This window comes from Salmo salar, chromosome ssa10, assembly GCF_905237065.1.
Source record: "Salmo salar chromosome ssa10, Ssal_v3.1, whole genome shotgun sequence".
Classification (NCBI taxonomy): domain Eukaryota; kingdom Metazoa; phylum Chordata; class Actinopteri; order Salmoniformes; family Salmonidae; genus Salmo; species Salmo salar.
In genome coordinates this window covers 96,794,797-96,866,885 of record NC_059451.1, presented here as the reverse complement: position 1 = coordinate 96,866,885, position 72,089 = coordinate 96,794,797, and the positions used below count along the sequence as shown (strand labels likewise).

Genomic DNA, 72,089 nt, shown 5'->3' with positions numbered 1-72,089 from the left:
CCGCCTGCGCTTAATCATTACAAATCCTCTGTAGTTCTGGGCTATTCCTTCCCCGTTCTCATAATCATTGCAACTCCCGAGGGTGAGATCTTGCATAGAGCCCCCGAGGGAAATTACGGTTCTTTTGTGTTTTCTTCCATTTTAATATTTTTCTCCTTCTCCCCCCAGTTTGTTCTTAGCCCATTCCGCCTTGTTAGGTCTACCAATCTTTCCCTGAAACATCTTAGCTCTTTGGTCTTGGCCATGATGAGTTTGAATCTGATTGATTGATTGCTTCTGTAGGTGTCTTTTATACAGGTAACAGCTGAGATTACTCCCTTTAGTGTCTCTAATCTACTACTAAGTCTAAAAAACACCTAACACAGAAATCTTTCTGATTGAGGGGGTCAAATATTATTTCCCTCATTAAAATGCAAATCATTATATAACATTTTTACATGCGTTTTTCTGATTTCTTTTTTTTTCTGTCTCTCACTGTTTTCAAATAACCTACCATTAATTACGAATCATTCTTTTGTCCGTAACAAAGTACCAATCATCAAATACTTTTTCCCCTCAATTCAAGTTTATCATTTTAAAAGGCTAATTGATCATTAGAAAACCCTTTTGCCAGTTATATTACACATCTTTGAAAACTGTTGTTCTCATTAAAAGCAATAAAATTGGCCTTCTTTAGACCTAGATTGTATCTGAGCATCAGCATTTGTGGATTCGATTACGGCTCAAAATGACCAAAACAAATAATTTTTCTTCAAAATTATCATTCTTACTTGTTCTAAATTTTTCTAAATTCCAAGAAACTGAAGAATCTCTACATGTTGTGTCTACTCCCTTATCAAACAGTGCAAACTGGCTCTAACCTAGAATAGAGAAGATTGGGAGGCTCAGGTGCACACCACGCTAGCAAAGGACAAAGTACATTAAAAGTATCTAGTTTAAAACATCCTCACAACTCCTCAACTAGCAGCTTCATTAAAATATACCCACAAACCCAGTCTCGCCCAACAGTGATCCGGGATGCTGGCCTTCTGGGCAGAGTTGCAAAAAACTCAACTTCAACTATCAATAAAAATAATATTAAAATGGCAAACACAACTCTGACAGAGACTCTCCTAAACCACAGTCGCCTCTTCACTGTAAAGGCGTTAGGCTGGTGTTTTTCTGCTGTACTATTTAATAAAGTTGCTTTTCTTTCAAAAACAAGGACATTTCTCGTGACCCCAAACTTTTGAGCGTAGGTGTACATATTTCTGATGATTATGTTTTATGTTAATATAACTTTTCCGGTTTAAGTCATTGTATTTAAGTTGAAGTTTTACCTAATTTAAGATGTTTATCCTGGTTGAAATGAGATAAAGTTACTTGTTGACTTTTGCAAATCCGAATTTTATCCACGTAGAATTCCACTCACAATAGGCGTACAAATGCGATTTGAAAGGCAACATTGATTTAACCAGTGTATGCCCAGTGGGAGTGTTGTGCAGTAATTACTCTTGCTTTTGGAAAAAATAACCTCTTATCTTCTGCAGTCGTCAAACAACATTCTAAATTCTACTTTTGTCTATTGTTCTACTCTGTCGCTGGAGGAGGTATCTTCTGTTAACACCACGATGATTATGGATGGGAGTGTTTCACCCCATTTTTTGGGCTCATAATCACGTTCGCATTACACCAGAGATAAATCGGACCTCCCCAATAGCTTTAATTCCCATCTCAGTAGCACACCTATTCTCCTCCACCTCCTCTCAGACCAATCTCACTAAAAGCTAACAGCTCATTCCCCCACAACCCCACCACAGCTTAATTTACATATAACTACCCACCAAATCTTTTAAAAGTGCTGGCTGAGGGAGAGGAGAGGAGTGTTTGTTTGCTCAGTGTTTGTTTTGATAAAATTCTAACCAACACTCCATTTAAAAGTAACACTGCAGGGAAATTCTCCAGTTCCAATTCATCAACCTCTGAGTGCAAGTAACTTTTATAATGTCCCCCCATATTCCACTCAGCAATCAATAATCGAGCATGTTAATGGCTGTAAGAACAGTGTCCCATGTCTAGCTCATTCGATTATCATTCTCCATTCAAGCATCTTTTAAATGCATAGAATTAGAATTACAGTGTGGACAAAAGTTTTGAGAATGACACAAATATTAATTTTCACAGTCTGCTGCTCAGTTTGTATGATGTCAATTTGCATATACTCCAGAATGTTATGAAGGTTCTTAATTAATTGCAATCCCTCTTTGCCATGCAAATAACTGAATCCTAAAATAATTCTTCATTTCAGCCCCTGCCACAAAAGGACCAGCTGCATCATGTCTATTCTCTCTTACCGTTGATTTTCAGGACAAGGCTGGAATCACTCTGTAATGCTGATTGAGTTCAAATAACAACTGAGTTCAAAAGGGGTGGTGCTTGAATCATTTTTCTTCCTCTGTCAACCATGGTTACCTGCAAACACTGCCGTCATCATTCTTTGCACAAAAGGGCTTCAAGAGGCAAGGATACTTGCTGCCAGTAAATTGCCCTAAATCAACCATTTATCGATCTCAAGAACTTCGGAGGCGGTTCAATTGTTGTGAAAAGCTTCAGGGCGCCCAAGAAAGTCCAGCAAGTGCCAGACCATCTCCTAAAGGTTGATTCTTCTGCGGGATCGGGGCACCACCAGTACAGAGCTTGTTCAGGAAATGGCAGCGAGGCAGGTGTCATTGCATCTGCACGCACAGTGAGGCGGAGCTTTTGGAGATTGGTTCAAGCAGCGGCCACTTCTCTCCAGGAAAAACATCAGGACATATATTCTCAAAAGTACAGGATTACTGCTAACTGGGTAAATCATTTTCTCTGATAATCCCCTTTCCGATTGTTTGGGGCATCCGGAAAAAGCTGGGACACAAGTACGCGTTACCTCAGTCCTGTGTCTGCCAACAGTAAAGCATCCTGAGACCATTCATGTGAGGGTTCTTCTCGCCAAGATACTCACTCTCAACTTTCTAAACACAGCCATGAATAAATATTTACCACACCATCCTAGGAGACAACTTCTCCCAACCATCCAGGAACAGTTTGGTGACAACAATGCCTTTTCCAGCATGATGCCACACCTTGCCATAAAAAATTATAACTAAGTGGCTCAGGAACAAAACATTAATATTTTGGGTCCATGGCCCGGAACTCCCAACTTAATCCCATTAATTGTGTCATCCTCAGAGGCGGGTGACAAAAATTAATAATAATTCTAACAAACTCCAAGCATTGATTATGCAAGAATGGGCTGCTATCAGTCAGGATGTGGCCCCGAAGGTGAATTACAGCATGCCAGGCGATTCAGGGTCTTCAAAGAAGGGGTCAACACTGCAAATATTACTCTTTGCAATTACTTAATATAATTTAATAAAAGCCCTTACACTTATGAAATGCTTTAATTATACTTCATATTCCATTAACATCTACAAAAATATTAATACACTTTTAATTATATTTGTGTCATTCTCAAACTTTTGCCCCCACTTTTAGCTTTCTGTCTTCATACTCTAAACCCAAAAATATACTCTGGTGATCACCCATTTCCAACCAATGGGTTTTGTGCCGAATACAATTGGGCATTCCATGCCACGTGGGCTAAAAATATATTTTTGGTATCTCAGATTGATTCTGGTAGGATGTTTGACATGCTTTTTACGTTTGTATCAAACCTTTTTGATTTTTTTTTTTATGATATAGTGAAACTTTAGACCTACAGCGCCTTCAGAAAGCATTCACGCTAGAGGTCAACCATTAATCGGAATGCGATTAATTAGCATTTCTTTTCATAAATTGTAATTGCCATTTTTGGACACATATGCCGTCTTCACTCCACGAGGAGGCTGTGTGGCAGGCTGATCTGTTGTGCAGCAAGGATCCAATAAGTTCTATGATAACTTTCTTATAAAAAAATCTCTTACTAATCCTTTTACACTTTATTTTTTTTATCTCCCGTTGCATATATCTTGTTGCCTGTTAATTTATCAGCAATCACCCTATTTATCGGTGATATTTACAAGCCTTCGCGAAAAAGCACTGTCATTGCACCAATGTACCCTAACCATAAACATCAATACCTTTCTTAAAATCAATACACAAGTATATATTTTTAAACCTGCATATTTAGTTAATATTGCCTGCTAACGTGAATTTCTTTTAACTAGGGGATTGTGTCACTTCTCTTTCATTCAGTGCAACAGAGTCAGATATATGCAGCAGTTTGGGCTGCCTGGCTCGTTATCGAACTGTTAAACCTTTCTTCCTAAACCGTATTAATTTGCCAGAATTGTACATTTTACATACATTTGGTTGTCAATTACAATTTTTTATCCACCCGTTAGATAAAATACGAGCGGTTCTATTTCACTGAAAGAATAAACATTTTGTTTTCTAAATAATATTTCGGTTTACCATATTATACCTAGTTTCTTGTGTTATTATTTATAATTATCTATGATTTGATATTTATAAGCATCTGACTGAGCGGTGGTAGGCGGCGGCAGGCTCTAAGCATTCATTCAACACTCTTTCCTGTTTGCCAGCAGCTCTTCGTTGTGCTTCAACATTGCACTGTTTATACTTCAGTTATCAACTCCCGAGATTAGGCTCAATACTATATCCTTACATCCAATATCAAATTATTGAAATATCAAATGTATAGAGAGAAATAGTCCTATAATTCCTATAATAACTACAACCTAAAACTTCTTACCTGGGAATATTGAGGACTCATGTTAAAAGGAACCACCAGCTTTCATATATTCTCATGTTCTGAGCAAAACTTAAACGTTTTTTTAACATGCAAATTTCACTTTTACTTTCTTCTCCTAAACTTTGATTTTGCATTATTTAAACCAAATTAACATTTTATTTTTATTTACTAAATAGATTTTATTGATGTATTATATTAAGTTAAAAATAAAGTGTTCATTCAGTATTGTTGTAATCTGTCATTATTAAAAATATATAAAATCGGCCGATTAATCGGTCAACTTTTTGTCCTCCAATAATCGGTATCGCGTTACATCTTTGGTTCCTCTATCACCCTTTAACTTTTTCCATTTTGTTTGTTAAATAATTTAAAATAGGTTACATTTAGATCTGTTTGTCACTGGCCTACACACAATCCCCATAATATAAAAGTGTAATTATTTTTTAAGCGTTTCAAATTAAAAGCTGAAATGTCGAGTCAATAAGTATTCCAACCCCTTTGTTATGGAAAGCCTAAATAAGTTGAGGAGTAAACATTTGCTTAACAAGTCACATAAGTTGCATGGACTCCGTGTGCAATAATAGTGTTTAACCTGATTTTTGAATGACTACCTCGTCTCTGTACCCACACAATTATCTGTAAGGTCCCACAGACGAGCAGTGAATTTCAAACAGATTCAACCACAAAGACCAGGGAGGTTTTGTAATGCCTCGCATAAAGAAGGGCACCTATTGGTAGATGGGTAACAAAACAAAAAAAGCAAACATTGAATATCCATTTGAACACGGTGGAAGTTATTAATACACTTTGGATGGTGTATCAATACACCCAGTCACTACAAAGACACGGCGTCCTTCCTAACTCAGTTGCCAGAAAGGAAGGAAACCACTTCAAGATTTCACCATGAGGCCAATGATGACTTTAAAACAGTTAAAGAGTTTAATGTCTTTGATAGGAGAAAACTGAGGATGGATCAACAACATTGTATTTACTCCACAACACTAACCTAATTGACAGAGTGAAAAGAAGGAAGCCTATAAAAAAAATATTCCAAAACATGCATACTGTTTTGCAACAAGGCACTAAAGTAATTCTGCAAAGAATGTGGCAGATTGTTAATTCTTTGTCCTGAATACAAAGTGTTATGTTTGGGCAAATCCAATACAACACAGTACGGAGTACCACTCTCCATATTTTCATGCACAGAGGTGGCTGCATCATGTTATGGGTATGCTTGTAATTGTTAAGAACTGGGCAGTTTTTTCAGGATAAAAAATAAAATGGCATGGCAAAATCCTAGAGAAAAACCTGGTTCGTCTGCTTTCCGCTAGACACTGTGAGATGAATTCACCTTTCAGCAGGACAAGAACCTAAAACACAAGGCCAAATCTACACTGGAGTTGCTTATCAAGAAGACAGTGAATGGACGAGTTACAGTTTTGACTTAAAATCGCTTGAAAATGTATGGCAAGATCTGAAAATGGCTGTCTATTAATAATCAACAACCAACTTGAAAGAGTTTGAAAGATTTTGAAAAGTATAATGGGCAAATGTTGCACAATCCAGGTGTGGAATGGTCTTAGAGAATGAAAAGTGTATGCACTCATTACTGTAAGTTGCTCTGCATAAGAGTGTCTGCTAAATGACTAAAATGTAAAATGTTACCCAGAAAAACTCACAGCTGTAATCTTCGCCAAAGGTGTTTCTACAAAGTATTGACTCAGGGGTGTGAATACTTCTGTAAATTAGTATTTCTGTATTTAATTTGTCAATAAATTTCAAAACATTTCAAAAAGGTGTTCACTTTGTCATTATGGGGTATTACAGTATGTGTATATGGGTGTGGGGGAAAAAACGATTTAATCCATTTTGAATTTAGGCTGTAATACAACACAATGTGGAATAGTCAAGAGGTATGAATACTTTCTGAAGGTACTGTACTTTATACATGACTCCTATAAGACCTAATGGTCCGTGAACAGTACATGATACAGACAACATATTGGTGTCATTATACTCCTTATAGTGTGCTCTAGCATATGGAGTATGTATAGATTCTGAAATAGAAATTTTCACATTAATTCATTCAACATTAAAAATCAAAATACCTTTTTTAATTTAGTTCATTTTAAGACATATTGTTTGGAATAATGGCCTATACACTACGATAACATAAAATGTCCAGATTGGGCTCTCTGCTAATTCTGAAGTTATGATAAATGTTATGAGCACCACCAACACAGTGAATGGGAAAATTGACTCAAAGGGAACTACCTCTGCTGGTGATTTGCTGCATATGCAAACCTAAAGGAAGGCTGTGATTGGGTTAATGATCAATAGTGTCAATTTCTATGTATAAAATGGGTAATTTCATTAAAAGTACCAGAGAGCCCACTCTGGAAATTGTATGTGTTTGAAAAGTATATTGTTCAAAACAATACGTCAAAACATTTGCCAATTCAAAAGGGTACTTTTGAGATATTCATATTATACTTTTGTATATGGAATAAATTAATGTGAAATATGTATTTCAGAATCTAGACATAGTAGATATTTGAGTGCACACTAATAGGAGTATAATGACACCAAGATGTTGTCTGCATCATGTAGGGTTCACAGATCATAGGGTCTTACAGGAGTCATGTATGGTCTTAAAGGGGGCCTAAAATGGCCACTTTCATCATGATTTTCTCATAAATGTTTTGTGATACAAATGTAAAAAGCATGTCAAACATAAACTTCATTGGGAGGAAGGATACGTTCGGAATCTGAGATAGCAAAAATATTTTTAGGGCTACGCTGGCATGGAATTGCCCAATTATAGAATTGTGTTGATGCACTACATTCAGTCAAGCATGATTCCACATCTATAATTAGCCTATAGAAAGGGCCACACCCCTCCCTTTACCAATAGGAGCCCCACCAGCTTTTCTGGAGAGAGGTAGAGCTCCACCTGCATGTCAGAGTCCTCATAAGCAGCAGGGGTTGGGTTCATCTGACCAGACCCACTCAGCTCAGTCACCAGTACCCTCGCTGAGTCCTGGGAACAAATCATCACTCCCAGACACCTGGAAGTGGTCAAATAATGGTAAATAATAATAGGTTAGTGAAAAGTAACATTATTCTGTGCAGGGGGGACTGGCCCATCTGGCATTTACATGAAATTCCAGATGGGCCCGTCCAGTCCAAGCCCAGTGGGTCTGTCTAACCTGGGTTTTTTGCACAAAGGGATCATTAATCGCTAATAATGGGGGGCCTGGAGGAAAAAATAAAATAATAGGTCAGTGTGGGGGCCTCAAGGAAATAAATACAGAAATGCCAGGGCCGATTTCTGGTCCCAGTCTGCCCCTGTTTCTGTGTGTCAGAAGGCTGGTAGCCTATGTGGAAATTCAGGGTGATGATGTAGCTCCTGTTATTGCAATAGAAACCATGGAAGAGTATAGCTAGCTTTAACAACTCAAAGCATAGAATATTTGGCTTATGGCTGGCTAGCTGTCATTATCAACTTCTGATTACAATACTGTATCTAACGTATGTTGTATCAATTCCTAAACAAGACATTCTGAGGCACTGTCAGAAGAAGTAACTAAACTGGTTATCTGGCTATTTGGTTAGTTAGCCTAGCTAGCTAGTTGACGTCCCACACTTAAAGCTAGGATATGAAAACAAGCGGTCTAACATCTCAATTGCATACAAGTTTGTTGACGTTTTGATTGGCTTCAGATAACAAATGAATGTAAAAGGCTAAATGTAACCACAAATAACTCTTCATTATGATGATCAAATATCCAATGTCGTATTTTTTCTTACCTTATTTAGTGCACATTCTTCAGAGCATTTACAAAGACACGCACAAGTTTGCTTGACACGCACCCAACTTCCTGGATACGATGATAAATGAGGCTTTGCCCCTTGGGATATGTAGTCAATATGTTTTTATCGTATTGATTGATTACAACACAACGATGATACATGACCATACATGTTCGTTTCAAAGTTTATTGGTCGCAGTTTAGCATATGTTATAGTTGGTGCAGCTAAATGCTTGTGTTAGTATCTCCATTAAACTGTCAAAAAGTAGGCCTACACACATATATTCAAAATTACATTTGTATGTCATCTATGCATATATACACCGGATGAATTTACACAACATATAGGCCTATTAAGAATGATATGTAGGCTACGGCAGTAGGTATAGGCTATTGCAGTGAGCTATGTCAAGAGTCCAGAATATAAATAAATATGTGGTGTGTATAAACAGTGCAATGTACAGTAGTACAAATATTAGAATGAGATGTGTAGAGAATAAAGTAGGCCTATATAAATACACAGTACAAAACCCCATGGCAAAATAGATAGAATTGCAAGAATTAGCTTCCGGTCCAGAGTCTGGAATATAAAAATGTACTGTATGTATGTGAATGCTGTGTATAGACAGTATGGACAGTAGACCTTGTGAATAGAAAAGGTGTGTAAAGCAGTAGTTATATAGGATGAGCCATGACTAGAATACAGTATATACAGTGCCTTCTGAAAGTATTCATACTTCCACATTTTGTTGTTCCAGTCTGAATTTCAAATGGATTAAAGATACAAATTCACACAATACCCCATGACAAAGTGAAAACAAGTTTAGATATTTTATTTTTAAAACATTTGCATAAACATAAGTATCTAATTTACATAAGTATTCACACCCCTGAGTTAGAATCAACTTTGGCAGCGATTACAGCTGTAATTCTTTCCGGGTAAATCTCTAAGAGCTTTGCACCCTGGATTGTACAATATTTGCACATTATTCTTTTTAAAATTCTTCAATCTCTTGTCAAGTTGGTTGTTGATCATTGCTAGACAGCCATTTTCAAGTTTTTGCAATAGATATTCAAGCCGATTTAAGTCAAAACTGTACCTAGGCCACTCAAATCAAATTGTATTTGTCACGTGCTGAAAACAACAGGTACATTTCACCTTACCGTGAAATGCTTACTTACCGAGCCCTTAACCAACAATGCAGATTTTTAAAAAGTAAGTAAGAAAAATATTCTAAATAAACAAAAGGAAAAATAGTATACAATAAAAATAACGAGGCTATATACACAAGGGGTACCGGTACCAAGTCGATGTGCAAGGGTACAGGGTAGTTGAGGGTAATATGTACCTCAATTGTAGGTAGGGGTAAAGTACTATGCATAGATAATAAACAGAGAGTAGCAGCAGCATATGTGAAGATTGTGAAGGAATGTTAATGTGTGTGTGTGTGTGTGTGTGTGTGTGTGTGTGTGTGTGTGTGTGTGTGTGTGTGTGTTGGAGTATCAGTGTAATATGTGTGAGCGTGTGGTTAGGAGTCCAATACGTGTACATCGAGCCTGTGCAAGAGAGTCAGTGTAAACAAATAAGAATAAATCTAAATTGCAAATCGTCTCAGGTAGCCATTTGATTAACTGCTCGGCAGTCTTATGGCTTTGGGGTAGCCCTGGTATATGGCCCTGGTTCCTGATGGCAGAGAGCTCAGCCCCAGTGATGTAAAGGGCCATACTCACTATCCTCTGTAGCGCCTTGCGGTCGGATGCAGAGCAGTTGCCATACCAAGTGTTGATGCAACCCGTCAGGATGCTTTCGCAATGTGGTTAACCACTCGGCTATGGGGAGCCTGATTACACAATCGTCCGGAACATCTGGAGCTCTCATGCATGGTTCAGTGTTGCTTGCCTCGAAGCAAACATAGAAGGCACTTAGCTCAGGAACATTCAATGTCGTCTTGGTAAGCAACTCCAGTGTACATTTGGCCTTTTTTGTATTTATTTTTTGCTGAAAAGTGAACTTGTCTCCCAGTGTCCGTTGGAAAGCAGAATTAACCAAGGTTTTCCTCTAGGATTTTGCCTTTGCTTAGCTCTATTCTCGTTTTTTTTTGTGTACATTTTTGTTGTAATTTTTACCCCCTTTTCTCCCCAATTTCTTGATTATTATCTTGTCTCATCGCTGCAACTCCACAACAGGCTTGGGAGTGGCGAAGGGGCAGAGTCATGCATCCTCCGAAACATGACCCGCCAGCTGCGCTTCTTAACACCCTCGCTTAACCTCAGAAGCAAGCTGCACCAATGTGTCAGAGGAAACACTGTTCAACTGATGACCGAAGTCAGCCTGCAGGCACCCGGCCCTACACAAGGAGTCACTAGAGCACGATGAGCCAAGTAAAGCCCCCCTGGCCAAACCCTCCCCTAACCTGGATGACGCTGGGCCAATTTTGCACCGCCCTATGGGACTTCCGTATTCCGTTTCTTTTTATCCAAATTTTTTTTTTTTTTAATTTAAAAAAACAACTCTGTAGTCCTTGCCGATGACAAGCATACCAATAACATGATGCAGCCACCACCATGCTTCAAAATATGTTGGATTTGTCCCAAACATCACGCTTTGTATTCAGGACATAAAGATAATTTCTTTGCCAATTATTTTGCAGTTTTACCTTAGTGCATTATTCCAAACAGGATGCATGTTTTGGAATATTTGTATTCCTTCTTTTTCACCCTGTCATTTAGGTTAGTATTGTAGGTAACTACAATGTTGATCAATCTTCAATTTTCTCCTATCACAGCCATTAAACTCTGTAATTGTTTTGAAAAGTCACCATTGGCCTCATGGTGAAATCCCAGAGTGGTTTCCTTACTCTCTGTCAACGGAGTTAGAAAAGATGCCTGTATCTTTTGATAGACCATCCAAAGTGTAATTAATAACTTCACCATGCTCAAAGGGATATTCAATGTCTGCTTCAAAATTCTACCAATAGGTGCCCTTTGGAAAACCTCCCTGGTCTTTGTGGTTTGAAATTCACTGCTCGGCTGAGGGACCTCACAATTATCTGTATGTGTGGGGTAGAGTCATTCAAAAATCATTGTAAACACTATTATTGCACAGAGTGAGTCCATGCAAGTTATGAGACTTATTAAGCACATTTTTACTCCTGAGCGCATCTAGCTTGCCATAACAAAGGGGTTGAATACTTTTTGACTCAAGACCTTTCAGCTCAATTTTTTTAATGAATTTGTTAAAATCTAAAAACATAATTCCACTTTGACATAATGGGGTATTGTGTTTATGCCAGTGACACAAAATCTAAATTCAGGCTGTAACACAACAAAAATGCAGAAAAAGTCAAGGGGTGTGAATACTTTCTGAAGGCACTGTAGATATAATGTGGGTAAACTCTATGTTGCCTAAACATTATTAAAGTGACCCCTGTTAAATAACTATGCACATAGGGCAGTAGTCTCTAAAGAGCAAGGTAGAATACAGAGTGATAGCCGGCTAGTGACAGTGTCTAAAAGGTTCAGGGCAGGGTACAGTGATGACTGTTTAACAGTCTGATGGCCTGGAGATAGAAGCTGTTTATCAGTCTCTCAGTCCCAGCTTTGATGCACCTGTACAGTCTCCAGCTTCCAGATGGTAGTGGGGTGAACATGCTGTGGCTCGGGTGGCTGCAGGTCCTTGATGATCTACTTCTTGGCCTTCCTGTGACACCAGGTGCTGTAGATGTCCTGGAGGCCGGCTGCAACCATGTTTCAGATCATTTTGTATTATTCTGTACATAAATCCGAGACACTCCATTTAATATATGTTACGATTCGTTGGTATGCATTAATTAGTGGATGTCCATCATCCATTTCATTAGACATGTTAAGAATTCACAAATTGTGAAATATGTTACGATTTGTGCAAAACGTATGATATGTTACGAATTCCAATTAGTTGTTGCTAACTTTAGCTAGGTGGCTAATGCTAACGTTAGCTAGGTGGCTAATGCTAACGTTAGCTAGCTGGCTAAAGTTAGCTGGGTTAGGAGTTAGGTTAAAGGGTTAGGGGAAGGGATAGCTAACATGCTAAGTAGTTGAAAAAAAGCAAGTAATTGCAAAGTTGCCCGTGATGAAATTCAAACACTCAACCTTTGGGTTGCTAGATGTTCTCGTTACACACCCACCCTCCTTTTGTTTTTTTCTTCAGTAACCTTCTGTCTTATGTAACCGTACCAAACATAATTTACACTACACGACCAAAAGTATGTGGAGACCTTCTAGTCAAACACCTCATTCCAAAATCATGGGAATTAATATGGTGTTGGTCCCCCCTTTGCTGCTATAACAGCCTCTACTTTCTTGGAAGGCTTTCCACTACATGTTGGAACATTACGGCGGGGACTTGCTTCCATTCAGCCACAAGAGCATTAGTGAGGTCGGGCACTGATGTTGGGCGATTAGGCCTCGCTCGCAGTCAGCGTTCCAATTCATCTCAAAGGTGTTTGATGGGGTTGATGTCAGGGCTCAGTGCAGGACAGTCAAGTTCTTCCACACCGATCTCGACAAACTATTTCTAGATGGACCTTGCTTTGTGCACACTGGAATTGTCATCCTGAAACAGGAAAGGGCCTTCCTCTAACTGTTGCCACAAAGTTGGAAGCACAGAATCGTCTAGAATGTCATTGCATGCTGTAGCGTTAAGATTTCCCTTCACTGGAACTAAGGGGCCGAGCCCAAACCACGAAAAACAGTCCCAGACCATTATTCCTCCTCCACCAAACTTAACAGTTGGTACTATGCCTTCCGGGCAGGTAGTATTCTCCTGGCATCTGCTAAACCCAGATTCGTCCGTCAGACTGAATGAAGTGTGAGAACACGTTTCCACTGCTCCAGAGTCCAATGGCAGCGAGATTTACACTCAATCAAATTTATTTATAAAGCCCTTTTTACATAAGCCGATGTCACAAAGTGATATACAGAAACCCAGCCTAAAACCCCAAACAGCAGACAATGCAGATGTAGAAGCACGGTGGCTAGGAAAAACTCCCTAGAAAGGCCAGAACCTAGGAAGAAACCTAGAGAGGAACCAGGCTCTGAGGGGTGTCCAGTCCTCTTCTGGCTGTGCCGGGTGGAGATAACAGAACATGGCCAAGATGTTCAAACATTCCTAGATGACCTGCTGGGTCTGATAATAGTAATCACAGTGGTTGTAGAGAGTGCAACAGGTCAGCACCTCAGGAGTAAATGTCAGTTGGCTTTTCATAGCCGATCATTCAGAGTCAGAGACAGCAGGTGGGGTAGAGAGAGGGTCCAAAACAGCAGGTCCGGGACAAAGTAGCACATCCAGTGAACAGGTCAGGGTTCCATAGCCGCAGGCAGAACAGTTGAAACTGGAGCAGCAGCATGACCAGGTGGACTGGGGACAGCAAGAAGTCATCAGGCCAGGTAGTCCTGAGGCATGGTCCTAGGGCTCAGGTCCTCCGTGAGAAGAGAAAGAGAGAGCATACTTAAAATTCACACAGGACACCGGATGAGACAGGAAAAATACTCCAGATATAACAGACTGACCCTAGTCCCCCGACACAAACTATTGCTGCATAAATACTGGAGGCTGAGACAGGAAGTGTCACGAGACACTGTGGCCCTGTCCAACGATACCACAGGACAGGGCCAAACAGGCAGGATATAACCCCACCCACTTTGCCAAAGCACAGCCCCCACACCACTAGAGGGATATCTTCAACTGCCAACCTACTACCCTGAGACAAGGCCAAGTGTCGCCCATGAAGATCTCCCCACGGCACGAACCCGAGGAGGGCACCAACCCGGACAGGAAGATCACGTCAGTGACTCAACCCACTCAAGTGATGCACCCCTCCTAGGGGACGGCATGGAAGAGCACCAGTAAGCCAGTGACTCAGCCACCGTAATAGGGTTAGAGGCAGAGAATCCCAGTGGAGAGAGGGAACCGGCCAGGCAGAGACAGCAAGGGCGGTTCGTCGCTCCAGTGCCTTTCCGTTCACCCTCACACCCCTGTGCCAGACTACACTCAATCATAGGACCTACTGTAGAGATGAGTCTTCAATAAAGACTTAAAGGTTGAGACCGAGTCTGCGTCTCTCACATGGATAGGCAGACCCTTCCATAAAAATGTAGCTTTATAGGAGAAAGCCCTGCCTCCAGCTGTTTGCTTAGAAATTCTAGGGACAGTAATGAGGCCTGTGTCTTGTGACTGTAGCGTACGTGTTGGTATGTACGGCAGGACCAAATCGGAAAGATAGGTAGGAGCAAGCCCATGTAATGCTTTGTAGGTTAGCAGTAAAACCTTGAAATCAGCCCTAGCCTTAACAGGAAGCCAGTGTAGAGAGGCTAGCACTAGAGTAATATGATCAAATTTTGGGGTTCTAGTCAAGATTCTAGCAGCCGTGTTTAGCACTAACTGAAGTTTATTTTGTGCTCTATCCAGGTAGCCGGAAAGTAAAGCATTGCAGTAGTCTAATCTAGAAATGACAAAAGCATGGATTAATTTTTCTGGATCATTTTTGGACAGAAAGTTTGATTTTTGCAATGTTACAAAGATGGAAAAAAGCTGTCCTTGAAATATTCTTGATATGTTCGACAAAAGAGAGATCAGGGTAAAGAGTAACGCCGAGGTCCTTCACAGTTTTATTTGAGATGACTGTACAACCATCAAGATTAATTGTCAGATTCAACAGAAGATCTCTTTGTTTCTTGGGACCTAGAACTAGCATCCCTGTTTTGTCCGAGTTTAAAGTAAAACATTTGACGCTATCCACTTCTTTATATCTGAAACACAGGCTTCCAGGGAGGGCAATTTTGGGGCTTCACCATGTTTCATCTAAATGTACAGCTGTGTATCATCCGCATAGCAGTGAAACGTTAACATTATGTTTCCAAATGACATCACAAAGAGGTAGAATATACAGTGAAAACAATAGTGGTCCTAAACTGGGACCTTGAGGAACACCGACATTTACAGTTGATTTGTCTCAAACCATCCACAGAGACAAACTGATATTCCCGACAGATAAGATCTAAACCATGCTAGAACTTGTCCATGTAGACCAATTTAGGTTTCCAATCTCTCCAAAAGAATGTGGTGATCGATGGTATCAAAAGCAGCACTTAGGTCTACACCACTCCAGCCGACGCTTGGCAGTTCTTGTGCTGACGTTGCTTCCAGAGGCAGTTTTGAACTCGGTAGTGAGTGTTGCAACCGAGGACAGACGATTTTTACTCGCTACACGCTTCAGCACTCAGAGGTCTCGTTCTATGAGCTTGTGTGGCCTACCACTTCACAGCTGAGCCTTTGTTGCTCCTAGACATTTCCACTTTACAATAACAGCACTTACAGTTGACCGGGGAAGCTATAGCAGGGCAGAAATTTGACAAACTGACTTATTGGAAAGGTGGCATCTTATGACAGTGCCACATTGACATTGAAAGTTACTGAGCTCTTCAGTAAGGCCATTCTACTGCCACTGTTTGTCTATGGAGATTGCATGGCTGTGTGCTCGATTTTATACACCTGTCAGCAACGGTTTGGGCTGAAATAGCCAAATCCATTCATTTGATGGGGTGTCCACATACTTTTGTATATATAGTGTATTGTACTAATTGGAGTCTCCCGGATTTACGTTTACCATGTTATATCTAGTCTATGAGACTAGGCTGGGAGGGTAGGCAGTGTGCCCAATGATACGTTGGGCTGACCGCATCCACCACGTTGGTACAGCTGTTGAAGTTTGTGAGGGTCTAAAAGAGGATTTATACTTACCGGAGGCTTTCCGAAATGCGATCCGGAGGCTCCGTAAAGTGAGTTTTATGCAATTGCGGAGCCTCAGAGGCTTGCTGAGGGCAAATCAAGCTCTGTACCGCATCGCTGTGTGCAACCAAAATGTTTTAACAATGTGGAGGGCTCATTATAGCTCATGATTGGTTGATGGTAGGTGAGGGTGGAAGGTCCTGTTTAAATACAAGTTTACTTCCTTGACAACTTCCTTCACAACAGCTCTACTCTTTTCGCGAAGAAGTATGAACGCTCTGACTTCAGTGGAGGCTGCATCACAGTAAATGCTGTACTGCCACTGCAGATGTCAGATTGACCATGCAGAGCCTTTAAGCCAATTTTTGCTTGCTCCGTTTGCAATCCGGAGACTCCGTACAGAGGGTTAGACGCAATTGCATAGCCTCTAGAGGTTTGTGGAGTCCAAATTGAACTTCGTACCGCATCACCGTGCACCTCCTAAATGTTGTAACAATGTGGAGGGCTTGTTCCGCATTGACATGATTGGTTGACGGTAGGTGCTGTATAAACACAAACTCATTTCCTTGACAACTTCCTTCATAGCAGCTCTGCTCCACGAAGTGCAAGAAGTATGAATGCCCTGACTTCTGCAAAGGCCATACACAGTAAACACTGTACAGCCACTGCAGAGCCTTTTAAAGGCGTTGCATAGTCAATCCGATGTCTGCATTGGCCATGCAGCCTTTTTGGGCATTCATACTTACTGTGCTTCGCTGAGCAGCTCAGAGCTGTTGTGAAGGAAGTTGTCAAGGAAATTAGTTTGTGTTTATACAGGACCTTCCATCAACCAATCATGTCAATGCGAGCTATATGGCGCCCTCTTCATTGTTACAAAATTTGAGAGGCACATGGCGATGCGGTATGGAGCTCAATCTGGCCTCTGCTTGCCTCTTGAGGCTCCACAATTGCGTTACACCATCCATATGGTGCCTCTGACCACATTTTCGGATCAAACATAAATTGGCTCTTAGCATAGCCTCGGGAAGTAGGGGTGCTGAGGTGCTGCAGCACCCCTGAAAAATCGGAATAATTATAATTTAAAAATCATTGTATTTTTTTCCACAAAAGTTGTGCACTGGGCCTTTAATTGTCCTGTATTAGCTGACTGACATACGATATAGCAGAGCCAACGCAAGAAAAACCTTTCAATCCCCCAGTCTGCCCCCCCAAAAATCGCAGCGCCCTCACCAACTACTTACTGTCGCAATGGCTCTTAGGGACCAAGCCGAATTTCTTCAGCCTTCTGAGGTTGAAGAAGCGTTGTTGCTCCTTCGTTACAACGATGTCGGTGTGGAGGGGATCTTTTCATGTCCTCGGTGATGTGCACGCCGAACAGGAACATGAAGCGTTTGACCCTCTACTGCGGCCCCATCGATGTGGATGGGGCGTGCTCTCTCTGTTGTCTCTTGTAGTCCACGATCAGCTCCTTTGTTTTGTTGAGGGAGAGGTTTCATTTTGGTCTACACATCAGCCCTATATTAAAATTAAAACAAAGCTAAATTTCTAATTTAACTCCCAGGTTGACTTTATCTAGGATTAGGCTAAATTTAGAGAATAAAAAATGCATAAATCACGTGAAGATACTCCGGCGTTTGTAATTGTACTGCGATATGCCCACACTGCCGCTTTATATTTTGCAGTTTTACAGATAGGCCTACCGACCAATGTATTAACGATGGTCAAAACAGGCAACTAAACAGCGGTGTATTCATTACGGAAACCGTTTAAGAAAGGAAACAAACAGCAAAACGAGAGTTTCTATTTAACAATTTCAGGTAATTTCCTCACCGTTTGGTTCTGATTGTTTCCGTTTAAGAAACGTTTTGTTACAGAATCGGCGGAATGAATACACCCCTGTGCTCACCGGGGGCCGGTTCATACTGGGCTGGGCGTGGGCTCCAGCAGACTTGTCTTCATCCTCTCCCTCTTCGAAGCACATTGTTCGCTATGACTTAACCTCGCGTACAACATTGAACGAATGCTGTAAAAATTGGCCTGAAAAGTATCAGTTCTGGAATAATAACATATTTCTGTTGTCAGACATTCGTTGAGGAAACGGGCCACCATTGTATTTCTATTCTTGGAACACTCAGAAGCTACTGAGTTGAAACATTGTTTCCAGTAGACCAAGTCACGCTCCTGATTATTGGGTAGAGCTCTGCTTGTAAGTATTGCGTGCACGTTTTTCATCTATTACACACATGTAGGCTATTTGAACTGTCGCTCAATGTTATTTTGTGTGCTTTGTCCAGGGAACCCATACAGGGGACCAACAGTAGTGTTTACAGCTCGAGCTCGTTCACACGGCCACTGCTGCGGCGCACCTTTTTATTTTTTATGACATTCACGCGTACATCAGGCTGAATCTCGTTGGCGAGCACAACATTGGGAGGTGTAGCCTAACGTTTTGCAAGACAAACTGCTATTCGCGTGATCATTGACCCAAACCATAGGCATATTGGTAGGCCTATTGAATCAGTTTGTGTATATTATTTCTCAAATATAGGAATTTAGTTCGTAGGCTAAATCCCCTGGTCAGCCCATAAACTTCACGGACAGGGGGTCATCTGCTGCTGGTATATAGGCTAAGCTAAACCAAGGAAGGCATACTAGAAAATGAACCCCCTGATATTTTCATTGGCATTGTCAAGACATTCAAGTATTAAACTGTTGCCATTTTGTATGGCCAGGCCATTCAATGAGCGCTCCAACAGCCGAGCTGCAATAGTGGCTGTAGCTTGTAGACCACACAGACAAGGGGTGACGCCCCGTCTTGTAGGCTACACCGAATTGTAGCACTGCGGAAGTTGCAGTTAATTACTAGGCGGTTGATTAAGAACCCGATTCTACACTGATATGCTTGGTCAAGGATCAGGAATAGATTATTTTTGTAGTCTAGAGACAGCCGACTAGTATCGGCTCACCAGACCACAACGTCACAAGTTTGTCTATGTCGCATGCCTTACATTCCGAAGCTGATGCTTGGAATAACATGCGATTTTGTTGTTGAGTAGCCTGAAGTTTAAAAAAAGAAAAGCATGGGAGGCCTGGTATTTCCGGTAGAATATCTCACATAAGGCTAATTCAACAGCATTGCTATTCTAGCTACCTATACCTACCACGGTGTAGCGACTCTCATTGCTCCTCAGTGGGCTATGACATCATACATGCGGTGTTGACCAAGAGACAGACCTATGACCCATGATGTAGCCTAAAAGCATGATATATTTTCAGTCTTTATATGCCTCCATTTCATTCATTGCAGGTCAGTTTCACCCATCGTCAGTCATTAGGTGTTTTCATAACTTCATCTATTTGTTTATGATGATGACCATGAATATTGGTAGTAGGTAATAATACAGAATAGACCAGTGCTTAGTAATACAGTAGACTATTGTGAGTGTATGCAAAATGGCACAACATAAGTGAAGCATGATTCATGTCAACAATAGCCTGTGAGAGCAATACCGTTTTATACAAAAAGTAATCATGCTGATCAAGATCTCTACAGATTTACACTCAAGCTAGATATACCATTGATTTGGACACTTTTAGATTTAGAAAGGGTTCTATTCGCGTAAAGGGCATGATGGTGGTACACTTGATAATGGTTAGCTGAAGCTACATGAGGGACACAGCACTTCTCTAATTCTTGGGAAGAGTGGCTTTGTGTTGGGGATTGTTTACTAATAGTTGGTTTTCCAGTTGCTTTCTATTGTCATGGAGCTGAATAGAAATAGACTTTGTCCACTGATGGTCCTGGCTGTGTGTGTGTGTGTGTGTGTTGTCTGCAGGTCTCTTCTCAGCCTGTGTTCTTGGGGAGGACTATAGATCAGAGGATTCTGGGTGGGATCTTCCTTGTCCAGGAAGGCCTTTGTTTACGCAGCTCTCAAGATGCTCTTTGTTGGTGGGGGTTGTCTGATGAATCATCTCACCTGATCTCTCTCTCACACAAAAACACACTTATTTAGTCACCATGAAATGCTTAAATGTCACAAACCTGACAGTTAACGGTATATGTTTCTCATATTTCTTGATCAGTTATTTATTTTGGTTCTCATTTTATGTTGCATTGCAACTTAAGTGGGCCCTTCCCGCTGCACAGCTTACATGCCAGTGGCCCACAGTTGTCAGAGGCTATCAGGTTGGCAGTGTTTAGTGTGTACATCTGTCCTTTTCATCTCACCACCTGGCTCCATCACCTGATCCCTGGTTAACAACCTGAAAGGATGACCCAGTGGGAAAATGTCACATTTTGCTAAGAGGCTGTTTTGAGGCTAGGGCCCTCACCTCTTCTCTCCCTCTGCACACAGTGTCACTATTGGGGAGAGCAGAGGGAGCACTGCACTTCCACTCATTACCACCCGTCCTGCTTTCTGATAAGATGCTACATCTCGATTCCAAGTATCTTAATTAGTTGACAGACTGAACTGTTTTGTTCTGTGATCCTATTCATATGATGTGCGGGCTTCTGTCTTCACATTGTGTTCTGATGGATGAGCCATGGATGTAATGGGGTTAGTCCTGAAGGCCTCTGTATTTACCTCATCTTGTAAATGTATGGATTTTCTGATGCTGAATTGTGTCAAGGCTGGGCTACATTGTGTTGTAGCATTGCAGCTGAGTTTTGTGTAGTGGTGGTGCACTGTGGGGGGGGCCTTGGTCTAGGCTCCATGATGGTTTCTCAGTGTTCGATTGTGATCCGTCCCTAGAGAGGTTTCTTTTACCATCATCGCTCCATTAAAAATCTATCCCTGCAATGGGCTTGTGGCTCTGCCAATATGGATCCTTTAACCTATTAAGTGTTTTAGTTGAGAGAGTGGCGACGTAGGAGGTCCACTCTTCAGTTCTTCATCCTCGATAGAGGATGTGTGGGGCCGAGAGCGGGACACTTATTTGTGTGGAAAGGTGGTCTACCTTTCCTCAAAAGAGTGACAAAGAGTAGCATACTACTATCAACTCAATGCCGAATAAAATGCGTTGTGTTCTACCCCAAGGTACAGTATACAAAAAATTAGGAACACCTGCACTTTCCATGACTGACCAAGCAAAAGCTATGATCCCGTATTGATGTCACTTGTTAAATCCCTATAAATCAGTGTAGATGAAGGGGAGGAGACATGTTAAAGAAGGATTTTTAATCCTTGAGGCAATTGAGACATGTATTGTGTATGTGTGCTATGGAGTGGGTGAATGGGCAATACAAAAGATTTAAGTGCCTTTGAACAGGGTATGGTAGTAGGTGCCAGGTGCACCGGTTTGAGTTTGCAAAGAACTGCAACGCTGCTGGGTTTTCCAGCCTGCGCCCTCAGTGAGATGTCATGTAAGATTATCCTCATGGTCCAGGCAGAGCTCTAGAGTTTCAAAAGGAACTGTTAATTTCCCCAGCTCGAGGTGGCCGTGAGCTATATATAACCCTACACATGTTCATGTACCACCCCTTGAGCAAAAGGGCACAGCCATACAGAGATTTAGTGGAGTAGGTCATCAGACAGGGCTGTGGCCGAAGACTGAGAGTGTTTAAGGCTTTTTAATATGCGTCACCATTTCAAAAGTGCTTACACAAGGGGTTGACTCCTCCATTCTTGACCTCTTATGTTAGAATTCTGCATCAATTCATTAATTTAAAAAAAATCCAGACTATGTGTTTACTGTAGTGGTGGTGTTTTGGAGACTGTGTATGACTGCCGTAGCGGTGTGGTGTGTGCGCTTTAACCGTGTGTGTGCACTGTAACAGTGTTGGTGTGTGTGTACACTTAAGGGGCTAATTAAGACTGGTAGAGAGACTCAATGTGCTCTGGCCCTAATTACCAAACTGAAAGTCAGAAAGAGTGGAGAGGGTATGGCTGGCACTGGGCACTGCCACAAGGAGAACTCTGCTGTGTGTGTGCATCCCGTGTGATGGTGTCCTCCTTCGGTAGTAGCTAGACAAAACACCACAGGACTGATCCCTACAGACAACAAGTGGTCCTGGAGTCAGCAGACAGGGCTGCATCAAACATTCATCTGCCTATGTATGTCTGGATTATTAATCAGCCTCTGACAGTCTAGATTGTCAGTGAATGGCATGGCTATGTCTCCCCTCAACCATAGAGGAGTGTGTAAAAAGCTCCTCTTACCAATAACAATTCAAATCTGCCTAGACTGCCGCTATTGGAAGGAGATGTCATATGATGTGACTTGCATGTAATGGCACATTAGAGTTGAACTGTTATTTTCATGATAATTCAACCATCCATGATACGACGTGGAAACTATGTACTGTACTTGGTGGTGCTGTTTGAAGCTATTGTCTCAAAGCATTCCTTTCTGTTGAACTCTGACGCCTTTCACTTTCACTTCTTTGCCACAGAAACTAGTTTCCCTCCCTGGAATCCCAGGGGTTTTCTTTAAGACTGCTACTACTCTCTTCTGCCCTTGGCTTTGTCAGAGGAAAGAATCTCAGGAACCACATTGGTGTGATGTATGTCTATCTTCTGAGATGCACAGCATAAGTAAAAAGATGTCCTAGAAAATGCCAATTGTAACTGTAAGATATTGATTGATGGGCAGCTGGTGGGGAGACTGGAGAGTCTGGCTACAGGGTCATTCAGCTAGATGGGCAGTGTAATGGGGGAGTAGGAACAGGTGAGGAGAGGGGGAGCACTAAGGGGCTGGGATGGTTTGGACGGGAGGAGGAGTAATCGTTACCGTCTCCCGGATTGGCCCACCTTGAGCTGGGCGATTTATATTGTGGATACCGGTTTGCAGGTATGGATCCAAATCCCGTCTTTAACAATATTTTGATACAGTGCTAAATTATAAGTTCTACAAATTGAACTACTTCACTGTCCGTTTTGTTCTAGTTTGGTTGAGTATAAAGCCATTGAAACCACTTAGAACTAATTTGTTGCCATTCAAGGGTCATGCTCTATATATTTAGAACTTTAATTATTCAGTAGGAGAAAATACCGCCATATTGTCAAAACATTTGAGAAATATTGTGATATCGCTTAGGCCCACCCTGTCCATTCTGTTGATTTGGTTGTGCCTCTCATTTCCTATGATGTTGTCCACCTTTATTCCAGGACACACAGCCCAGTAAGAATGATCTGCCTGCCACTAAATCTCCATTTGAAAAGACAACAACGACCTGTGTGCAAGAAGTCATCTCCCCTGTTTACTCAGAGGGATAGATCAAAGCTGCAGCTTTTCTCTCTGGGCCAGACCTCTTATCACTGTAGAATGTATCACTTATTTTTATTCTGTTACAGCCTTCTGCTGCAGAGATAACACTACAGTAGCCCAGGGTATGTCCAGGCTCAGCCAAGAGACACCTCAAAACATGACCTCCACCTCAGCTGCTCTATTAGCTAGTATATGCCCAGTATCTGGCTATGTTAGAGCACAGTGTGTGCATAAACGAGAAGTGTGTTTATTTTTTACTGAATTAATTTACAGGGAAGAAGGAAGCTAAATGTTTGCCCACACGATTGAGAGGTTGTGGTAATCCCCTCCTGTTGTGTTAGAATTATAGCCATTGGGTTTTTCGCAAGCCTGTGAGTGTTGGCTCAGTTAGTAGAGCATGGTGTTTGCAATGCCAGGGTTGTGGGTTCAATTCCCACGGGGGACCAGTACGGGGATTTTTTTTAATGAAATGTATGCATTCACTACTGTAAGTCGCTCTGGATAAGAGCGTCTGCTAAATGACTAAAATGTAAAAATGTTGACATTGGTGATGGTCTAGCCGATCTAGAGAGCTACCTGTTTTCATGAAACCCCTTGGCAGTCTGGTATAGAGCCTGTTGGAACAGCTGTGCAGGAGAAGCCCTGAGGGGTTTGGAGCAGTGTAGAACAGACCAGAGGGCAGTTGCTCTTTCAGCAAGCAAAAAGCCTTCCTTCAATCATTAACATCAGTGACCCAACAGTCCACTCATCAACAAGGCACTCTGGTCTCTCTTTCTCTCTCTCTCTCTCTCACACACACACACAGAGGTGCATGACGTTCTATTAATACACTACCACATCAAGAGACAAATATAGGAGTTTACTTGGAGTGTTTCTGTTGCCTTTGACTCCCTGCCACTGCATTAGCCTTGTAAATGTGGTGTTTTTTTGATGGTGTGTATCCTGCTGTCATCAAACTGTCCAGAGTCCAGGTTGGTGTCACTAGTTACTCCTCTCGGAACACTGCAGCACCTGTGCAGGCATATTAGTGTGTGTGTGTGTGTGTGGACTGTACACACAGGGCGTGTGTGTACAGTTTTTTAGCACATTAAGGAGTAACAGGGCTTCATGGAGCTAAAACTGTAAAGGAGGACAGGAGGTTAGTGTAGGCTAGGGGATGCTGTGTTTGACTGTGTGAGGGAATACAAAAAGCACCTGACCTGTAAGGGATATTTCTGAGAGCAGTGAAGAGGTAGGGTGGGTCAGTCCGGTGGCTGTTTGGTCAAGAAGGTTGTAGTGTATTAAAGGAGTAGGATGCTTACATCCGGTAGAAGATCCAGGGTCTGTTTGTTAGCAAGTCATCTGTGGGCAGTGTTCCCGCAAATTTTTTCCGGCACTGAGCAAATTTCAGGTCCGCTAAGCGCACACTTGAACATTGTGACAGTCGCCAAGTAGGCTGCTGTGGCTATTTGATCATGATGTAGGTCTACCAGAGTTGCCTACCATAAACAATGGAGACTAATGCATCCCATAACATTTTAACACGGAAATAGCTGTTCTGTCAGTAGCAGCAAATGTGTGGTGTTCAATGTAAACCTATATTCCAGGAGACTTTTGGGGGAAAAAACATGCAGGGATTGATATTAACCGGTTTATCGACTTGTCCTTCAGACAAGGAGACATGGCCTTCCCTGTAGCTCAGTTGGTAGAGCATGGTGTTTGCAACGCCAGGGTTGTGGGTTCGATTCCCATGGGGGGCCAGCACAGAAAAAAATGTATGAAATGTATGCATTCACTACTGTAAGTCGCTCTGGATAAGAGCGTCTGCTAAATGACTAAAATGTAAATGTAAAATGAGACGACTGAAAATGTTGTGGTGGTTGATGCAAGAAAACACTTTACAAAATAAAGTCATTATTATTTGCATACCATTATTAGAGAGAATCAGACAAGTTATGCTACCCTCTGCCTATTGGCTACTTAGCTTATTCAAGACCGTCTCAATGCAACACTGCCCCTTTAAGACAAAAAAAGCTTTTTACCGGACTCATTTTTCAAAGATGGTTAGAAATGCACACATTTTGTGCTCCTGTTGAAAGCAACAAATTGTTGACAAGAAAATGGCTAACTGGGCTAATAACTCACTAATTAGCAAACAATATGAACAAATGTGCACAGGTGGCTACATGCAGCTCTCACTTTGATATCAAAACAAGCGCATCTACTCACCGCTAATGCTTTAAATACAGTCCAGTTCAAAGTGAATGGCACAGATCCATATATGGCAATGGCAATTTGCAAATAGGCCTACTGCAGCTCTGATTGGTTATGGCGCACCGGTCTGTGTAGAGTACTGCCTGAGTCGTGCCCGTCAATACAATAGACTTCTACTCCGATGTGCTCTCTTGCACAGATAGTTTTGCATACTAAATCTTGTATAGTTCGTTTTCTTTTGCTATGTTACGTTGAAAGTGGCTAATATTTTGTTGATTCGAGCACAATTCCCACAGTAGAGTGAAATGTTGATAGTCTTAACTAAAGTGGAAAATTCTAAAAAGTTGAGTGAAGTTCATTCTCGTGCTTTTCTGCGTTGTCTGATATTTCTTCTGCGCAGCAGTCTGAGGGGAGCTGTGCATGTGCGCAGCTTAGAGGAATGTGTGTGTGGGTACAGTAGAAGATAAAGGGTAGGGCAGATCCATACACTGGGTTGCAGTGGGAGGACGTGTGAGTTGGTTGGCTGTCCCATATCTTAAAAAGAAATCTCAGTCGAGCTATTGGACAAGGGAGGCTCTTCTATAAACCTGTCATGATAAATTACAGGGGCAAAGAATAGTCCTTCTTATTGAGGTCAGTTTACCCTTTCACTGACTCGTCATCACTGTATCATGTCCTGCCATAGAGAAGTGGTCATGAGAAGGATATGTAGGCTAACTGACTGATGGTAAGCTGCTGAGTATATACCACCAACATCGCCCTTATGACTCCTCGCTGCTGTTTGGCTCATGCCCTCTGGAATTTCACTGGCCAGCGTGTGTGCGTATGTATGGTTCGTGCAGCTTACTTGACAGTTGACACCCTGCCCCAGCCTGTCAGCCACGAGAGAGAGTACAGTGGCTGGACTTCAGCTGAGTGTCTCTTTTAGCCACGCAACACTACCCAGTTCACTGGGGTAGGGGGTTTTACCTTGTCAAATCAGAAGCCTACTGGTTGGCAACATTTACTGAGGCTGCACCTGTGACTCGTGCTGAGATCTTATGGGAAAATTACAAGTTGATAGCTTTCTGTTAGCTGTTTTTGTTTTAGGGCACTGATGTCCTATGAGTGAACCACTGTAGTCTGACACTGTTCTGTAGGTTTAGGTGACACACTAACTGTGTGTTGTGACACATGGAGCAATACCATCACCAGTATGTTCTCTGTGCCATCTAGGCTACATTCATATCGGATGAGCTTTTGGGATAACTTAGTGTCCATGGTTATCTCTGAATCTCTGACACGCTCCATTCTGCAATCTGTTGCAGTGAGAGACTGGATGTGTACATACCGTTCAACTCAACACCTCACTGTGTCAGGGTCTCAATACTGTTACATTGCTCCCTCCCTCTCCTTCATCTTCACTGATCGGTGATGTGATTGGATTGGATATGGTAGATTTCCACCAGAACAGGCTGAAGGATGCATTCTAAAGGATTCCCACAGACCGCCTGTGTTTTGAGTGACTCTTTCCAGTAATGTCAGATAAGTGATTTTTATTTTATTTACATTTAACCTTTATTTAGCTAGGCAAGTCCGTTAAGAACAAATTCTTATTTACAATGATGGCTTACCCCGGCCACCCTATGGGACTCCCAATCACGGCCAGGTGTGATACAGTCGGGATGGGATGAGGAAAGGATGTGTTCTGGAAGAGAACAGGGCCTGGTCCAACTGGATCATATTCACTAGGAGATATGTAGGTAGGTAGGTACCTACCGTGTCCAATAACAAGCGCTTGTTTTTGTTGAAGAAACATTTTCCGTTGCAGAACGAATGAATACTGCCCGGGTTGTTTAATGAGAGCCCCTGATTTATGACAGGGTAGTCCTGTGTAATGGCTGCGCCGGACCCAACCACCGAGGGGGGTGATGAGGTACACCTGGGAGTCCTAAAACCCTCTGACTGACTGCACGGCTTCCCCTTCTCTGTCCTCTCCTCTAAACTCACTGACCCCAGTGGCTATCACTGCTGCAGTGCCACAAAGTACACTCAACACAGTGTGCAGATATCTATTTTCTACGGAACATATCAGAGAAATTATGGATGTTAGTTCGATTTTTTTTTTTGCATTCGTTGTCCATTTTAACGTTTGCCATTATTTAATGCATCTAGAATTTGTATTTTATTAGGATCCCTATTAGCCGCTGAGAAAGAACCAGCAACTTTTACTGGGGTTCATTGACGTCACCAGATCCGGGCTTTCGGGGCTTTAACCCCAAATTATTTTCTCAGCCCGAGTCTTTTGCCCTGCTGGGATGCTGTAAAACAAACTAGGATACACTGCATTACACACTGCAATGAATACTCCAATCATGAGCCCTTGTCTGCCCTGTGTCATGTAAAAACTCTTTCCAGCGTGGAGTAGTTCCCAATCGTTCTGATTGTGACATCATGTTGTAAAATTTCTCAGTGTGAAAATGTTCCCAGTTCAATAATTGCACGTGCGTCTCTTTATGTGGATAGCTGAGCCCGTGTGGATGTTTCATGATTTTCAATCATGTTAGGCGCCTGTATTTGTACATATCTGCATATAATCCCCCCCACTCTACAGTTAAAACAAGCCTACTGCTAATGTGAGTTTACGCAGTTCCAACATAATCCAAGGGATAGCAGCCTAAAATCCCAATCCTGCTATATTGCAAATACCTAGAACATTATTTATGCAAAACATAAATTTGTGGTCTAGGCTGACACCCTTTGGATTATTTTGGAACTGCACAGTGCGCGCAGCATGACTAGCTACACAAACGGCACTCTAAGGAGACAAAGCCATTTTATGTATTGTAATTTGCACTGTATGTATTTGACCTAGATATTGTATGTATGAATATGTAGGCTGTGTGACATTTAAATGTATGTAGTTCTGTCATTGAGCTGTTCTTGTCTATTAATGTTCTGTATTATGTAATGTTTCATATTTTGTGTGGACCCCAGCAGGGACGTCACAGAATCTCCGGGACTCAGCCCTGAAGTCCTGGGGCGAACTGGGGAAGGGGGGAGTTTGATCCCCGCGCGACCGAAATGAAGCGCCCCGCACTCTTTGCATCACAGGCTAGCCATGAACGTTTTGCAGAAACATAACAATGTTGCATATCTCACTGCTTTCTTCCATGCGCTGTGCTCTCCTGATGCCAAATAATCAACACTTAATATTAATTCAATGGGTTGTGGTCAGTAAACCCATTTTAATAGTATTTATAAAAATCTATTAGCAAGTACAAATTACAAGTGCATAACTATATGGTAATTTTCATGCCTCATGTTGATGTCGGTCACATTACTGCTAACTAATGTGTAGTAAGGTGTTTTATCTGGGTTTTTTTTATCTGTTTTTATTGCTATCTTGTCTTACATGGGATTGCAGAGTTCCATGTAGTCATGGCTCTATTTAATACTGTGTGTTTCCCAGCCTCTGTTCTGGACCTGAGGACTGTGAAGAGACCTCTGATTGCATGTCGATGAGTGTGCTAACTTTTTGAACAGACAGTTCAGTACCCTTAACACCTCGCACAAAGATGAATTTGAGATGCAGTCAATCTCTCCTCAACTTTGAGGCAGGAGAGATTGACATGCATGTCAAAGTGCAATACGTGCTGCGTTGTTACAGACCAACTGCAAAATACCTATGTCCCTCTTTGCCGCACATGACCACACAGCTGGGAAGTAGTCCAGGTGCGACAAAACTAAGTCCTGTAGGACATGTCTGGTCGACTGAGATGTGAAGAAGGCAGAGCAATGTCCTATCATGAACAGACCTCTTCCCATTTTAGCAACCATGGAGTCTATCATTTTTGACCATGACAGCTTGCTATCTAGGGTTGCACCCAGCAGTTTAGTCTCTTCAACTGGCTCAATCGCAACATTTATTCAAGAATCTAAAAAAATAAATGTAGCACCAGCCTATTGCTAGTTACCATTCTAAATCTTACTGGAGCTCTATGTTAAGGGTTTCAGTTATTTATTTTACTGTTGCAGCCGATGTGTATACTGTTGAGTCGTCAGCGTACATAGACGCCCAGGCTTTATTCAAGGTCAGTGGAAGGCCTTTAGTAAAAACAGAAAACAATAATGGCCCTAGCCAGCTGCCCTGTGGTACACTAGAACACTATTAAAATGTTCCTAATAAAACAAAAGTATTTGCAAGCAAAACTAGCCAAGATTACCGTTTGTACAACAACTGCATTCTCACGCATAATGCAACAGATGTCATCAGCACACGCAACAGATCAGTGTACAGTCGTGGCCAAAAGTTTTGAGAATGACACAAATATTAATTTCCACAAAGTTTGCTGTTTCAGTGTCTTTAGACATTTTTGTCAGATGTTACTATGGAATACTGAAGTATAATTACAAGCATTTCATAAGTGTGAAAGGCTTCTATTGACAATTACATGAAGTTGATGCAAAGAGTCAATATTTGCAGAGTTGACCCTTCTTTTGAAGACCTCTGCAATCCACCCTGGCATGCTGTTAATTAACTTCTGGGCCACATCCTGACTGATGGCAGCCCATTCTTGCATAATCAATGCTTGGAATTTGTCAGAATTTGTGGGTTTGTGTTTGATCACAAGATCTCCATGGGATTAAGGTCTGGGGAGTTTCCTGGCCATGGACCCAAAATATCAATGTTTTGTTCCCCGAGCCACTTAGTTATCACTTTTGCCTTATGGCAAGGTGCTCCATCATGCTGGAAAAGGCATTGTCCGTCACCAAACTGTTCCTGCATGGTTGGGAGAAGTTGCTCTCGGAGGATGTGTTGGTACCATTCTTTATTCATGGCTGTGTTAGGCAAACTTGTGAGTGAGCCCACTCCCTTGGCTGAGAAGCAACCCCACACATGAATGGTCACAGGATGCTTTAATGTTGGCATGACACAGGACTGATAGTAGCGCTCACCTTGTCTTCTCCGGACAAGCTTTTTCCGGATGCCCCAAACAATCGGAAAGGGGAATCATCAGAGAAAATGACTTTACCCCAGTACTCAGCAGTCCAATCCCTGTACCTTTTGCAGAATATCAGTCTGTCCCTGATGTTTTTCCTGGAGAGAATTGGCTTCTTTGCTGCCCTTCTTGACACCAGGCCATCCTCCAAAAGTCTTTGCAGTACTCCAGAGTGTTTTACAATCATTCTTTTATATAATTTATCTTTGTTCCATAGTATAGTTTCTTCTTATTTTTGTTTAGTTACATGATTTCTCAATTTACTGTATGTTTACCAGTCCTCTATGTTGTCAGACTTATTTGCTATTCCCTTTGCGTCATCCCTCTCAGCCATACAGTTTCAACTAATCAGCTATCCATAGGTGAATTTGGCAGTTCTAATTGTCAGTTTCTTCTTCACTAACCAGAAGAAGCATCATACTCAACTGTCATTAAGGGCCTATTCAAATGCTCTGCTCACGTGCTACACACAGGCTTTCAGAGAAACAGCGCCTCTATGCTGTATAAAAAAAAACATGAGGCTTCCGATTTGTGAGGTAGGCATCAATGAGGAGCACTCGGTGTCAAACCTCTCCCTCTCTCTGTCTCCCTTTCTCTCGTGTTCTGTGGGAGTGGATTGGAACATTGAGTACCTTCAGCACATTTGTGACATTCCTCTAAGGGGGGACTCAGACTCAGCCGCTCTACACACACATACACATCTCACCTCTGGGCAGAGGTGGTGGTAAACAGAATAGTGAGGTAGGGGTTCAGGGAAGCTAATGTCAAACAGAACACGTGCCAATGAATATACATCAAAGAACAGAAAACATGATCAAATGTATGAACCTTTCTCTTCCCTTTCCCCCTCCTATCTGCTGTTCTCTCCTCTGTCTCTCTCTTTCTCACAGCAGTGTGTGTGTGTGGGGAGCAGTGAGGATGACGGAGTACAAGTTGGTGGTGGTGGGGGCTGGAGGTGTGGGGAAGAGTGCACTCACCATCCAGCTCATCCAGAACCACTTTGTGGATGAATACGACCCCACCATAGAGGTATGTACTGTGATTTTAATTTTTAATTTTTTAATTTAACTAGGCAAGTCAGTTGAGAACAATGATAGCCAAACCCGGACGACGCTGGGCCAATTTTGTGCCGCCCTATGGGACCCAATCTCGGCATGTTGTGATACACCCTGGAATCGAACCAGGGTCTGTAGTAGGGATGCACCGACATTACATTTTTGCCCGATACGATATCCAATATTTTCCTTGCCAAAAAACCCGATACCAGTAACCGATATTTCAAAGTTTTGTGGCTTTTTAAGCATTATAGTACAGTTAAATTGTTGAAACACACACACACAGACCAAAAAATTATTTTGTTGGCATTTACATATGTCCCCATTACCAGTAAAACATCATCAAAACCTATTTCTTTCACTTACTGTGCTGTTTCGTTGTTCATTTGTTCAGTCGTTTCATTCTCAACCAGGAGTTCATCATACATGTCAAGCAGTGAAGTTGTCTGTCTGTGGCCTCTCTTCCTCGGTGCACACTGTCACTGTGTCCATTTCCATCTTGTCCAACTGTGTCTGTAACATTTCACGTAAACCCCGTTTCTTGTCTGCATCGAAGTAGCGGTCCTTGTACCCACCGACTCGCTTGTTCACAGCCTCAAGTAGAGTACTTTTGCAAGTTTTAACTGCCGACACAGACTGTGGGGTTTTGTTGAGCAGACGTTTCAATGCCATGACAGAGGGTATCACATCTGCGGCAGACGCAGTTGATTAGCTTTTTTCTTGAGTCAGTTGTTCAAATGGCGCTAGGAGTGTGTCCACGACAGAGAACAGTTGATTGTCAAGGGCAATGAATTCCATTTTCTTGGTGTTAATGGATTTCGCCTTTGAGTTGTCTCTGAAATGTTCTTACTCTTTCAAATGACTGCTCGACTTGAACTTGTTTAGTTGTTGGGAGTGTGCGCTTAGTTTTTTTTCTGCTTTTGTTCTAAGTAGTCGCTGAATGTCTGGGGGTGATGCACTTTTAAATGAGTAATTAGGTTTGTGGTATTGAAAGATTTCACGTTTTCCCCTCAGGTAATAATAGCAGCACTAACGTTGCATATGGCCTTTTTTGTTATCTTCCTTTGAAACTTCAAAATAGATCAACACAGCAGACATGGGCTAGGTTAGGAATGCTGTGTTGCACGTGTACCTCTGTATTTGTCGTGCCATCATTACGTTATATAGGTATGCACATCAGCTTTGACATCGGTTTTGCACATCGGCATTAACCTGTTGAGGACAGACGTTCCGCTAGCGGAACCCCGTTCCGCCTGTGGAACCCCTAGCCAACAGCCAATGGCATCGCACGGCGCGAAATACAAAACCAACTAAAATACCACAATTCCATTTTTTCAAACAATCAACTATTTTACACCATTTTAAAGATAAGACTAATGGTTAATCTAACCACATTGTCCGATTTCAAAAAGGCTTTACAGCGAAAGCAAAACATTAGATTGTTAGGAGAGTACATAGACACAAATAATCACACAGCCATTTTCCAAGCAAGCATATGTCACATAAACCCAAACCACAGCTAAATGCAGCACTAACCTTTGACGATCTTCATCAGATGACACTCCTAGGACATTGTTATACAATACATGCATGTTTTGTTCAATCAAGTTCATATTTATATCAAAAAACAGCTTTTTACATTAGCATGTGATGTTCAGAACTAGCATACCCACCAAAAACATCCGGTGAATTGACTAAATTACTCATGATAAACGTTCACAAAATACATCATTATTTTAAGAATTATAGATACAGAACTCCTTTATGCAATCGCTATGTCCGATTTTAAAATAGCTTTTCGGCTAAAGCACATTTTGCAATATTCTGGGTACATAGCTCGGCCATCACAGGCTAGCTAATTTGACACCCACCAAGTTTGGGGCTCACTAAACTCAGAATTACTATTAGAAAAATGGGATTACCTTTGCTGTTCTGTCAGAATGCACTCCCAGGACTTCTACTTCAACAACAAATGTTGTCTTTGTTCCAAATAATCCATAGTTATATCCAAATACCGCCGTTTTGTTTGTGCGTTCAGCTCACTATCCGAAGGGTGATGCGCGAGCGCATTTCGTGATGACAAATTTCAAAATATTCCATTACCGTACTTAGAAGCATGTCAAACGCTGTTTAAAATCAATTTTTATGCTATTTTTCTTGTAAAATAGCAATAATATTCCAACCGTGCAACGTTGTATTCATTCAAAGGCTGAAAGAAAAAAATGGAGAAGTCTCGTGAATGTGCATCTCTAGTCTCACTGTCCCCAGGCTGACCACTCACAAACAGAGCTGCTGTACTTTGCCCAGAGACAGCAGACACCCCATTCCACTTTCTGGCGGCTTTAGAGAGCCAATGGAAGCCTTAGAAAGTGTCACGTTACAGCACAGATGCTGTAATGTCGATAGAGATGCAACAGAAAGACAACAAATTGTCAGACAGGGCACTTCCTGTATGGAATCTTCTCAGGTTTTGGCCTGCCATATGAGTTCTGTTATACTCACAGACACCATTCAACAGTTTTAGAAACTTTAGTGTTTTCTATCCAAATCTACTAATTATATGCATATTCTAGTTTCTGGGCAGGAGTAGTAACCAGATTTAAATCGGGTACGTTTTTTATCCGGCTGTGAAAATACTGCCCCCTATCCCAAAGAAGTTAAACTAGAAATCGGGCGATGTTGGCATTTTTAGTTAATATTGTCCGATTCCGATATACTTACCGATTTATAGCGTGCATACCTAGTCTGTAGTGAGGCTACTAGCACTGAGATGCAGTGCCTTAGACCACTGCGCCTCTCGGGAGCCCAAATGTGTGCGCGTTTCCAGAGCTTCTGTCCACAGCTGTAGCTGATCACTGTGGTTAATGTCATGCGGATATGGCCCCTCCCCTGGTCTGTAGTGAACGGAGTAGAGTAGGTTAGTGTGACTACTGGCTCACTGGAGAGACCACTTAACTACCAGATTTCATTACTAAACAGGCTACTCATTATCAATTAAATTCTCCAAATGGCAGATTTTTTAAAAATTTTATTATTTTTTAAACATTTTTACTACACCGCTACTCCTAATTTTAGTTCCTCTCAGTTCACTATGAGATTTTTAGAGACTGAGAGGGAACAAGAGGGAGTCTGCTTTCTCTTCTCTCCCTCTCTCTTTGTCACCACGCCTGCCTCTGGCCAGACAATGTCCTTTTTGTGTGTGCATTCCTGGCCCCTATGCACTAGCACACAAAGACCCTGCACCCTGTGTCTGTGTGTTGGGACGCTAAACCTTGGCCCTGCAACTCTGCCCCTTTTGATACCACTACCTCTTCTCTGTCCAGTCACACAGCATGGCCAGTCACACAGCATGGCCAGTCACACAGCACATGTGTGCCTGTGTGTGAGAGACTATCAATCAGGTCCCAGATCCAGACTCATGCTTTAAGCCTAGTCAAGAGACTTGTAAAATGGTTAGTTAGTATATTGAACACGCATCAATGGATTTCAGCTTATACTTCATTAGCGCATTCATTACAGATTGTAGGGTGTTCACCCATAAAAGGATTAATTCATTCAAGGTTTATACAAATGTGTCCATTCCATAGAGAATTCAGAAACTAAATAATCCAAAACCCATGTCTACCATATATGGTTTCAAACGTTACAGAAGATTTACTCTGAGAATTGAGCATGTTTAGAGTGAATTTAATGTCATCACTGGAAGGATCATGAAGTGCTGACTGCTCAATAGCACTCTAACATGCTGACCAGACCGCACACGCGCAAGTTGATTTTGTCCCCCCACACCAGACATAGTCAGGACACAGGTTGAAATATCGAAACGAACTCTGAACCAATTAAATTAACTTGGGGACAGGTCGAAAAGCATTAAACATATATGGCAATTTAGCTAGCTAGCTTGCTGTTGCTAGCTAGCGTGCTGTCTAAATTGGATATAAACATTGGGTTGTTATTTTACTTGAAATGCACAAGGTCTTCAACTCTGACAATTAATCTACAGATTAAAGGGTAAACCAACTGTTTCTAGTGATCTCTCCTCCTTCAGGCTGCTTCTTCTTTGGACTTTATATGGTGCATTACCACCACCAACTAGACTGTGGACATCAGTTCATCTTTCATTCACCCACGTGGGTATATGCTCCAAAAAATCAATGAGGTGATGGCACGTGGGTATATGCCAATGAGATGGGAGAGGCATGACTTGTTGTGCGTCACAAATAGAAGCAAGTTCTATTTTAGATCCTGGCTACGCAGTGCAATGATTGGATAACGTGTAAAAAAACGAATAATAACCTACGCTGGCGCATGCGACCCGAGCGGTGTGGCCAGCATGTAACTTCAACTGACAAGCTAACTAGTGGCTGCAGGTTCGCGCGTGAAAACATGAGCTTTTTCTAAATGAAATCCGCTGAATAAAAAACTAAATGAGGACTACATATATATTTATTTTCAATACTAAGAGGCTGAATTTCAGTATCCACCCTCCGCGAAGACAATCGTTTCCTGTTTTTGTCTCTCCCCTTTAAATTGCCATTGAAACAACCCCTCTCAACGTAGTATATAGGCAATGAAAGCCAAGAATCTGGAGGTGAAAATGACAAGGATATCAAGTTGATTTTGATTGGTCCAACCAGTGGCAACACCTCCAAATGGTACCACCTCACAATGCCAAATATGGAAGAGATACAACCAAGAGCGGCACAGTCTAAACTAGCAACGGTCACAACAAATTAACGTTCTTATTTCATCAACACGGTCAAGTACAAGTATATTAGGTTTATAATATTGTAGAGAACAGTCTAATGATTTAGTTCTGTGTAATTTAAAATGACATTGGGCAAAGTAAAATGTGTTTTGACATTCATTTCAAAGCATCCTCTTGAATTGCCCCGTTTTTCTCTACATTGTACAGCAGTGAGTGAATGCCCCTACAGATGATTTGTATGTTAATTTAGTACACCAGGGGTTGAGTTTGTTAAATTGGTCCACAGCCACAGTTCCCTTTAACTTACACACATCCTTACACACCAAACCTATTTTTGTAAATCCTTAAGCAGGAGTGAACAAGTGCACACTTGGGTAGAGAATCAGTCGGCAGTCTGTCTGTAGCAGTGTAACTGGAGGATGTCCCCCCCTCCCCTTCAGGACTCATACAGGAAGCAGGTGGTGATTGACGGGGAGACATGTCTGCTGGACATCCTGGACACTGCAGGTCAGGAGGAGTACAGCGCCATGAGGGACCAGTACATGAGGACAGGGGAGGGCTTCCTCTGTGTCTTCGCCATCAACAACACCAAGTCCTTCGAGGACATCCACCAGTACAGGTGTGTGTGTGTGTGTCTGACCGGCCAGGGGGTTGTATGTGACGGTGGGGGGGTCATGGCTGTCTTGTGTGAAAGCTCTCTGCAGCAGCTAGCTGGGTGACGTCATGCCTTAGCATTTAACACAGCTATAGAAAGCTTATTAGCCTTCCGCCTTGGAGTGATTACAGCACGCTGCCAATGAAATCGATTCTGACTCAATTAGACCAGAGGAGAGTGGAGCAGAGGAGGCACACTCCCAATGACATGGAGGGAGGAGAGTAGAGCAGAGGAGAAACACTCCCAATGACATGGAGGGAGGAGAGTAGAGCAGAGGAGAAACACTCCCAATGACATGGAGGGAGGAGAGTAGAGCAGAGGAGAAACACTCCCAATGACATGGAGGGAGGAATTCCAGACGGAGATGATGGTAATCTATTCTCTCTCCACTCCGTCTCTCTCCACTCCCCGTCTCTCTTCATCTCTCCACTAGGCTTGTATTGGGTATTACTGCTAGGTGGTGAAGGTGAATTGAGGGGTTGATGTATAGATCTGACCCAGTCCATTTGGTCCTGTCACGCAGTCATCTGACTGGCTCCTTGCTTAAGTGATTAGCTCATTCTGTTCGCTGCCTTCCCATCCATCTCCTCATATAAACAGTCATTGACATTGTGCATGCGCGTGCCAGGCACGACAACCTGGAACGCCACCGCTAGAAATCATCCATCCGGTTAGCTGTCCTGCTTGAGACTGTGCTGAGCTCCAAACAGATCTGACCCACTCCCCTCACACGCTCACACTCCCCTGGCCTGCTGGCTAGATGGATGCTGGAGAGATGAGATAATGCAGTTTGCTGCCCCATCCCTCCTCCAGCAGTGCAGCACAGCCATTAGTGTCTGACTGTGGCGTTGTTTATGGAGAGGGAGGTAGGATCCTAATACAGAAGGGTGAAATGACCCACGGACACTCCGTTCCTTCATTGGGAATTGATCGTGGCAACACTACAAAATGCATTAGTTGTGGTATGATGGTGTAACAGGTGGATATGTGCAGAGCAAGCTTATTATAGTTTTTATTTATATTCGTTTTCCGATTTGTTATTTGAAATTCATTTGGGTTTCCATTCGTTTTCAGACCTGATTTGCTAGTTTTTATTTAGTTGTATAGCAATATTTCTATTTTGTTTTACTGTTGGGGACAGAAAGCATGTGAGGGAGGCTAGGAACCATTTGTGCTGTATAGTTTTTTGGGATGTCACTTCTTGCAGCTGAGGTAATGGGTCAGGCTATAGGTTAGGTTTCATTTATAAATTAAACCATCTCAATGTGACTTGGATTTAAAAGGAATAGCACTGAGACCTGTGCAAAAAATATGGTGGAAAGAAATTCTCTTGTCCGGGTTTACACCAATCCAATGCTTTTTAACTTTATTGTACAAGAATCAAGCTAGATACCTAGCCAATTTTTCCATTTAGCTAGTGATGGTGATGCACAAACTAGGCCTATTTGAAACATCACCCACCTCCTGGCTGCATTTACCCGCCACATTCAGTATCTTGAAAGCCCCCTCCAAAGGCTTGAAAATCCCTTTTTGTTTTTTCATTCATGATGGTTTTTATTTTAGCTAGTTTTGGTGTCAAAGATAATAGTTTCAGTAGTTTTTTAGTTTTTCAAACGTGTTTGTTTAATTATTTTATTTCAGTTTACTCAATCGTTTGTTCGTGATTCATTTCAATTTACTATAATAAACTTGGTGTAGTGGAGGGTAAACACCATTTGTGGAAAAATTCATTAACTATAGTGAGCGTAACTTTTTTTTTCACAGCGATCAGTTTACCCACCTATTTTCACCACCACATCACTGGATATGTGTACAAGCAGTTACATAGTGTTTTCATAGCTGCAAGTGCTTCTGACTCTACTACAGTTATTCTAAATGGTAGTTTAGGTCCTCATATTTGAAGAAACGGGTTAAACCAAGCAGGGAACTGACCAGTGTCTTTCTGTCCTCCTGTAGGGAACAGATCAAGCGTGTGAAAGACTCTGATGACGTGCCCATGGTCCTGGTGGGTAATAAATGTGACCTCCCATCGCGTACCGTGGACACGCGGCAAGCACAGGAACTGGCCCGCAGCTACGGAATTCCCTACATCGAGACCTCTGCCAAGACACGACAGGTACTCTTACACACACACACACACACACACACACACACACACAGAGACACACAGAGACAGACAGAGAAACACACACACACACACACACAAGAAGAGCAGTGAGTGTCCCTCAGTGCGATATGTGTGCGGTGCTGGGAACATTTTCTACAAATACACAGAAGTTATATTGTTGATGGCCATCAAGTTTATGAACTTGTAAATATGTAATGCCCACCTTTTTGCAGATTGTTCTGACTATGTGTTTGGTTTATTTGCAGGGGGTAGAGGACGCCTTCTACACGTTAGTGAGAGAGATCAGGCAGCACAAGCTGAGGAAGCTCAACCCTCCGGACGAGAGTGGACAGGACTGCATGAGCTGCCGCTGTGTGGTGTCGTGATGGAGGTCGTTCAGAAACTCAGCCCATTATCAACTTTATCCCAAGCATAATCAACATCATCGTTCACAGCAAAGAGGCACTGAATCCTTACACAATGTCTTAATAATTTCTACTTCTCTCTCACAGGTTACCAGTTCGGGGTGAGGAGTGGACCTAGTGGCAGAATGGACTTAAAGAATGATGGTGGAGGATGAAACAACAACAAACTGAAGAGTACAGTCTAAGAAAAGCAGATGCACCACCAGGCTGACTGTACCATAGACATTGGGGAGAGGGGGATCTTGCCCCTGCCATGCCATGCTAGACTAGGCTGTCTGTCCCCTCTTTGAGTCCATGTCTGCCAGAGCAACACCACTAATGACTGTTTCTCACCAGTGTGATCATGCTGGGCAGCTCCAATGAGTTCCTGCTAAGTTATTGTTTTACAGTCTCAACACTGGTCTTAAAGGGAGGTGTCACCAATCCCTGGTGAGTCCCCTTCACCAACACCTCAAAACCCTGATTTTTACATTTGACCCCCTGAAAAGACTGGACAGTAGTAGCCTAAATCCCCATCCCTAATTTAACCTCCCCCCAGCCTCCTTGTTCCTCTCTAGAGGGGCTCTGCAGTAACCTCATTATTACGGATACAAGTATGGGGACGGAGCATGACAAAAGACACGCCAGATATGATTATTTTTTATTTTTTTTACTGTTAGTCTAGCTGTCAAACCTAACTTTCTTTTTTTCTGAAAACACTTTTTTTGAAAGTGACTTTTTTTTATGGAAGGTTTTGAAGGTGATCACACTGGGCACTGTAAAGTAAGCCAGGATCTTTATTTCGTGTGATGGGCTGTTGCTATTTTAAGACCTGTCACCGTGAGGAAGTCCTTATTCGGGCCCTTACGTGGGCATGGCTGTGGATCAGACCGATGGATGGACTCATTTTCCCAGAGTGCCATTGCCTTCCCCACAAACGTGTGTGCGTGCACATGTCGGTGTGCTAAAGAGTTCTCTTTGTGGAGTAATATAGTACTAGATATTGTAGGTTCTGGTGCAATAGGAATGTTTACTGTCTGACTAGGTTTAAGAATTGGGAATAAACCATCTCTCTCTCATCCCTATTTATTATTTGCTTGTATTTCTTGGGTGGAGAAGGGTGGGGTACATCAGTGATGTTTTACTTGCTGTTGCCTTCAAGGTTTGGCTGAATGATAGTTGGAAGGATGGGAGACGAACGTCATTCCTTGGTCCATGCAGTGCCATTATTTACCATGGGATGGTTATGCAGTGAAAGATTCTTCTTGCACAGGCTTTCAGGGAAGTGGAACAAAATACCCTTTGAGATTGTGCTATTTTAAGACACTGGTGGCATTCATTTCTTTCCTATTCCTTTGCTTAGACAACTGTATGTTGTTTAGTATAGTTTAACATTTCTAGATTGCAAGTATCGGTCCTCACTGTGTTTAAGGCTCAGGAAACAGGAATGTCTAGACATGTCTCGCTTTTGTATCTTATGTTCCAGGATGAAATCTGTGAAATTGAAATTCTAATGCACAAGAGCTGCCTTAAATGACTGGTAATATGTGGGATAAAACTGTTTTGGCCTCATAAAATAACCTTCTCTCTCATTCTACTCGCTACTGCCTCCTCAGCTGGACCTTTGGTTCCCTGAGAAGATCATTTGATTCAAGCTAGTCGTGTACGAGCCAACTTAATTTGCAAGAAAAGTCAGCGGAAAACGTTCTTCATTTTAGGGGTTCTCTTGTGATATTTCTCAATATTACATTTGAGTCATTTAGCAGACGCTCTTATCCAGATATGTCTAGATATTGAATGGTGTAGGTAGACCTACTAGCTTTTGTGCTCTCTACAACACTAACCGCAGCATAGGGCTGCCAATACAATAGAACACTGCTTGGTCCTGTTTAACTTGCCTTATTATTTGTTAGCTAGTACTTCATGCCTTAGAGTAGTACGTTTGCCTGAAGCAGGTGTTTCTGTGGTGGTCTGTCTGCTTTCCTCTGTGGATAACTGTTGTGAATGACTGGTGGCGATTGGAGATTTGCTCCTTCTGGGATTTGTTTATCTTTCCCTTGACTAACAGACATGAGGAAAAACAAACTCTGAAACAGTCCAACCAGATGAGATTCTGTACAGCGTGCCCTGTCTGATTAGCTAATGGTTTTTGTGTGTGTTAGTCCAAACTAAGATTGTTTAATTATGGCAATCTGAATTCAATAAGTGGTTGTTGTTTTTTTACCGCGTAAGAGCCGCTGGCTTTTTATTTCCCCCCTCCTGTTTTTTAAGGTACGTACCCCCACAGTTCAGCCACAGTGACCCATATACTGTAGTACATTGTGATGCCTCATTAGACTTCAGTCAAAGCCAACTCCTTGACCTCTTGTCTAGAAGATAGGCCTTAACATTGGAAAATAATCACTTTATTCTGTCGCTAGAAATGCTTAATTTCAGACTTTTTGCTGCTATCATACATGTGAGTGGTGTTTCTTAGTATACGTACAGTACGTGCTCTTGTATGTGGTTTTCCAGGAGCTGCCCCCTCCAACAAACACTCTTCTGAATTACCCCCATCTTGCCTGAACACAATTATACCAGTTGGCATGTAAGAGATTTTTTTTGACCTGCTCCCTCCACCATGAGGGCCCTGCAGTCAGACAATACTCCCCAAGATCATCTCACCTTTCCTGGGTTGCTACCCTTCATATGTTGGACCCAGGGGATGAAGGGGTCTGTTGATGAAGACGCTGCACACAGGCTTGACCATTACCTCTGACAACAGCCACTATATCTCTTCTGGCTCTGTCTGGGTGGAACACCTCTACTGTGTTGTGTGGACCACAGATTATATTCTGGAGCTCTGAGGGATTCAGGGACGGTGTTGATCTTCTCTGTGTTTTATTCTCAATTTATTGTTGATGATTTTGGGGTCTTAACTGTGATGAAAAAAAAACGTGTTTTTAACAAAATATTATTTGTGTTGTATTAGTATAGGGCACTCCATAACCATAAAGTAAAGATACTCTGTACCTTGAAAAATAAATAGCCAATCTTAAACAAATGTAGATCTTTGTCCCCATAGTGATCTACTGTGTAATGTTAAACAAGTTACATGGCAGGTCTGATTTGTTTATCAAGTGGACCTCTGGTGTTAGATGTGAACTGTACAGTTGTCTGAACTATAGTTGGCTGTTATATTCTACATCTCACACAATGTCCCTTGTCTGTCTATACTCTGTGCTTTGACTGACTGGCAGTTATGGGCACACATCTAAAGGTAAATGCTTAGAAACTGGACATCAGTTGTCATTGCGGAATACAAGACCAGCAGGCCATCGGTAATCATGTCTGGAGGGGAGACTTTTGGGGACAAAAACATGGACATTGGGGGGTTTTGCCCAAGGACTGAAACCAAAAAGGGCTTGCTTCTCCCTTGTAAAACTATAGTGTGAACATGTGAGAGAGGATGTGGGTTTGGAAGTTTGATTGTGAAAATATCAACTGTTTTAACTATTTAAGATGTATTTACTCTTTAACAAAATGGCAAATGTGCAGCAGGGCAGGAATAAAGATGTCAAGATGAACTCATTCACCTGACTGACTGCAGTTATTTCAGCTACCATCTCCCTCCTCAGTCCAGCCCCCTCCAGGCTAAAATATGAATGAATAGTAACAACCCTACATATTTGTTTTTAGTACAAACACTGAATTTGTTTGTGTGAATTTTACAAGATTCATTAGAGCAGTTAATTGAACATTTAATCCTTTTGTAACTATTTATCCAGATAAGTGAGAATGTTTAGTCTTCAGAGCAGATGCAAATCACAGTAACAAACTGAATTGATAGCAAAGTTAATATTTAAAATGCACAAACATTTACTACACCATCACAAAAGATATGTCAACTGGATAAATTACAAACTTTATCAGCCATGACCTAGTCCACACCATGACTACAGAGTGGGATATTTCTCCACAAGAGGGCACAGAAGTTCTGAGATGTGGCAATCAGAACTATACAATTTATACACATTGGCCACCACTGTTTCAGTATATTTAATTTATACCAAACTCATATAGTTATCAATTTACATTGGTTTATTGACTATGATCAGCTGTGTTGCATTGCATCTAATGAATTTTCAGTGATAAAAATGACAAGGTATCAGACAAAAGTTTATTTTACTTCTCATTGAACACAGACAACAGAGTTGATGGAAGAAATTGAGCTGTTAGGAACAGTTTGACTTCTTAATCCATTTCTTCCACAGAGGGCCTTTTACCAAAAGATAAAGAACATGACTAACATTTTGTTTTCAGTATAGTTCTACAAATAGACTAAATGTTGACTTAAATTAAAAGGCAATAAAAGAAACCAATCAATCCACAAGAGTCTTGAACTCTTGACCTAATAGTACCACAAAAATTGAACATTGTTATAGTACATTTCAGTGTCGCAAGTAACTGGCTGTCCAATTTCAAGTGAAAATGTAAATAAAAGTGTAACGTCAACAATACTCCATCCAAAATAATGTGCCCTCCTAAACCAGTCCTGGTTCTGTTTTGTATGCCCTTCACACAGCACTGCGATTGTTTGCCAGGACTTTGTACTTGATGAGGTAGTAGGGGTAGCACTGGCTGCTGTCAAACACAACAAATATGGTAGGATGCTTCTGATCCGCACAGGAATCGTAGTGATGCCGTCCTGACTTAGTGGGGTTGGGGAGTCGAGGGGGACGGACAAAATACATTTTTCCTACACAGGCTTTACCCACAAGCACCTTAGCCAGGAACATGAAGCCACAGTCTGTAAAGTCTCCCCCTGGCCCTCTGATGGAGTAGAGGCGGAACCGAAAAGCTTCACAGGCGAAGTAAACGCCACGGCCGTAATGACTAGTGGGTTTCGCCATGCGAGGGTCGAAGTTCTGTCGGCAGATGTCCATGGCGGTGCTCTCGCATGTTCCATGGAACAGGTGTCTCTGCAGGACCAAGCTACAACTGTCCTGCGTGTCCTCCATGTGCTTCTTCTGCCTGGAAAACACAACCCTCCATTGGAATCAATTTAATGTATTTTTTTATGTATTTGAAGTGCCGAGTATTTGAAGAGTCTTACATTCTATACTTGTCCCACTGGAAGGTGTTCTGGACCTGCTGCAGGCTGGTGATCTGGGCTGGCTCTCTGGCATGGTTCTGTGGAACAGGTCGTGAACCGTCCTGTAAACCAGAGTCCCAGGAGGAACCTCCAGCATGGACAGGGGGTTCCCTGGACTCAGGGTCCACATTGGTGGGTACCGGCAGCTGAAATTCTCCATAGGGTCCACCTCAAGACTGGGGAGGGTTACCTGTCCAACTGGGAGTGTCCTAGGAGATTCACATTGTCTTGTTAACACTGAAATTGATTTTCACATCTCAAGGCAATGAAAATGAAAGACAGTATGAACAACATCCACATTGAAATCCAATGCAACGTGTAACTGACTGCATGCTTGTACCTGAGGTGTTGTCTTAGGGAGTCTGGCGAGCGGAAGGTGGGTCTGGATCTGATGCGGTGGGTGGAGTCTGTGATGAAGTTTTTCTCGGTAAGCATCTTGAGATTTACACAGGCCCAGTCTTTACCCAGCCAGCAGCTGTCCTGACCCTTACTAAGACAGTCCAGCATGAGCTCAAGGTTCTCCTAGGTGGTACAGAGGAGGAGGATGAAGTCAGCCCCAAACCACAGATCTAGAAACAGATTTTCCTAGCCCTAGTCCTGAAATTATCCAGTAGACATTTGCTTAAATAGCTGATCCAGTATCTGTTATTAGGGTCAATCTACTCCAAAGGAGTCATAGGTCACTTCAAAGGTCAGGACATGTTCTAGCAATCCATTTAATCCATCTGGGGTCATCAAGGAAAGGAGGACAGGAAAGCCATCTACAGACTGAGGGCTAAGAACAACTTCTCTAAACAAATGAAAATCGCTTTGTCAAATTTGAGATGGCCAGTAGGCTTTCACTTCCTCACACCAAACAAGTAAAAACCCCACAAGAGGGAGAACTCAGTTTGGTGGGTGGGACACACTTCTCCATAGGCTTCCCAGCCATAGTCAGATTCCCAGAAGAAGCGCCACTGTGTTGGGAAGTGAGGGTTCAGCTCTGGGCCAGTGGTGTTGGACGGCCAGTGGTGTTGGACAGCCTCCTGACTTGGCTGTACACAGTGGAATTCTCCACCATCAGCAAGACGAAGTTCAGGCAGAGTTGGTCCTTGAGAGTCCTAGAAGAAGAGCTGTCTGAGGGAGTAGTTATTTTCTTTTCAAATGTGAATGATTAATAAGAGAGGAAAGACTTAACATTACTTCACATAACATTACCATTACCGCTACCCATTTTAAAGGAACCAATGGAAAAATCCTTAAGCTGCAAGCTCCAACCTCAAGTAATTAAACCAAGTCTGTTAACTATACCCACTCTGATAACGTAGAAGTTGCCCCTTACCATTGATACAGGGCCAGACATTTTCTCATGGTTAGAAATCGGGATATAGGCCAGGGTCATCTGAAGATCTGTGGTGGGGGGCAACATCTACCTAGTGCCACTCACTCACCCATGTGTCAGGTAGACCCTTTCCTTATCCGGGTCACAGAACCAACGTTCTGCTTTCAGCTGGGAGCTGGGTTCCAGGCTGACCCAATCTGGGGTGTCAGTCCTCTTCAGCTGCCAGTGGAAGGGGTACTGCGTGTGGTACAGGTGGCACCTCTCACTCTTGGGGCAGTACCCCAGCAGGAAGTGATCACAGATCATAATGTTTTCATAGGACTGGGGGGGCAGGGAGTCTGAGGTTGGTGTCATGGGGGCATGTTCCAGGCGTTGTGCCGGAAATGAGGTTGGCAGTTTTGGGCGAATTAGATTTAGGTAGAATGGAAGACTTAGGTTTGGTTGAATGGCAGGTGGGAGTCTTACCTGAGCTTCATGTGGAGGATCGAATTTTGATGGAATAGGGCTGTGGACACTGGGCCTGTGGCTGGTGTCTGTGCTGGGACCGTGTATATGGTCTCTGGGGCTGGGATCTCAGTTGGGGCTTGACATTAGTGGTCACAGGTTGGACAGAGCCCCCAGGCCTGGGTACTCTGGGCTGCTTCTGCTGGGCACAAGGGGATTTAACCTTATGGGCACTGGAAGCCCTCTGGTTCTGGGTTTTAGATGTTTTTGGTTGTTGGAGCCGTCTTTGCTTGCCGGACCTGCCTTGTTGTGGGAGCCGTATTTGGTTGCCGGACCTGCCTTGTTGTGGGAGCTGTATTTGGTTGCCGGACCTGCCTTGTTGTGGGAGCCGTCTTTGGCTGCCGGACCTGCCTGGTTTTTGGAGCCGTCATTGGCTGCTGGACCTGCCTGGTTGTTGGAGCTGTTTTTGGAGGTCGGACCTGCCTGGTGTTGAGTGGAGGCTGCTGGGAGGATGGAGCCATAGCTGTATGGGGTCTCCTGGGATAAGCTCTGGTCTCAGGATGGTGGGGTGTCCTGCTTTGGGTATGGAGCCATGTGCTGGGCTGGTGGGAGTTGCCTGGCTGAGGGAGGACAGACATGGATCTTGGGTTTGACGGCTGGGCTACAGTCCTCTGCTTCCTGGGCAGATCACCTGATTGATGGTCTTCCATTAGACCTGCTTCAATAAGAAACACACTGTAAAAATAGAAAACCATGCAATGGCGGTCATGAAGACGTCATTTAATTTACAGTCACATTGTTTTATTTAATACAAAACTACATTGAGAAAATTGCACTGTCAAAACAGGGATAGCTGTAGCTTTATGACGCACATTCATATACATACATCCTCATCGAATAAATGCATCGTTGTTCCTAGGCTACCTCAAATAACACCACAATTAAATAGATGAGTAAGAACGCTAGCAAGCTTAACGTTACCTGACACGCATCTACGCCTAAACAATAAGCAGTAGTACAACAGCATCCATGCGCATTAATATTCACTCAATTCTAACTACTGGGGGAAATTGTTTTGTTTACATAACATTGAGCGATGTAGTGAAGGCTACAGTAGCCTATTACATAAAACAATACACCAAACAAATGATAGACATACTACAAACAACAACCTTCACCCAACACGTATCAGTCAACGTCACGTGTCTGTCTTTCAGGCGGGCGTTATCAAAATACGATTTCCTTTTTTTTGGTTGAAACTGCGGGAAATGGACGCAAACAGGATTGACATTTCGGCAGTTTTTCTGAAATTGGGCTACTTTGAAAACATTGTCGCGGTTGAAAATGTATTGGTTGCGGGCTACTTCTTAGTCACATCACGGCCGCCATAGCATTTAACATAAATATATATATTATGCTCAAAATATAAAGGGAACACTTAAACAACACAATGTACCTCCAAGTCAATCACACTTCTGTGAAATCAAACTGTCCACTTAGGAAGCAACACTGATTGACAATAAATTTCACATGCTGTTGTGCAAATGGGATAGAGAACAGGTGGAAATTATAGGCAATAAGCAAGACACCCTCAATAAAGGAGTGGCTCTGCAGGAGGAGACCACAGACCACTTCTCAGTTCCTATGCTTCCTGGCTGATGTTTTGGTCACTTTTGAATGCTGGCGGTGCTTTCACTCTAGTGGTAGCATGAGACGGAGTCTACAACCCACACAAGTGGCTCAGGTAGTGCAGCTCATCCAGGATGGCACATCAATGCGAGCTGTGGCAAGAAGGTTTGCTGTGTCTGTCAGCGTAGTGTCCAGAGCATGGAGGCGCTACCAGGAGACAGGCCAGTACATCAGGAGACGTGGAGGAGGCCGTGGGAGGGCAACAACCCAGCAGCAGGACCGCTACCTCCGCCTTTGTGCAAGGAGGAGCAGGAGGAGCACTGCCAGAGCCCTGCAAAATTACCTCCAGCAGGCCACAAATGTGCATGTGTCTGCTCAAACGGTCAGAAACAGACTCCATGAGGGTGGTATGAGGGCCCGACGTCCACAGGTGGGGGTTGTGCTTACAGCCCAACACCGTGCAGGACATTTGGCATTTGCCAGAGAACACCAAGATTGGCAAATTCGCCACTGGCGCCCTGTGCTCTTCACAGATAAAAGCAGGTTCACACTGAGCACATGTGACAGAGTCTGGAGACGCCGTGGAGAACGTTCTGCTGCCTGCAACATCCTCCAGCATGACCGGTTTGGCGGTGGGTCAGTCATGGTTTGGGGTGGCATTTCTTTGGCGGGCCGCACAGCCCTCCATGTGCTCGCCAGAGGTAGCCTGACTGCCATTAGGTACCGAGATGAGATCCTCAGACCCCTTGTGAGACCATATGCTGGTGCGGTTGGCCCTGGGTTCCTCCTAATGCAAGACAATGCTAGACCTCATGTGGCTGGAGTGTGTCAGCAGTTCCTACAAGAGGAAGGCATTGATGCTATGGACTGGCCCGCCCGTTCCCCAGACCTGAATCCAATTGAGCACATCTGGGACATCATGTCTCGCTCCATCCACCAACGCCACGTTGCACCACAGACTGTCCAGGAGTTGGCGGATGCTTTAGTCCAGGTCTGGGAGGAGATCCCTCAGGAGACCATCCGCCACCTCATCAGGAGCATGCCCAGGCGTTGTAGGGAGGTCATACAGGCACGTGGAGGCCACACACACTACTGAGCCTCATTTTGACTTGTTTTAAGGACATTACATCAAAGTTGGATCAGCCTGTAGTATGGTTTTCCACTTTAATTTTGAGTGTGACTCCAAATCCAGACCTCCATGGGTTGATAAATTGGATTTCCATTGATTATTTTTGTGTGATTTTGTTGTCAGCACATTCAACTATGTAAAGAAAAAAGTATTTAATAAGATTATTTCTTTCATTCAGATCTAGGATGTGTTGTTTAAGGGTTCCCTTTATTTTTTGAGCAGTGTATTTCACTGTGACCGTCTGCTGGAGACTATCACGCAGTGAGGCAGGCTGTTGCTGAGTGAGTGGTGGGGAGGGTCTAAGGTGTGTGTGGATGCGCTGAGAGAGCACTGCAGCATGCAGTTTATGTCGACCAGGTAGCAAGTCGGAAGTTTCCTTGTTCTGACAAGCATTTGAACGCTGCAGTGAGGAGACAGCGCAGCACGCGTGCAGGTCTTGGCAACTTTTTAACATTTATAGTTGGGTGATTCTGCAACTTCGGGCTCTTTGGCCCTGCAAGCTTTCAGAAATTAAAATGTGTTGAAACACCATTTTACCAGTATTATAATTGTCTAGAAATAATTTTTGATAATGGCTGCGATCGTACTTTTCAGGAATTTATATTTTTTTCTCAGACAGCCATAGACATGTAATTTACATCACATCATTAAACATCAATGTTAGTTGAAAATGAAATATCATACAATTAATTTATAACACATTTCTTATACATTTGTACATTAACTTGCATTGAGTATTATTTTAAGTGCTTTTTAAGGTTTTACTCAGATGAATAATTCAACACAACGCCTGAATGTATAAACTTGCCTTTGTGGCAGCTGAAAACATTTATTTATCATAATAAATAAGATATTTCCACACAACCTTTTTGAGCGATTATGATAACAATATGATTTCCCAATCTAAAACAAATCAATGTAATTATACATAATATACTAATTTACCTAAAAAATATGGGTGTGGTGGAAATGACATTTATGTAAAAAAAAAAAACGTATGAAAACAATATTTTATTGCAAACTTTTTGAACAACAACCATTGTTAAACATTTCATTAATTAAAGACAAAGTAAAATTCCAAAAGTAGCCGATGGGCAGAGCTCAAGGTAGGCTAAGTTTTTTGAGAGAGGTGTCATCCGCCCAGATTGCAGAGGGGTCATCCACATAGAAGAGCTCAGTGAGCGAAGTGACTGAGTCATTTGTGGTATACCCAACACAGGTGTGGAGGGCACCTGCTTGTGATGAATCACCAAAGTGAACTGCCTGGATTTCACTGGTCTATTTACACAGGTAGTTTCTCAGGGTTGCAACTTTGGTTTTAGAAGTTGGGGGGGAATAATAATTATAATTTGTTTTATTCAGTCGGATAAACACTCCAAACAGCCTATCCGACCACTCGGAGGCATCTGCATGGTCCTAAAGCACACCGTTGCCTCATTTTGTATCACATTCCAATGATAAAACTGGAGGGGAACAAAAATGCAATTTCAGAGTGTGGGGGGGACATCCCCAGTGAAAGTTGCACCCGAGTTCTCTGCGAAGTCAATATGCACGATGATCTCCTCTTTCTGCAGATTCTCTTTGAATTCTCTCAGTTTGGAGTATTGGTGTCAAATGTTGTACACGTGTTTCCCTAACTTCTATTTCAATCATTTGGATTGAAGTCCTCCAGTAGAATATGCAGTGTGCCACACACCTTTCCTTTAACTGTCAAATGTACGGTGAACTTCTCCATGTTTCCCTCTGTTTTTCATTTTCTCTCTCTTCAGCTTTGTTTTTCCACTCAAACCACCATGTCTGCTCACCAGCATCAAACAATAAACTATAAAATCCTTCTCAAGTCCTTCGGAGTTCCCTTCATTTTCTGTTTTGTATTTGGGGAATATTGTCTCTCCATTTTTTTCATCAGTTGATTATACCATTTTTTGCATTTCTCAGTTTTCCGTTAAGCTTTATCAAGTTTGACATTTGTCATGCAAAGATCTCTATGTTTTTGAGCGACCTCTTCCAACCTTTTTCCTTCCAACAAGTATTCGACTTCTCATTCCTGTTGCAGATGATGAGGAAGGGGTATCAGGGCATGCATCAGGGGCAGGTAAGTTAAGGGCAGGTATGATGGCCTCATGTTCTGGCTGCAAGTTATCTGGTGACTGAGGTGGTGTGTTGCCTGATAGGTAGGTCTCCATTTCAACTGTTCTCTTTAAAGTCTGTCTTCTATTCCGTTGGTTGCATTTCCATTGCCATCTCTTGCTTCTTTGTTCTCGCTTTGTAAGCTCAGAGATAGATTTCACTTCTCCCTTGTCTTTTTTCTTCCAGCATCTCTCCCTGAACATTTTGCAGATGTTCCTGGTATCGTATAGGATCATGTTTTATTTTGTTTCTGTCTGTGACCCCTGTGCTGTTTTATGTGGTATCTTCTAAAGACAAAGAAAAATACTACTTAAGTTTTCCAATTGTGCACACCTTGGAGCATTTTATAGATTAAATTAATTTAAAACATGATTAAATAACCCTAAAGTTATTAAATAACCCTAAAGTAATAACATAATGGATTTTTGTCATTTCCACCATGTTCTGTCATTTCCACCACAGTGACCGTGATGGAAATGACACTTCTATTGTTTTTGGAGAAAAATGACAGACTGCTTAGCATGCTTTGGCTAGTATTACAGCTAGCATATAGTTTATACTAAGTACATAAAATATATTTTAAAAATCTAAATTCTACCACAAATTAAATAAATTATAGCCTGTTTGGAAATGACTGATAATAAAAATATTCTTTACACAAGCAATATTTACCTAGATTTTTCATACATTTCTGGACATCACTTCAGTAACAACTGTCTGCTGCAGCCATGTGCTTCAGTGTCACAATAAGTTTCCATGGTAACTAAGTTAACATTCTCTTGACAAAACTTTATTAATGAGGAATTTGTCCTCAGTGGTGGAAATGACACCAATACCAGAGGACAGGTATGTTTTGTCTAAATAACAATATAAAGGGCATACTCACAATAAATATTGATATGGATTTTATTTAATTGACTCTTTCTCTAGAAGATAACATTACATAATGTGTAATTATTCATGTTTTCTCATAGAAAAACATAGTGGAAGCTCAAAAGTCCTGGTAAGGGGGTAGTATGTACATGTAGGTAGAGTTATTAAAGTGACTATGCATAGATGACAACAGAGAGTAGCAGTGGTGTAAAGAGGGGGTGGGGGGGGGCATTGCAAATAGTCTGGGTAGCCATTTGACTAGATGTTCAGGAGTCTTATGGCTTGGGGGAAGAAGCTGTTCAGAAGCCTCTTGCACCTAGACCTGATGCTCCGGTACCGCTTGCCATACGGTAGCAGAGAGAACAGTCTATGACTAGGGTGGCTGGAGTCTTTGACAATTTTTAGGGCATTCCTCTGACACTGCCTGGTATAGAGGTCCTGGATAGCAGGAAGCTTGGCCCCAGTGATGTACTGGGCCGTACGCACTACCCTCTGTAGTGCCTTGTGGTCGGAGGCCGAGCAGTTGCCACACCAGGCAGTGATGCAACCAGTAAGGATGCTCTCGATGGTGCAGCTGTAGAACCTTTTGAGAATCTGAGGACCCATGCCAAATATTTTCAGTCTCCTGAGGGGGAATATGTTTTGTCGTGCCCTCTTCACGACTGTCTTGGTATGATTGTACCATGTTAGTTTGTTGGTGATGTGGACACCAAGGAATTTGAAGCTCTCAACCTGCTCCACTTCAGCCCCGTCGATGAGAATGGAGGCGTGCTCGGTCCTTTTTTTCCTGTAGTCCACAATCATCTCCTTTGTCTTGATCACGTTGAGGGAGAGGTTGTTGTCCTGGCACCACACGACCAGGTATCTGAACTCCTCCTTATAGGCTGTCTCATCGTTGTTGGTGATCAGGCCTACCACTTGTGTCAAAAGCAAACTTGATGATGGTGTTGGCGTCGTGCCTGGCAATGCAGTCATGAGTGAACAGGGAGTACAGGAGGGTACTGAGCACACACACCTGAGGGGCCCCTGTGTTGAGGATCAGCGTGGCGGATGTGTTGTTACCTATCCTTACCACCTGGGGGCGGCCCGTCAGGAAGTCCAGGATCCAGTTGCAGAGGGAGGTGTTTAGTCCCAGGGTCCTTAGCTTATTGATGAGCTTTGAGGGCACTATGGTGTTGAATGCTGAGCTGTAGTCAATGAATAGCATTCTCACATAGGTACTCCTCTGTCCAGGTGGGAAAGGGCAGTGTGGAGTGCAATTGAGATTGAATCATCTGTGGTTCTGTTGGGGCGGTATGCAAATTATGGTAGGTCTAGGGTTTCTGGGATAATGGTGTTGATGTGAGCCATGACCAGCCTTTCAAAGTACTTCATGGCTACAGACGTGAGTGCTGCGGGTTGGTAGTCATTTAGGCAGGTTACCTTAGTATTCTTGGGCACAGGAACTATGGCAGTCTGCTTAAAACATATTGGTATTACAGACTCGGACAGGGAGAGGTTGAAGATGTCAGTGCCAGTTGGTCAGCGCATGCTCGCAGTACACGTCCTGGTAATCCATCTGGCCCTGTGGCCTTGTGAATGTTGACCTGTTTGAAGGTCTTACATCGGTTGCGGAGAGTGTGATCACACAGTCGTCCGGAACAGCTGATGCTCTCATACATGTTTCATACATGTTTCATACATGTTTCAGTGTTATTTGCCTCGAAGCAAGCATAGAAGTAGTTTAGCTCGTCTGGTAGGTTCGTGTCACTGGGCAGCTCTCGGCTGTGCTTCCCTTTGTAGTCTGTAATGGTTTGCAAGCCCTGCCACATCCGACGAGCGTCAGAGCCGGTGTAGTACGATTCCATCTTAGTCCTGTATTGACGCTTTGCCTGTTTGATGGTTCGTCGGGGGACATAGCAGGACTTCTTATCAGCTTCCAGGTTAGAGTCCCGCTCCTTGAAAGAGACAGCTCTAGCCTTTAGCTCAGTGCGGATGCTGCCTGTAATCCATGGCTTCTAGTTGGGGTATGTACGTACGGTCACTGTGGGGACGACGTCATTGATGCACTTATTGATGAAGCCAATGACTGATGTGGTGTACTCCTCAATGCCATTGGAGGACTCCTGGAACATATTCCAGTCTGTGCTAGCAAAACGGTCCTGTAGCTTAGCATCTGCTTCCTCTGACCACTTTTTTATTGATCTACTTACTGGTGCTTCCTGCTTTAATTTTTGCTTGTAAACTGGAATCAGGAGGATAGAATTATGGCCAGATTTGCCAAATTGAGGGCTCGGGACAGCTTTGTATGCCTCTCTGTGTGTGGAGTATAGGTGGTCCAGAGTTCTTTTTCCTCTGGTTGCACTTTTAACATGCTGATAGAAATTTGGTAAAACAGATTTACGTTTCCCTGCACTAAAGTCCCTGGCTACTAGGAGCGCCGCCTCTGGGTGAGCGTTTTCTTGTTTGCTTATGGCGGAATACAGCTCATTCAATGCTGTCTTAGTGCCAGCCTCTGACTGTGGTGGTATGTAAACAGCTACAAAGAATACAGATGAAAACTCTCTCAGCAGGTAGTGTGGTCTCAAATCAAATCAAATCTTATTGGTCACATACACATGGTTAGCAGATGTTAATGCGAGTGTAGCGAAATTCTTGTGCTTCTAGGTCCGACTATGCAGTAATATCTAACAAGTAATCTAACAATTTCACAACAACTACCTTATACACACAAATAAACACAATGTAAAGGGCTGAATAAGAATATGTGCATATAAATATATGGATGAGCGATGCCATGCGGCACAGGCAAGATGCAGTAGATGGTGTAGAATACAGTATATACATATGAGATGAATAATGTAGGATGTGTAAACATTCTTTTAAAGTGGCATTATTTAAAGTGACGAGTGATACCTTTATTAAGTCAGTTTATTTAAGTGGCCAGAGATTTGAGTCTGTATGTTGGCAGCAGCCTTTCTATGTTAGTGATGGCTGTTTAATAGTCTGATGGCCTTGAGATCGAAGTTGTTTTTCAGTCTCTCAGTCCCAGCTTTGATGTACCTGTACTGACCTCGCAGTGTGATGGCGATTGCATCGTCAGTGGACCTATTGGGGCAATAAGCAAATTGGAGTGGGTCTAGGGTATCAGGTAGGATGGAGGTGATATGGTCCTTGACTAGTCTCTCAAAGCACTTCATGATAACAGAAGTGAGTGCAATGGGGCAATCGTCATTTAGTTCAGTTACCTTAGCTTTCTTGGGAACAGGAACAATGGTGGCCATCTTGAAGCATGTGAGGATAACAGACTGGGATAGGGATTGGTTGAATATGTTCGTAAACACACCAGCCAGCTGGTCTGAGCATGCTCTGAGGACGCGGCTAAGGATGCCGCGTCCCTTCACAGAGTTTGCACTGTTCTGTGAAGGGAGTAGTACACAGCGTTTGTACGAGATCTTCAGTTTCTTGGCAATTTCTCGCATGGAATAGCCTTCATTTCTCAGAACAAGAATAGACTGATGAGTTTCAGAAGAAAGTGCTTTGTTTCTGGCCATTTTGAGCCTGCAATCAAACAAATGCTGATGCTCCAGATACCCAACTAGTCTAAAGAAGGCCAGTTTTATTGCTTCTTTAATTAGGACAACCGTTTTCAGCTGTGCTAACATCGTGCCATTGGAACACAGGAGTGATGGTTGCTGATAATGGGCCTCTGTATGTCTATGTAGATATTCAATAAAAAATCAGCCGTTTCCAGTTTTAACAATGTCTACACTGTAGTTCGGATCAATTTGCTGTTATTTTAATGGACAGAAAATGTGCTTTTCTTTCAAAAACAAGGACATTTCTAAGTGACTCCAAACTTTTGAACTGTAGTGTACATATTATTAATATTGAATTCAGTGATTTAAATTACAACCCCATCCTCAGCAGCCCATTCCAGCAGTCTATTGGGAAACACAGGCACTTCTTACATCTAAATCACCTCGCTATTCATTTTGACTAAATTAGTCTGTCAATTTGAACTAAACAAACTTCTAAATTGTTAACTAAATCTTGCCTAGGCTACTGTAGACTATCTTAAATGAGACGTAGGCCTATCATAGGCTACCTGCATCTAGCTAAGCAAACCATGGCAAAGTTGAATTAGAATGATTAACCCAGATTTTTAGTCTGTTGTCTATGCCTATTGAAATGACAAATCAATCTCGCAAATGGACATTCATAATGCTGTTCATAGTCTTAACATCTGGCACATAATAACAGCTCAATTGCCAGAAAATAGGCAAACATTCGTTTTTTTAAAGTTTGTCCAAGTGTTTCTTGCTCAGAGATTTCGAGATCCTCTGTCCAACATCACTCAAACTCTCCTGTCAGATTTATCTGTAGTTAAGCACATGGGCAAAAGGGATCTCCACTATAAAAAGCATCTAGACATTATCTCACATTTATTTTAGACTAACATTTAGTTTTCAACAGCAGAGATTTGTATAAACCTTGCTGTCCGTCTCTACGACATTTGCAACATTGTTTCAATATTCAAATTCCATCTCCAACTGTCCCATAGTAATGAACATGTAGGGGTCGGGAGTCGTGACGAGAGTGGGTGTGACACCTACTCCCGTTGCCTGCTGCACTGCTGCTTGGATTCCACCTGGCGATCTGTTCAACATCTGCCCTGGATTGTCTCCCCCTGTCTGGTACAGGTACCCCCACCACACTCCCCCCCTCTCCCGATCTTTCGCTCGCCCTCAGCACACAGGCACTGTTGAGGCGAGTAACTCTGAACTTACAATGGCTAACCCCAAGTCGTTATATATTTTTCTTGTGAATTTTGCTATTTGCCTCATGACATCTGCATACTTTGTTGACTATGAACTTTCTTGTTTACCCAACCGTGGGACAGACTATGTTTTTTCCTACACTCGGGACTCTGACTCTATTGGTAACACAGACTTTTGGCCTCCCATCCTATTCTAACCACCTCTCGCCTGCTCTGTATTCCTGTTACCTGATGAAATTACTGTACAATATGATCTTGTTGCTATCTAATGCACATTAGAATGTCATAAATCAACACGGCAGAGCTCTGTTGGGCCAGGGTGTACATGCACGTTTCCATCTACTTTTGCTAGCCCCAATTCTGACTTGTGCTCTGATATCTGCTTCACTGATTTCTGCTCTCGTAAAAGCCTGGGTTTTCTGCACGTTAAAACCTCTTAAGGAGCGGACCCTTTTTTTCAATTCTCGCCTAAAATGACATACCAGAATCTAACTACCTGTAGCTCAGGACCTGAAGCAAGGATATGCATATTCTTGATGCCATTTGAAAGGAAACACTTTGAAGTTTGTGGAAATTTGAAATTATTGTAGGAGGATATAACACATTAGATCTGGTAAAAGATAATACAAAGATTGTTTTTGTACCATCATCTTTGAAATGCAAGAGAAAGGCCATACTTTATTCTTCCAGCCCAGGCACAATTTAGATTTTGGCCACTAGATGTCAGCAGTGTATGTGCAAAGTTTTAGACTGATCCAATGAACCATTTCATATCTGTTTAAAATGATGTATCAAGACTGCCCCAAATTGGTTTATTAATACATTTTCAAGTTCATAATTGTGCAATCTCTTCAAACAATAGGATGGTATTCTTTCATTGTAATAGCTACTGTAAATTGTACAGTGCAGTTATATTAACAAGAATGTAAGTCTTCTGCCCATATCAGATATGTCTATGTCCTGGGAATTGTTTTTGTTTCTTATAACCTCATGCTAATTACATTAGCCTACATTAAGCGCAACCGTCCCGCGACGGTAGCTCCAATCCAGATGTGTTGGTCATTGCTGAGACGTGGTTAAGGAAGAGTGTTTTGAATACTGATGTTAACCTTTCTGGTTATAACCTTTTTCTGCAAGACAGATCTTCCAAAGGTGGGGGAGTGGCAATCTTTACCAAGGATCACCTGTGCTCGGTTGTCTCCACCAAGTCTTTCCCCAAAAATTTGATTTTTTGGTTTTCAGCATTAAACTTTCAAATAGCTCTTTGTTGACTGTTGCTGGGTGTTATCGTCCTCAATCAGCACCGGCCTGCACCCTACCTGCCCTAAGATCTGTCCTGGCCCCTTACACTAAGTCTGAATTTGTCCTGCTAGTTGACCTAAACTGGGACGTGCTTAAACCACCTTACCAAGTCCTAAAGCAATGGGACTCCCTAAATATTTCTCAGATTATTACCAATCCCACAAGGTATGATTCCAAACACCCAGAAAAGGCTACACTCCTCAATGTTATCCACACAATGTCACGACTTCCGCCTCTCCTTGTTCGGGCGGCGTTCGGCGGTTGTCGTCACCGGTTTTCTAGTTGCCACTGATCCACGTTTTCTTTTTCCATTTGTTTTGTCTTCATTGTACACACCTGATTTCCATTTCTTAATTATTGTTCCCTATTTAACCCTCTGGTTTCCCCATTGGTTTTGTGCGTGTTTGTTCTGTGTTAAGCTGTCGCGTATGTTTGTGAGCTGAGTTTGTTTCCCTACGTGGAATATTTTGTTGTTTTGTTGAGTAAAGACCTTTATTACTCATTCTCGGTGTCCTGCGCCTGACTCCGTCCCACCTGCTGCACATTGACTCTTGACACACAAATAATCCTGATAGGTGTCAGTCTAGTGTTTTCTGTAATGACCTTAGTGATCACTGTTTTACAGCCTGTGTTTGTAATGGCTGCTCAGTGAAACGACCTGTCCTGATTTGTCATAGATGCTTGGTAAAAAACTTTAATGAGCAAGCCTTCCTTCATGACCTGGCCTCTGTAAATTGGTATAAAATCAGCTTGATCCCCTCTGTCGAAGATGGTTGGACCTTCTTTTTAATGTTTTCAGTGGTATTGTTAAGAAACATGCCCCCATAAAGAAAATTATAATTTTAAACAGGTTCAGCCCCTGGTTCGACCGTGATCTTGCAGAGTTTCTCCACCTCAAGAATTGCATTTGGCGAAAGGCTCGGCACACGTATACTCAGGCGGACTGGCTCTCGTTCAGGCAAATTAGAAATACTCAGGCTATCCGGAAGGCCAAAGTTAGTTACTTTAAGGAGCAGTTCTCTCTCTTTGGGTCTCACTCCAAGAAGTTCTGGAAAATGATTAAAGACCTGGAGAATAAACCCTCCTCCTCACAGCTGCCCATGTCCCTTAAAGTTGATGAACTGGTTGTTACTGACAAGAAGCACATAGCTGAGCTCTTTAATCACCACTTCATTAAGTCAGGATTCCTATTTGACTCAGCCATGCCTCCTTGCCCGTCCAACATTTCCTCATCTCCCACCCCTTCTAATGCGAGTAGCCCCGATGCTCCTGCCTCTTTTTGCTCTGCGTCGCTACAAAGTTTCTCCCTGCAGGAGGTCACTGAGTCAGAGGTGCTAAAGGAGCTCCTTAAACTTGACCCCCCAAAACCATCTAGGTCAGATGGTCTAGACCCTTTCTTCTTTCAGGTTGCTGCCCCTTTGACCTTTTTAACCTGTCTCTCCTCTCTGGGGAGGTTCCCATTGCTTGGAAGGCAGCCACGGGTTCGTCCTTTATTTAAAGGGGGAGATCATGCTGATCCTAACTGTTATTGGCCTATTTCTATTTTGCCCTGTTTATCAAAAGTGTTGGAAAACTTTGTCAATAATTAACTTACTGGCTGTCTTGATGTCTATAGTATTCTCTATGGTATGCAATATGGTTTCCACTCAGGTTATGGATGTGTCACTGCAACCTCAAAGGTCCTCAATAATGTCACCATTGCCCTTGATTCTAAGCAATGTTGTGCTGCTATTTTTATTGACTTGGCCAAAGCTTTCGATACGGTAGGGCATTCCATTCTTGTGGGCCGGCTAAAGAGTATTGGTGTCTCTGTGTGGTCTTTGTCCTGGTTTGCTAACCACCTCTCTCAAAGAGTACAGTGTATAAAGTCAGAACATCTGCTGTCTCAGCCACTGCCTGTCACCAAGGGTGTACCCCAAGGCTCAATCCTAGGCCCCACGCTCTTCTCAATTTACATCAACAACATAGATCAGGCAGTAGGAAGCTCTCTCATCCATTTATATGCAGATGATAGTCTTATACTCAGATTTTGTGTTAAACGCTCTACAACAAAGCTTTCTTAGTGTCCAACTTTCTCTGCCCTTAACCTTGTTCTGAACACCTCCAAAACAAATGTCATGTGGTTTGGTAAAAGAATGCCCCTCTCCCCACAGGTGTGATTACTACCTCTGAGGGTTTAGAGCTTGAGGTAGTCACCTCATACAAGTACTTGGGAGTATGGCTGGACGGTACACTGTCCTTCTCTCAGCACATATCAAAGCAGCAGGCTAAAGTTAAATCTAGACTTGGTTTCCTCAATCGTAATCACTCCTCTTTCACCCCAGCTGCCAAACTAACCCTGATTCAGATGACCTTCTTACCCATGATAGATTACGGAGACCTAATTTATAGATCGGCAGGTAAGTGTGCGCTTGACCGGCTAGATGTTCTTTACCATTCTGCCATCAGATTTGCCTCCAATGCTCCTTATAGGACACATCACTGTACTCTATACTCCTCTGTAAACTGGTCATCTCTGTATACCCGTTGCAAGACCCACTGGTTGATGCTTATTTATAAAACTATTTTGGGCCTCACTCTCCGCTATCTGAGATACCTACTGCAGCCCTCAACCTCCTCATACACTACCCGTTCTGCCAGTCACATTTTGTTAAAGGTCCCCAAAGCACACACATCCCTGGGTCGCTCGTCTTTTCAATTCGCTGCATCTAGCGACTGAAACAAGCTGCAACAAACACTAAAACTGGACAGTTTTATCTCAATCTCTTCATTCAATGACTCAATCATGGACACCCTTACTGACAGTTGTGGTTGCTTTGTGTGATGTATTGTTGTCTCTACCTTCTTGCCCTTTGTGCTGTTGTCTGTGCCCAATAATGTTTGTAACCTGTTTTGTGCTGCTACCATGTTGTGCTGCTACCATGTTGTACTGCTGCCATGTTGTGTTGCTACCATGTTGTTGTCATGTTGTGTTGCTACTATGCTGTGTTGTCATGTGTTGCTGTGTTGTCTTAGGTCTCTCTTTTATGTAGTGTTGTCTCTCTTGTCGTGATGTGTGTTTTGTCCTATATTTTTATTTCATTTATTTATATTTTTAATCCTGGCCCCAGTCCCCGCAGGAGGCCTTTTGGTAGGCCGTCATTGTAAATAAGAATTTGTTCTTAACTGAGTTGCCTTGTTGACTTGTCTGATATACCACGGCTGTCAGCCAATCATCATTCAGTCCTCTTCTCCTCCAGTCCTAAAGTACTAAAGGGTGTGTAGGTTTTTGTTTTAGCCCAGCACTAACACACCTTGATTCAACTAATCATCAAGACTTGGGACAATGTTGTTCTATCTATCTAATACATGATCTGTCTTGTCTGACTATTCAAGAAAATAAGATGCTGCTGAACCGGAAGCAAATAGCACCACCCTGTGGTTGTGTAGCGAATGGCAGTGATTGAATCTTTATATTTTTATTTGACCTTTATTTAACTAGGCAAGTCAGTTAAGAACAAATTCTTATTTACAATAACGGCCTACCCCAACCAAACCCTAACCCGGACGACGCTAGGCCAATTGGGTCCTGCTAGAGCTTCCCCGATCAACTGTAAGTGCTGTTATTGTAAAGTGGAAACGTCTAGGAGCATCAATGGCTCAGCCGCGAAGTGGTAGGCCACACAAGTTTACAGAATGGGACCGCCGAGTGCTGAAGCGTGTAGCGCAGGCTGCCCAACCCTCTTCCTGGAGATCTACTGTCCTGTAGGTGTTCAGTCCAAGGATGGTAGATCTCCAGGAAGAGGGTTGGGCAGCCCTGGTGTAGCGGGTAAAAATCGTCTGTCCTCGGTTGCAACACTCATTACCGAGTTCCAAACTGCTTCTGGAAGCAACATCAGCACAATAACTGTTTTTTGGGAGCTTCATGAAATGGGTTTCCTTGGCGGAGCAGCTGCAAACAAGCCTAAGATCAACATGCACAATGCCAAGTGTCGGATGGAGTGGTGTAAAGTTTGCCTCCATTTGACTCTGGCGTAGTGGAAACGCGTTCTCTGGAGTAATGAATCACGCTTCACCATCTGGCAGTCCAATGGACAAATCTAGGTTTGGTGGATGCCAGGAGAACACTACCTGCCCGAATGCATAGTGCCAATTGTAAAGCTTGGTGGATGAGGAATAATGGTCTGGGGCTGTTTTTCATGGTTCAGGCCAGGCCCCTTAGTTCCAGTGAAGGGAAATCTTAACGCTACAGCATACATTCTAGACAATTCTGTGCTTCCAACTTTGTGGCAACAGTTAGGGGAAGGCCCTTTCCTGTTTCAGCATGACAATGCCACCGTGCACAAAGCGAGGTCCATACAGAAATGGTTTGTCAGGATCGGTGTAGAAGAACTTGACTGGCCTGCACAGAGCCCTGACCTCAACCTCATAGAACACCTGTGGGATGAATTGGAACGCCGACTGCGAGCCAGGCCTAATCGCCCAACATCAGTGCCCGACCTCACTAATGCTCTTGTGGCTGAATGGAAGCAAATCCCTGCAGCAATGTTCAAACATTTAGTGGAAAGCCTTCCCAGAAGAGTAGAGGCTGTCATAGCAGCAAAGGGGGGCCAACTCCATATTAATGCCCATGATTTTGAAATGAAATGTTCGACGAACAGGTGCCCACATACTTTTGGTCATGTAGTGTATGAGATGGTGCATCTAGTTTACTTCACTTGTTATTTTCTGCCACACTAGCATATGTAAGGGATAATCAACTAGGGGCTATTTGTTCTGTGGAAAATAATGAACGACGTGGAAGATGTGTTCCATAACTCCCTAGCGGAGTGGAGCTAACCTTCCACTGCATTGCATTTTTTTCCAGAGAATGCATAGAGCCCCGAATTGATTATCCCTTTTATTCCGTGGCTATAACTTAGCACATTTACCAGTAGAAATGTGTTTATTTGCCGGTATACACCTGTTCCACATTCACTGAAGCAGCTAGTAAGTTTACTAGATTGTGACAGTAGTTGCCTTGGTAAACAAACAAACAGACTTGCTAGTTTAGCTAACCAAACCATTTGTACTAGCTTGCTATTATGAAAATCGAATTCAGCAATGCCAGTAATGTTTTCAATTCGACTTTTGCTTTCAAAAGCAGCTAAACATAGAACATGTTAGAATGAACTACAGCCATTGAATTCTACTGTGCAAATATAACGTTTGATTATAGGGAAATAATGCACGTTTTAAAATGCCATTCAAGTCAATCAGAAACGAGTATTCAACAACGCCATGGTATAAACTTAATTATACTGTAATTGTAATAATGTAAAAAGCTCTGGCACATTTAGCTCCAAGTTCAAAAGTTCAATCTTTTAAACTACATTTTCCTGGCCTAAAACAAAATATATTCTGAAAATAATTAATCAATGCCTTGAGTAAGAGACATTTTCTGTTAGCTAAGTTCTGTTTCTTGGTAAAAGGTGCAAAAGGCCCTCTGTGTGAGGAAGAAAGAGATAAAGAAGCCAAACTGAGTTTAACACCAGTTGAGATGCTAACTGCTCAGTTCCTTGTATCATTTCTGTTAAGTTGTGTTTGTGTTCAATGAGAAGTAATAATCTTCTGAGTCTTTGTTTTATTTTGTGTGCTTTTTCAACAAAAATACTGTCTCTTCTGCATAACATTCTAATTATGTAGGGAATAATGATCTGAGATCGTATTCCTGTTACAGTCCATGGCCAGTAGAAAGATAAAAGTTCTAGATTAAAATATGAATTTAAGTTGTCATAGAAAGATGGATAGAAATACTGAGTTGTGAATTCAATGTAGTCAACTGTTACCATTTTGGAGAGTGCATAATTTATTGCTCTCATCTGCCTCCTTATTTGCCTCCAGCAATAAGGGAATTAGTGAATATGGACAGGAAAACAAACCATCAACATAAATCAGTCCAACTTCTTTTTAATAATAGCTCAAAATAGAATTGAATACATCTCAATCCTATTTGAAAGAGAAGTGGTACACTGGGTAGGAAAACAAGGTCATGTTATGTAAAGGCAGTAGGATAGAAGAATAACGCAAGGTGACAGGAAGCTGATGGAATAGGCGGAGTGAGAAAGGGCTGGTCACATTAACCACTTAGTTTTACAAAACCTCAAAGAAAGCAGGGATAGGCTACGATAAAATGACACTGTTTGGAAAATGCCTGTCCCCTTGTGTAAGTGAAGAGGGTAAGACTTCTCTCCTGTAATAGTCCATTTATTTTCTTTATGGCAAGTACCACAGTTTGAGTGTCCTCTTTATACAAACTCAAACAATGTCAATGTGTAGGCCTATGCATACAGTGCATTCGGAAAGTATTCAGACCCCTTCCCTTTTTCCACATTTTGTGGAAAATGTCCGCATCAGTCTATACACACTACCCCATAATGACAAAACAAAAACAGGTTTTTAGACACTTTTGATAATATATTCTATATAAGGTCCCACAGTTGACAAAGCACGTTAGAGCAAAAACCAAGCCATGAGGTTGAAGGAATTGTCCGTAGAACTCTGAGACAGGATTGTGTCAAGGCACAGATCTGGGGAAGGGTACCAAAACATTTCTGCAGCATTGACGGTCCCCAAGAACACAGTGGCCTCCATTCTTAAATGGAAGAAGTTTGGAACCACCACCAAGACTCTTCCTAAAGCTGGCCGCCTGGCCAAATTGAGCAATCGGGGACCCGATGGTCACTCTGACAGAGCTCCAGAGTTCCTCTGCAGAGATGGGAGAAACTTCCAGAAGGACAACCATCTCTGCAGCACTCCACCAATCAGGCCTTTATGGTAGAGTGGCCAGACCAAAGTCACTCCTCAATAAAAGGCACATGACAGCCTGCTTGGAGTTTGCCAAAAGGCACCTAAAGGACTCTCAGGCCATGAGAAACAAGATTCTCTGGTCTGATGAAACCAACATTAAACTCTTTGGCCTGAATGCCAAGAATCACGTCTGGAGGAAACCTGGTACCATCCCTACGGTGAAGCATGGTGGTGGCAGCATCATGCTGCGAGGATGTTTTTCAGCAGCAGGGACTGGGAGACTTGTCTGGATCGAGAGAAAGATGAACGGAGAAAAGTACAGAGAGATCCTTGATGAAAACCTGCTCCAGAGCGCTCATGCACTCAGATTGGGGTGAAGGTTCACCTTCCAGCAGGACAACGACCCTAAGCAGACAGCCAAGACAATGCAGGAGTGGCTTCGTGACAAGTCTCTGAATGTCCTTGAGTAGCCCAGCCAAAGCCCGGACTTGAACCCGATCGAACATATCTGGAGAGACCTGAAAATAGCTGTGCAGCAACGCTCCCCATCCAACCTGACAGAGCCTGAGAGAATCTGCAGAGAAGAATGGGAGAAACTCCCCAAATACAGGTGTGCCAAGCTTGTAGCGATTACAGACTCGAGGCTGTAGGTGCTTCAACAAAGTACTGAGTAAAGGGTCTGAATACTTATGTTATGTTTTTTTTTTTATAATACATTTTTACAACTTTCTAAAAACCTGATTTTGTTTTGTCATTATGGAGTATTGTGTGTAGATTGATTAGAGAAAAAACTATTTAATCAATTTAAGAATAAGGCTGTAACATAACAAAATGTGGAAAAAGTAAAGGGGTCTTAATACTTTCCAAATGTACTGTATATATAAAATATATACATATCTGACTGTACACCACTGTTGTATGTACTGCCACTGTGTCATATGTCCTATTTACAGGCCCCAATGCGCCCAACCACTCCCACAAGCAGCTCCAGATTCAGCCCTAACATGTCCCAACTGTGGCAGGACGTGCCTCCAGGATCGGGCTTCACAACCACCTACAACCGCACCCCGCCAAGAGTGGTAGCCATATCTATCCTATAAATCATCCCTGGAAGCGACGTTATCTTTGGAAACGATGTACTGCAAGTATGTGTGTGTGTTATTATGTGTATAATATCATTCATTATTTATATAGCTAGGCTTTATTCATATGTGTGCTGCTCCTCATGCTTGCTGTCTTGACCCTTGCCCTCATGTGACCTCCCTTCCCTTAAAACCCTCTTCTTTAACCCCTATCCTCTACCCTCCAACATCTGTTGCCTCAACCCCCTCCCTGGCCCCTGCACCACTACAGTCACACTGTGAGTGTCGGCCCCCCAGTGTGTTCTCAGCCACACAGGTGTACAGACCCGCCTCCCGGGATGTCACCATGACGATCTCCAATGTTCCCTCTGGCAGGAGCCGGTAGACAGAGGAGGAGAGGAGGGGAGGAGAGGAAGGGGTGAGGCTGGAAAAGAGGACAGAGGCATTACCAGATGCTGGGCTGGGTAAGTGGGAATGGTAAGAGGAGTAGTTGGATGTCTGGCTGGATGCAGGCTTGGAGTTGAGGCTGGATCCAGGCTTGGAGTAGGGTCTGGATCCAGGCTTGGAGTAGGGTCTGGATGCAGGCTTGGAGTAGGGTCTGGATGCAGGCTTGGAGAAGGGTCTGGATGCAGGCTTGGAGAAGGGTCTGGATGCAGGCTTGGGGCTGTGGGTGTTGTTGGATGATCCCAGTCTCTGTCCAGAAGGAGTGACCCAGTAGATTGTGGGCTGAGGCTCTGCCAGGGCGCGACAGTGCAGGGGCCAGCTTCTCCCCTTCTCTCACCCTTACGTAGGGGGGAGGATGCCAGGGGGATGAGGGGGAGGCAGGAGGCTGACATCTCTGTGATTGACACCTCCCTCACCCTGCGAGCCCTCAGCTCTGGAGGCTCAGAACACAATGTGGCCTGGGGCTGGATAAACCTCACAGCCTGTGGCATCTGTGTTTTTGTGTGTGCGTTGGCATCTGTGTGAGGGTGCTCCTCAGCCACCCAGCGAAACAGGCAGTCACAGCGGAGGGGTTGGAGTGCAGGCTGACCTCCCTCAGTCTGGGCAGAGACAGGACAGTGTGTTGGTGCAGAGCAGTCAGAGCGTTGGAGTTCAGCATCAGGCTCTCGAGCCTGCTTAGCCGAAAGAAGGCCTGGGGGTGGATGTAGGACAGCCGGGGGTTGTTGGTGATCTCCAGCTTGGTGAGCTCAGGCAGGTTCTCCATGGCTGCCCTCTCGATGGCCACCAGCTCCTCCATGTTGTTCAGACCCAGCTCTGTCAGGTGGACCAGGTCCCTGAAGTCCCCTGTCTGAACCAGACTCAGACAGTTCTTATTCAGGTCAAGGAACTTCAGGCCTGGGAGCCTCCTCAGAGCGTGTGTGGGGACAGTGGTGAGGAGGTTGTCGTAGAAGGACAGGCTCTCCAGACTGTCCAGCCCCTCCAGGGCCCTCTCAGGCAACCCTTTCAGCCCCATGCCCCCCAGCACCAGGCTGCGAAGAGACCCCAGCGCCTGGAAGCCCCGTTCAGGGAGGACCTCCACTGGGTTTCCCCCCAGCATTAGCACCTGGAGGCAGGGCAGGGTGGTGAACCAGAGGGGGTCAATTGATGTCAGGTGGTTGTTGTTGAGGTGCAGGCGCAGCAGGGAGCCCAAACCAGAGAAGGCTCTAGGAGCCAGGGAGGCCAGCTGGTTGTGGCTGAGGAAGAGCTCCTGTAGGGCAGGCAGGGAAGAGAAGGCGGCAGGGGGCAGGGACCAGAGCTGGTTCTCCTCCATGTGCAAGGAGAGTAGGGAGCGCAGGGAGGGAGTCTGGGGCTGGGTTGAGGTTAGTGTCCTAACACTGCTGAAGCGGTTCTGAGACAGATCCAGCTCTGTGAGGTTGGGGAGTGTCTGTAACAGTGATGTCTCCAAGGCAGACAGCAGGTTACTCTGCAGACAGAGGGTGTGTGTGTCTAGGGGGAGAGGGGAGGGGAGCTGGGTCAGGAACAGGTTGTTACAGTCCACAGTTGGAACCTCGCGGGACATTGACTGGGGGGAAAACCAGGGCTTGATCTGACACACACACCCTGCCGGGCAGGAGATGCTCCATGGCAGGGAATGGACCACTAGTGCACTGGACACACACACACACAGGATCAGCTGCCTCTGCAGTAGGACCATTGACACCCTCAGCATCCTTACAGCAGAGAGGAGTTGATTCAGAGGAGTCGATTCAGTGGTGGCAATTCGATTGAGGTGACTCAGTGTTGTTGCCAAGTTACAGCGCTGTAGGTATCTGCTGTTGCCAGGTTACAGTGCCATAGGAATCTAAAGTGTTGTGGATTGTCTAGGTGATGGTCTCCGTGGTCAGACAGTCGCTGTCACATTGTGGCGACAGGTGTACTGGGCATGGCTCTGTACACACTAAGGAGATGACCTGGCAGAGAGAGAGAGGGAGTGAGCAAGAGCGGTGGAGAGAGACGGGGAAGATAATGTGTTAAGGACAGGTTTTGTAACACATTTAGAAAGCCAGAGGACAGGTTGAGAGAGTACCTCCTGTTCTTTCAACTCTAAACCATTCCATTTGATTTGATTTCCAGTCTCTTTTCATATATAATGGATTACATTTGATTTGATTTTTGCCCCTCTTTTCTTATTTACTTTATGTTTTGAATGAATGAAAATATTTGTGCTTGTGAAGTGTGTACTGATGACGACCAGTCACCACCTGGTGGCAGTGTTTACCAGTTAAGATAACAGAGGAAGTCTGAAATAAAACACATATAGACACACACACAATGGAAAGAAAAGGGTAGAGAGACTACAAGACCATGTGTCAAGGAAATAAAAGGAATATATCAAAAGGAGATAGAGGAGATGAGGATACCTAGTCAGTTGTCCAACTGAATGTATTCAAATGAAATGTGTCTTCTGCATTTAACCCAACCCCTCTGAATCAGAGAGGTGCGAGGGGCTGCCTTAATCGACATCCACATCTTCGGCGCCCAGGGAACAGTGGGTTAACTGCCTTATTCCGGGGCAGAACAACAGATTTTTACTTTGTCAGCTCGGCGATTCAATTCAACAACCTTTTGATTACTGAGGAGGAAACGAGGTAGAGGAGGAAAGGTGGGAGAGGAGGAAAGGAGAAGACTAGAGGAGGTTGTCTGGCTGTAGCTGAGACTGCAGTAGGAGGGATGAAGGAGTAATCTGCAGTGGAACTAAGCTATCTGTACTGACAGACAGAGGGAGATGGAGGTATGGGAGAGAGAGAGCAAAGAAAATGGAATGACAGGGATAAAGGAGAGGGAAAGAGAGGGAGAGTTAGAGAGAGGGTGCTCGATGCTGATCAATAAAAATAGATATTCATCAGCCTGGTGCCTCGATCGCTTCAATACACAGAAACACAAACACGCTGGCACACACACACATACACACAAAAACACGACAGAGTCTTAGCAGTTAGCACAAATGAGATGACACCACTGTGGCACATCACAGATGGCACTCTTCTCCTTCTACTGCTCTGATTCTCTGTGTGTGTGTGTGTGTGTGTGTGTGTGTGTGTGTGTCTGTGTGTGTGTGTGTGTGTGTGTGTGTGTGTGTGTGTGTGTGTGTGTCCATGTGTTTACCTCAGTGCCAGTGTATCTGTGTCTAACCCAGACATATGTCCTAGCGAACACAAACACACACATTTGCATCTCACAAAAAATAATCCTTACCATCGAATGAAAAATAATCCTTACCATCGAATGAAAAATAATCCTTACTATCGAATGAAAAATAATCCTTACCATCGAATGAAAAATAATCCTTACCATCGAATGAGTACGGTTGACTGCATGCATCTCTCGATCCGTCCTCCAAGGTCGATGTCCACTCCCCTGGGGAAATCTGATTAGCATAATAATAAAATCTGCATAAATATCTGTTAATTTTAGCTAGAGATATGTATTTTTTGTGTTGGATACATCTTAATCCACTGCATCCGCCTGTGTCGCACTTAGGCATCTGTGGTGAAAGGTAACAGAACTAGAGTGGTGTTTGTCAGACCATGAGACATTCCTAAAATTGGTCTTCTCTCAAAATCGTCTGTAGCGTCAGAACAGTTTGGCTACACACGAATATGACCGCTCAATGTAAAGGGTAGACACTCGAGAAACACGTACGTGTCGGTTTTGCTCTCGAACGCCTACAGTCCTCATATTACTCGTCTGAAGGTCCCACCTTACAAATGGAAAAAATCTATGGAAGTATATACTGTATTCTGACCCCTTCACTTTTTCCATATTTTGTTACGTTACAGCCTTATCCTAAAATGGATTAAATTGTTTTTTCCCCCTCATCAGTCTACACACAATACCCCATAATGACTTAAGCAAACAGAGGTTTTTAGAATTTTTTACAAATGTATTAAATAGAAAAAAATGAAATGTTATATTTACATAAGTATTCAGACACTTTACTCAGTACTTTGTTGAAGCACCTTTGGCAGCGATTACAGCCTCGAGTCTTCTTGGGTATGATGCTACAAGCTTGGCACACCTGTATTTGGGGAGTTTCTCCAATTCTTCTTTGCAGATCCTCACAAGCTCTGTCAGGTTGGATGGGGAGCGTTCTTGGGGACCTTCAATGCTGCAGCAATGTTTTGGTACCCTTCCCCAGATCTGTGCCTTACTAACACTATCCTGTCTCGGAGTTCTACGGACACTTCCTTTGACCTCATGGCTTGGTTTTTGCTCTGACATACACTGTCAACTGTGGGACCTTACATAGAAAGGTGTGTACCTTTCCAAATCATGTCCAATCAATTGAATGTACAACAAGTGGACTCCAATCAAATTGTAGAAACATCTCAAGGATGATCAAAGGAAACAGGATGCACCTGAGCTCAATTTAGAGTCTCATACCAAAGAGTCTAAATAATTATGTAAATAAGGTATTTCTGTTTTTAATTTTTAATACATTTTTAACACGTTTTCGCTTTGTCACTATGGGGTATTGTGTGGAGATTGCTTAGAATTGTTATTTACTTAATCATTTTTTTAATAAAGCTGTACCGTAACAAAATGTGGAAAAAGTCAAGGGGTCTGAATACTTTCCAAAGGCATTGTATATAGAGACTGTTTAGTGCCAAAAATAAGGGGTTAAATACACGTACAAAAAATAACAAATGTTTCCTGAGCTTTCTTATATCGCTCAGATATAGGACAGACACTTCAGGACAAACTTCCTTTACATTTTTGGGGGGGACTATCTGTTCCATGTAGTGAATCTGTTATTCAATGCGTTTAAATGGGCTAATAGCAGTAAGGCCAAAAATACTTTTTCATCAAATAATTTTGTATATATTTTTTTTATACTTCAAGGGGTCTTCAAATTCCAAATCAAATAGCAAAATGATCATTGGTATGACCTTCTTAAAACAATTCCATATAGTTTAGTAGAACCCCCAGGCTTAGACAGGGCTTAGACTCTTATGGGTAATCAGTTTATTAATGTGCCACACCTGTCAGGTGGATGGATTATCTTGGCAATGAAGAAATGCTCACTAACAGGGATATAAACAAATTTGTGCACAAAATTTGAGAGAAATAAGCTTTTTGTGCGTATGGAACATTTCTGGGATCTTTTATTTCAGCTCATGAACCATGGGACCAACACTGCATGTTGTGTTTATATTTTTGTTCAGTGTAGCAAATATTTGATTTAATTTATTTTATTTGACCTTTATTTAACTAGGCAACCTTTATTTAACTAGGCAAGTCAATCTACGGGGGATATACATTTTTAAGGTTATATTCATTAAAAGCCTTCAATGAGAGGCAAAGTGATGTTGTACAGAGAATATTCATAAACTGGCATAGAAAGGTTGTTTAAAGGTTGTGAACCTGTACTAGGTCAGTTTGGTGACATTCAGAGGGTGCCAGAGTGACC

The 72,089-nt window shown here is 42.8% G+C and overlaps 2 protein-coding genes and 1 pseudogene across 5 annotated transcripts; 1 reads left to right on the top strand and 2 right to left on the bottom strand.

The window, feature by feature from the left end:
• Window positions 1-18,247: 18,247 nt before the first annotated feature.
• On the top strand, window positions 18,248-43,195 carry rash (GTPase HRas). Of its 4 annotated transcripts, none has more exons than XM_045687174.1 (6): window positions 18,248-18,518; window positions 31,590-31,725; window positions 36,900-37,078; window positions 39,071-39,230; window positions 39,488-39,612; window positions 39,734-43,195. In XM_045687174.1, exons 2-5 carry the CDS (start codon window positions 31,615-31,617, stop codon window positions 39,605-39,607), a joined length of 570 nt encoding a protein of 189 aa, XP_045543130.1. In that variant the 5' UTR covers window positions 18,248-18,518; window positions 31,590-31,614; the 3' UTR covers window positions 39,608-39,612; window positions 39,734-43,195.
• A 628-nt stretch (window positions 43,196-43,823) lies between these two features.
• On the bottom strand, window positions 43,824-46,386 carry LOC106561340 (protein mono-ADP-ribosyltransferase TIPARP). The gene is made up of 5 exons (XM_045688744.1): window positions 46,190-46,386; window positions 45,790-45,859; window positions 45,083-45,281; window positions 44,721-44,913; window positions 43,824-44,638 (listed from the first exon to the last, which is right to left on the bottom strand). Exons 1-5 carry the CDS (start codon window positions 46,384-46,386, stop codon window positions 44,182-44,184), a joined length of 1,116 nt encoding a protein of 371 aa, XP_045544700.1. The 3' UTR covers window positions 43,824-44,181.
• A 20,026-nt stretch (window positions 46,387-66,412) lies between these two features.
• On the bottom strand, window positions 66,413-70,243 carry LOC123724571 (leucine-rich repeat neuronal protein 2-like; annotated as a pseudogene).
• Between the last annotated feature and the right edge of the window lie 1,846 nt (window positions 70,244-72,089).

Excerpts from the sequence above, each read along its gene's own strand:
- rash (XM_045687173.1), top strand. The coding sequence starts at position 24,452 with ATGGTGTGTATCCTGCTGTCATCAAACTGTCCAGAGTCCAG. Across the intron at positions 31,726-36,899 it reads AATACGACCCCACCATAGAG|GACTCATACAGGAAGCAGGT; the intron begins GTATGTACTGTG and ends CCTCCCCTTCAG. Across the intron at positions 37,079-39,070 it reads GAGGACATCCACCAGTACAG|GGAACAGATCAAGCGTGTGA; the intron begins GTGTGTGTGTGT and ends GTCCTCCTGTAG.
- LOC106561340 (XM_045688744.1), bottom strand. The coding sequence starts at position 46,386 with ATGATCTGTGATCACTTCCTGCTGGGGTACTGCCCCAAGAGTGAGAGG. Across the intron at positions 45,860-46,189 it reads AGGGTCTACCTGACACATGG|GACTCTCAAGGACCAACTCT; the intron begins GTGAGTGAGTGG and ends CTCTTCTTCTAG. Across the intron at positions 44,914-45,082 it reads CAGGTACAAGCATGCAGTCA|AATTTCAGCTGCCGGTACCC; the intron begins GTTACACGTTGC and ends GACCCTATGGAG.